The sequence below is a fragment of the Lycium ferocissimum genome, chromosome 3 (assembly GCF_029784015.1).
Source record: "Lycium ferocissimum isolate CSIRO_LF1 chromosome 3, AGI_CSIRO_Lferr_CH_V1, whole genome shotgun sequence".
NCBI classification, from domain to species: Eukaryota; Viridiplantae; Streptophyta; class Magnoliopsida; order Solanales; family Solanaceae; genus Lycium; species Lycium ferocissimum.
The window spans coordinates 27699167-27771255 of record NC_081344.1 but is presented as its reverse complement, the minus strand read 5'-3'; the positions used below and the strand labels follow the sequence as shown (position 1 = coordinate 27771255).

General features: G+C 36.1%; 4 protein-coding genes across 11 annotated transcripts; 1 reads left to right on the top strand and 3 right to left on the bottom strand.

The window, feature by feature from the left end:
- Nucleotides 1-16711: 16711 nt before the first annotated feature.
- On the top strand, nt 16712-41047 carry LOC132050142 (probable inactive ATP-dependent zinc metalloprotease FTSHI 5, chloroplastic). Of its 2 annotated transcripts, XM_059441219.1 has the most exons (19): nt 16712-17727; nt 18295-18766; nt 19626-19826; nt 19909-20202; nt 20301-20570; nt 20894-20983; nt 21066-21197; nt 22236-22409; nt 22922-23043; nt 24166-24367; nt 24902-25030; nt 28367-28549; nt 30876-30995; nt 34262-34447; nt 34544-34618; nt 35110-35169; nt 37795-37902; nt 39254-39331; nt 40536-41047. In XM_059441219.1, exons 1-19 carry the CDS (start codon nt 16853-16855, stop codon nt 40605-40607), a joined length of 3843 nt encoding a protein of 1280 aa, XP_059297202.1. In that variant the 5' UTR covers nt 16712-16852; the 3' UTR covers nt 40608-41047. The 2 variants fall into 2 exon arrangements, with proteins under 2 accessions (XP_059297202.1, XP_059297203.1); XM_059441220.1 differs by lacking the exons at nt 28367-28549; nt 30876-30995; nt 34262-34447; ... (3 more) ...; nt 39254-39331; nt 40536-41047 and adding an exon at nt 26309-26497.
- A 4652-nt stretch (nt 41048-45699) lies between these two features.
- Nucleotides 45700-46431, bottom strand: LOC132048814 (uncharacterized). Its single transcript, XM_059439500.1, has one exon. The coding sequence runs from the start codon at nt 46429-46431 to the stop codon at nt 45700-45702; it is 732 nt and encodes a 243-aa protein (XP_059295483.1).
- Nucleotides 46432-49324: 2893 nt separating this feature from the next.
- Nucleotides 49325-51313, bottom strand: LOC132048813 (uncharacterized). Its single transcript, XM_059439499.1, has 2 exons — nt 50455-51313; nt 49325-49920 (listed from the first exon to the last, which is right to left on the bottom strand). The coding sequence occupies exons 1-2, from the start codon at nt 51311-51313 to the stop codon at nt 49325-49327; spliced, it is 1455 nt and encodes a 484-aa protein (XP_059295482.1).
- A 4465-nt stretch (nt 51314-55778) lies between these two features.
- Nucleotides 55779-61778, bottom strand: LOC132050140 (glycosyltransferase BC10-like). Of its 7 annotated transcripts, none has more exons than XM_059441211.1 (9): nt 61511-61776; nt 60510-60626; nt 59564-59664; nt 58617-58688; nt 58284-58365; nt 57302-57382; nt 57114-57164; nt 56799-56945; nt 55779-56360 (listed from the first exon to the last, which is right to left on the bottom strand). In XM_059441211.1, the coding sequence occupies exons 1-9, from the start codon at nt 61718-61720 to the stop codon at nt 56181-56183; spliced, it is 1041 nt and encodes a 346-aa protein (XP_059297194.1). In that variant the 5' UTR covers nt 61721-61776; the 3' UTR covers nt 55779-56180. The 7 variants fall into 7 exon arrangements, with proteins under 7 accessions (XP_059297194.1, XP_059297196.1, XP_059297197.1 ...); XM_059441213.1 differs by lacking the exon at nt 61511-61776 and adding an exon at nt 60731-61213; XM_059441214.1 differs by lacking the exon at nt 61511-61776 and adding an exon at nt 60952-61213.
- Between the last annotated feature and the right edge of the window lie 10311 nt (nt 61779-72089).

Below are 72089 nucleotides of genomic sequence, written 5' to 3'. Positions count from 1 at the left end.
ATAACAAAGTTACTCTTACCAACCATTTTGGAGGATTATATTAAAGAGTAGTTACATTATAACTCATGTTTAATATTCCATTTAACTAAAATTTATCAATTGATGTTCTATGTTTTAGAAAGGCCTTCTAGTAGCGTATTAATTTTGTTATGAACTATGACTTGCTCATTTGGCAAGATTGTATAAGAATTGGAAAAGTTTTGATGGTTTTCACAATTGTGGGGTTTTTATGTCTTTAAGAAAAAATACAACTTAAGAAATCCATATTACATGTCCAAATATGATTTCATCTCATGATTTTATTTCATGATTTCAAATCTTATCCAAACGGCTGCTTAGAATTTGTTATAGTGTATGACAAAACAAATGTTCACTAAACACGGAAAAAGCAAAATGAATAGAAAAGAAAATCGGATCCACAGGTAATACGGAAAATATCATTCAGAGTGAGGGCTTTTCGGTCAATTCACGTTGGCCGGAAGCTCCTCTACTCTCCTTTATTAATAGTAGTAACAACAACAACATACCCAGTTGAATCCCACAATGTGGGGTCTGGGGAGGATAAAGTGTACGCAGACCTTACCCCCACCTTGGAAGGTAGGAAGGCTCTTTTCGAAAGACCCTCGGCTCAAAAGAAAACAAGGAAAACAAGGAAAAAGAGTCAGATACGGACAAGCAAATCAAAATAATGCGAAAATGAGAAATAGCAAGAGCAAGGAAGTCATGATAAACAGCAAAGAGAGACAAGACCTAACACATAGAAGCAGGGTAAAAATACTCCTGATACGAGAAAGGAAACCTCGCGGCCCCCCACTAGCCCTCCACCCTGATACTCGACCTCCACCCTCCTATCACCGGTCATGTCCTCGGTAACCTGAAGTAGAGCCATGTCCTGCCGAATCACCTCTCCCCAGGCCTTCTTTGGCCTACTCGTCCCTCTCTTTAGGCCTATCACTACCATCCTCTCACACCTCCTTACTGGCGCATCAGGGCATCTCCGCTGCACATGGCCGAACCACCTCAACCTCCCTTCCCGCATCTTATCCACCACAGGGGCCACACCCGCCTTATCCCGAATCACTTCATTCCGAATCCTATCTCTCCCGGTATGCCTACACATCCATCTCAGCTACCTTCATCTTCTAGACATGAGCTTTCTTAACTGGCCAGCATTCCGTCCCATACAACATAATCGGTCTAACCACTGCTTTGTAGAACTTTCCCTTTAGAATAGGCGGCACCTTCTTATTGCACAACACCCCCGATGCGAGCTTCCATTTCATCCATCCCGCTCCAATACGATGTGTGACAAATATATATACACACACACACACATACACACACACACACATGCTTACTTCGTATCAATTTATGTGATATAATTTGACTAGGCATAGAATTTAAGAAAGAAAAAAAGGCTTTTGAAACTCATGGTCTAAAACAAGTCATAAATATTTGTGTGGTTATAAATCATTTCATTAAGGGTAAAAGAAGAAGTTTTAAATTAAATTATTTTTAAATATAGAAATGTATCATTCGTTTTGAGATAAACTAAAAAGAAAAATATACTCCATCCGTTCACTTTTACTTGTCCACTATTCTAAAAATAGATTTCATTTTTATTTCTCCATTGTCGCTTATCAAGAAATTTTTTATTTATTTTTTCTATTTTACCCTTAGCATTAATTACTCATTCCAAATCATTTTTCAAATCCATTAAATACTCATACACCAATTAATATGAGTATCATGTTAAAATATGCACTTCATTTATTATTTCTTAAGGCTGTGCAAAGTTCACAGTTGATAAGTAAAAATGAATGGAGGGAGTATCACATAAATTGAAACAGCGAGAGTATTATATTCCCTCCGTCCCATATTACTTATCCACTTTCCCACGCCTTTAAGAACTCATAAATAAAAGTATATTTTTACAACATTACCCTTATCTCTCTTCAATTAATGGCACTCTAATTAATTTTGGTTACTTAAAAACACAATTAATGTTAAGGGCAAAGTAGAAAAAATTTAATTAGTTTTATTTTAATTTTATAAATATATAAATATTTTGTAACGCATATTTATAACAATGTGGACTGCTAATATGGGACGGATGGAATACAAATGTAGGAAAAAAAAAAGCACACAAATATTTATATATACTTTATAGAAGAGGGAGTTCATGCCAGGATCGTCGTCAACCATGAACTCCCTCAATGGTCAACTAAAACTAAAAGATGCGGTCCACATATATATTAAAAAGAAAAAAAAATGAATAGGGAACCAAGAAAGGCTTGAACGTGAAATAGCAAAAGCAACTGCGGCCCACATTTATATTTATATTTTTTATATTTATACTTTATATTATTATAGAAGAGGGATAATTTTTTGGGTATTTAGGTAATTTCATATTTAGGTAATTACTCCAAATAAGTTGATTGTTGTACATGTTTTATTAGTTTTTGACTATGCTGACTTTTTAGCCCTTTGATATAGCCGCATTGATTTCAAGTGGGGTCAATTATTATTATGACTATGGCCGATAACTTTTTCCAATTAACTTGCCCATAATCATATTTATGAACCTGTTCATAGTTTAAATTTGTTTTCACTGTACGTATACATTACTGCCTCCTCCCGGTTATATTATTGGATATTTTTAATTTTTAGATTTAGTCCAAAATATATAATCATTTATATCATAAAAAAAATTAATAATTATTTTCTTAAACTTATCTTTCTCAAAGGGTATGTTCAAGCTAAAAACACAATCGCTGGGAAATAATTCTGATTTTCGACGGACTTAATTTCCTGTTTCATCATTCGTTCCATGTACTAATGACGCGTAGTGCTTTTATTTTTGTTTTTTAGAGCATAGGTTTGTTAGATTCAATTGTTTTGACATTAAATTATGATTATTATTATTTTTCTTAATAAATTGCATACTGCTATAATTATAGATTCTTTTATTCAGAATTACATAGTTTGAAACTAACAATGAATTAGTATCGATGACCTAGGTTTTCCTTCTGACCTTAATAAAATGAAGTTGGATCTCAAGAGTTCTAGCAAATAATTGTTTGTCATGACAAATATTCTTTTCGAAACAGGTTATTATCAAAATATATCAAAACTAAATTAAGGAATTCTTAACATTCGTTCACTGTTTTTACATAATTTAATTTCCACATCGCGTTGCTACCTTCGATCTTGCTGCAATAAATGAATCTTGAAATATAAAATTATTCATTTCTTGAACTTTATAATATTTGAAAAAAATGTGCTTTATTACGTTTGAATACTCATAGTTATTTGGTTTAGTGAAAGACAAGTTTGATAATAAAAATCCCGCATATAGGGAAAGGTTTACCAATCCAACAGAACTTATGACGATCCGTCAGAATTTTGCTTGCATATATGAGGCAAGTTTTTGCCCAACCATTCGTATTCTGAGATACATCAAAACTTGTGAGTCATTTTTTTTTTTTTATTATAATTGTGAATCATTTTTAAATTTATGACATAATTTGTACTAAAGTCCGGACAATCCTCAAGGACTTTTGGAAAGGCAAGTTTTTGCTCATTCATCAGAAGTTATGATGATCCGCGGGGAATTACTATCATATTGTGACACACGAACTATTTTCGTAAAATGAGTCAAAACCTAACTTTTTTCTCATTCAAATCCTAAAATTGTGGCACAAAAATATCCTATTTATACGAATCAAAATGCAATATCCGAGGATAAAAAATGTTGGGCCCGTGCTCTGCACGAGCTATGCTTATCTATCTAGTTTCTACTATATTAGAAGAGTGGGTTTGGTCGTCAACCACCCACTCTTCTAATATAGTTAATAGTTAAAATTATAAAAAATAAAAAAAAAAAAAAAAAAAATTAAGGCGGGGCCCACGTGAAGAAACCCAACCAGAGGGCCATGACGGCCACCCAGTGCTACCCCATCCGGGCACCTCCTATCGTACATTCATATTCACATCTAGGTGAGCCACATGGCCTACCTTGCGTAAAATCTCATAAGGTTCAATGTACCGAGGGCTAAGCTTGCCCTTCTTCCAAATCTCATGACGCCCTTCATTGGCGACACCTTAAAAAATACCCAATCTTTCACTTGGAACTCTAAGTCTCTTCGACGATTATCGCATAGGATTTCGACGACTCGAGTACGTTAATAATCCATCCTGTATAAGCTTGACTTTCTCTATAGCTTGCTGGACCAAATCTGGCCTTATCAATTTTGTCTCTCCTACTTTGAACCACCCAACTGGAGATCTGCACTTGCGCCCGTATAAAGCCTCGTACGGGGCCACCTGGATGCTAGAATGGTAACTGTTGTTATAAGCAAATTCAATAAGTGGTAAATGATCATAACAATTACCTCCAAAATCCAATATACATGCCCGTAGCATATCCTCAAGGGTCTGAATGGTACGTTCATTTTGCCCATCCGTTTGTGGGTGAAATGCTGTGCTAAGACTCACCTGAGTCCCCAAACCTTCTTGGAAAGATTTCCAAAATTAGCGATGCGAGTCCCTCTATCGGAGATAATAGATACCGGAACACCGTGAAGTCGCACTATCTCTTTAACATAAAGCTTTGCATAATCTTACGCTATATATGTAGTTATTCGGCAAGAAATGAGCTCACTTCGTGAGTCTATCCACAATCACCCATATAGAATCATACTTACGTCGGGAACGGGGTAAGCACGTAATGAAGTCCATGTTAATTACTTCCCATTTCAAGTTGGAATTTCTATAGCTTGCAACAATCATGCCCGCTACTTTTGGTGCTCAATTTTTACTATGACAGAGTTAGGACATTGAACTACGAATTTTGCTATATCTTTCTTCATCCCATTCCATCAATATATAGATTTAAGACCATGATACATTTTCGTTGCTCCGGGGTGAACGGAATAACAGGAACAATAGGCTTCTTTCAAAATCCGTTGACGTAACCTGCGACATCGGGAACACACAACCTGTCTCGACATCGGAGAACTCCATCTCCCGAAATATCAAAGAATGACTTCTTCTTCTGAGGGAGTGTATTTCTGTAATGAATTAGCATGGGATCTTCATATTGTCGCTCTTTCACTTCCACCGCTAGCGACGAGACCGCTGAATTTTGAACGATAGCTCCCATACTACCTGAGTCCACTACTCGAACTCCTAGGTTAGCTAGACGAGCTATCTCTCTTTCTCTGCGGGCCGAACATCGCATAAACTTCCCATGGATCTACGGCTAAGAGCATCAGCCACAACATTTGCTTTCCCGGGATGATACGGGATGTTAACATCATAGTCTTTCAACAATTCCAACCACCGCCGTTGCCGTAAATTCAATTCTTTCTGCTTAAAGATATACTGAAGGCTCTTATGATCTGTATAAATATCAACGTGGACGCCATATAAATAATGTCTCCATATCTTCCATTAATCACCGTTAAAACAATTCAAGATCATGGGTCTCGCCTTGAAGCGTACGCAATCACCTTACCATTTTGCATCAACACACGCCTAGGCCAACGCACGTCTCAATAAACAACATATCGGAAGTGTACGGAGGCGGGAAGTTAATCTATCCTTTAGCTCTTGGAAGCTACGTTCGTCAAGATCGAAACTTAGCGGATGATGGGTCGCCTTCGTGATGCGAAATAGAAGAAAAGCCTTCTACAAACCTCCGTAATGTGCTAAGCCCCAAAACTACGAACTTCCGTAGATGTTGTGGGCCTTGGCTAAGTCTTCACGCCGCAATCTTTTGGGTATCTACCGAATACCATCGACCGAAATAATATGCAGGTCGAGTTTAACCAAAACTCACACTTAGAAAATTTGGCAAATAACTCTCGAGTTTGAAGAACTCGGAAACGTACGCAAATGATCCGTATGTTACGCGGACCTAGAATATACCAGGATATCGTCGATGAACACAATCACAAACAAATCTAGGAAAGGCCTGAACACACTATTCATCAAATCCATAAATACTGCCGGCGCATTAGTTAGCCCAAATGACATTACCCGGAACTCAAAATGGCCATATCTTGTTCAAAATCTTAGGAATATCCTTCTCCCTAACTTTCACCCGATGATAGGATCTCAAATCTATTTTTGAAAACCATTTGGCACCCTGCAATTGATCAAATAAGTCGTCAATCCTTGGAAGCGGATATTTATTCTTGATCATCACCTTATTTAGTTGCCGATAGTCAATGCACATTCGCAAAGAGCCATCTTTCTTTCGCACAAACAATACGGGTGCTCCCCACGGGGAAGAACTAGGCCTAATAAAACCTTTCTCAAGCAAGTCCTTCAATTGCTCCTTCAACTCTTTCGACTCTGCGGGAGCCATTATGTAAGGAGGAATAGATATGGGCTCGGTATCCGGTAGCACATCTATAGTGAAATCAATCTCGCGCTCCGGAGGGAGGCCTGGAAGCTCTTCCGGAAATACATTCGGAAACTCATTCACCACGGGGACAGATTGAAGAGTTGGCGGTTCATCTTCTACATCTTGAACTCGAACTAAATGGTAAATACAACCTTTTGTGATTATTTTTCTTGCCTTTAGATAGGAAATAAACCTACCTTTGGGGATATTTACTCTCCATTCTAAAAGCGGTTCCCGAAACTCGGAAGTGAACCATTTTCATTCTACAATCAACATTGGCATAGCAAGAAGCCAACCAATCCATGGATAACATCAAAGTCCACCATTTTTAACTATGTGAATCCACTATAGTACGGTGCCACAAACCACAACTACACAATTTCTATATACTCGACTAACTATTACCGGTTCACCAACGGGTGTTAATACCTCAAAAAGTTTGATCGACTCCGGTTTGACCCTAAACCAACCTGCAATATATGGAGTAACATATGACAATGTGGAGCCCGGATCTATCAAAGCATATATATCATGAGAGAATACCGATAATATACACAGACGACATACGGGGAGGACTCAAGATCTAGCGTCCGGCCAAAGCATAAATACGGTCCGGGGACCACTAGAATCGGGGGCTCTTCTGCTCCTCACCATGGCCGACTAGCCCCGTGACCACGGCCCCACAGGCGTATAGATGATGGTATCTTGAACCGGACTACCCCTGCAAGCAACCGAGGGGCAATCACGCATGATACGGCCTGGCCGACCGCATGCATAGCAAACCTCTGAACCTAGTTAACACTGGCCCCAATGTAACTTCCCGCACTGGGAACATCATGGCACGGGTGGCCTTGCCTGACCCGAATCACCTCTGGACTGAAAACCTGAAGCCCTGAAACTCTAACTCGGCCCGGAATATGTAGATCTATCAAATCTCTGGCCTGTAAAACGTGGAGGCACACTAGTCATAGAATATCCTGAATGCCTAGAAATTTGTTGTCTTTGCCCGCCTCTAAACTCACTCGTCGGACCCGAAGATCTAGCCCTTGTTGACACCCAATTTTGTCCCTGCTTTATTTAATTTACTCGGGTTTCTAAATTTACTGACGAGCTAAATACTTTATTTTTCACTATTTTATTACTACTACTATTAATATCGTTACTTTTATTTTCAACATTATGAGCATTACTTTATCACAAATTTTAAATGTTTGTCATCGTTTCATTTTTGGGTTCGGACCCGTCAAATTAATTACAAGACAACACTTTGCTAAATCCTTATTTTTTTACATATTAATTGTCTTCACATATCATATATTATACTATTTATCAAATTAGAAGCCCAAGAATAATTAAACAGCGGAGGAAGGACCAATATTTTTCAGCCAAATTAATGGCCCAAAATACAAATACAAAATTATCTCCCTACCCAAATAAACAACCCACATTCCCAACCCACATTTTCAGTCCACACCACAATACCCGGTCCAGCCCATACCTTACCCGGTCCAGCCCACTTATGCGTTTGCCCTAAATCTCTTCCTCTTTCTTTCCCTTATTCTTTTCCGCCTCATCTCTCTCTCTCTACGCTTCTCTCTCTTCAGCCACGCTCCCCTCCACCCACCACGCCGCTCCCACTTCCCTCTGTTCCCCATTCACTGTTGTCCCCCCACGCTCCTCTCTCTCATACGCTCCTCTCATCCTCACTCTATAAATTTAGAAGGATTACTCAGTTGTAAGGGGGGATTTTTGGATAAAAAGAAAAAATCACAAGATCTGGAATCAATATCTACCTACAAAAACATAAAGCTTACACGATTCAGTGTTATACCCAACAATTTTCAGAAGAAAACAAAAACTTGTTTTTCCCTTTTCCGGCAAACTTTGGCCGCGACCAACAATTACTCAATTTTCATTTTTTGTTTTGAAACTTTAAATACTTTAATCGAGTTCAGCTTCGTTCGAGTTCGAGCTTAGATTCGAGACTCAACGCCTCAGTTCATTGCGCACAAAACAGGTAAACTTCGATACATTTATTACTCATAGTCTTTAGTTTCTGTTTTGGTCAAGATTTTAGTTTATTCTGCTATATTTTGTAGTTACGCAGTTTCGTTATCGCCATGTTATTTGTTTGATGTTTGGGAGCTGTTAGGATAGGATATTAATTGCTAAAAAAATGAATTTAAAAGACGTATACAGTAATTTGGATGTTTAGACTGAATTTCAGGCTTTAGAATCGATTTAGAGGTGAATGTACATATGATATACAATGGGATATCAGAGTAAGAAGAATTCGGTATACACTTGATATACACACCGTGGTGTATATTTTAGGTATATTGTGTAAGAGACTGAAAAGATCATGCATTATCTCACTATTAGCTCAGCCGCAAGAATGGTTAATCTCAATCTGCCACCTAACATGTTTAGCTTATTGTCTTAGTTTGATTATTAGATTAGTCTTGTTGCATTTTCCAGTTTAATTTGAGTTCTGCTTCATAATTGTTGTTGTGTGTGTAAATCAGTTCGTTTTCTTGGTACTGTTTAGTTTAGTCTAAACCTATCCATGCCTAATTTAGCTAGTCTGCGGGTCTGTGCAAGTCTCCTCCCTGTTTAGTGTGACTGATAGTCTTGTTGAGTATGTGTAGTCACTTATCTATGATTGTTCAGGCCTTTATATTTAAATGTTGTTTAGCTTGGTTAAAGGTAGTCGAATATGGTTTATTCAAGTCAGCATGAATCAGTGGATTGACTATGTGTTTAGACACAAGATAGCATGTTCATTAATCTTGTTTGTCAGTAAAATTCTGAACCATCTCCATAATTATCTTTCATCTATAAGTTTAAGTTCTCTGTCTTGGTTAATGCTAAAGTGAAACAACATCAGTGAAAATCTGTTTAACCCTGAAGCATAGATAACTATTGAGTCCCTGACCAATTTTGACTATTAACCAATGTGAACTTGCTCAATTTGAACTATTGCAGCATATACCATAAAACAATTCTAACTAGTATTGATAGTGAACTAATAAACCATGCCTTAATGTGCCTTTCCTTTATAAAAGCATGACTGCTCTTCACACACTTGCTTACTCAATTGTCATGTTGTCTTAAGGGAACAATTGTATACTTGACTCTATGTTTATTATACACTGTTTAACTATTCCTTTAATCAACTAGGCCTTACCACTTGTTAATGATATGTCCATGCTTCGTGATTCATCATTTAATTGTCTGTAGTTGCCCGAATGTATAACACCTATCTAGTAACTTCATATTCAACTGTATCTGTCTAAATTACTGCCTTGACGGCATAACATGATTCTGTGTTTTTCAGCTCAACTTATATGTGACCATTACATAATCATAGTATTGAATCTGATTTGGTATGAACATCAGTACCTTGAGGAGTTTGTTTTTGGACCACCTGAATTTTGCACTAATAGTCGATTCTCATTCAGTTTTGCATGGTTATTTCTTTCTACTTGGAAATTCTGTGGCATTTACATCTCACTTTAGACATCTTTCCTCATCATGAACATCAAACCTTATCTCTGTCCTGTTTTACTCTTTGAACCCTGCATTACTGATTATGATTTACCACTCTCTCTGTACTAGATATGTCATCATGTACCATTGAATAAAATTTGCATAATCCCTCCCCTTTAAACATGCTATTCCTGGCCCTGGGGTTTCTCCATGGCTGTTTTTGTTATGTTCAATTTCTTTCCTTTGTCGACTGAGTATAGCATGATTAATTGCCTGTTTGTCTTAGATACATTGTATGAAATTATTAAAACATGGCATCTGATCCTGTCTGCATAAATTCCTGGATTTGCTAAAGTGATATTGAATACTATATGCTTGTCCAAGTTCAGTCCCTTTCATTTTGTCTTCCGTCCCAAACACTAAATCTTTTTCTCAAACCTGAAACGGTTCAGTTTCCTTTCTAAATTCGAATTTGGATAAATTGGTTTTCTTTTATTCGCTTGAGATCTCTTGGATTGAGATCTAAATTCTGAAATAATTGATGTTTACTCTTAAAGGAATCTGCCATATGTGAATATTTCCTCGTAGGGATTTTTTTTCTTTGCACATTATCCTGTCTCTGTAATGATGTTCATTTCATCTGTGTCATCTTCATGTTCTGATAAGTTCAGTAAGATTCTTTCAATCCTAATGTTTGTCTGAGTTTGGGTAACTGAGTTCTTTCTTCGATTTAGTTTTATTTCAACACCATTGTTTATTTTCGAATTCATGGGCAATACTAGAAAATATCGTGGTTTGTTGTGTTGCTAGTGGTGTCAATTACTATGTTTCATCATTGTATACTGTGCTCATGTACATGTTAGTCTTAAATGCACACCCTGATACTCATCTAACTAAGTTAGAAATACACACACATACATACGGTCTACTCAATCTTAAACCATTGCCATGACCTTGCCTTTGCATATTGGCTGGTTTAACATGTCATTTCCTTTATGTGATGGTATTTGAAATTTCCTTCTTTGAGTTATGAAATTTTGCAATCACAAGGTATCTGATCATATACTAATTCTTTTCTTTTATTCTTATGCATGAACATCGCATACGAGTCCGAGAGGACTCGCCTCCTCCCGCATTTGGCGTTGGGCTAAAAGCCCAACGAAACTCCTCCTGTGTCAGCCCAATCCGCAACCAGACAAGAAAAACAAAAAATCTGGGCCAAAACCCAATAGGCTTGAACAGCCCACAGCATCAACATAAAGAAAGATCTTTGGGCCGAAGCCCAATAACGCTGAACAGTTCCAGTAGCTGGGGTCTAATACATGGGCCCAACTCATTTACTCTTTTACCCTCTTCCTTATTTTTATTGTCGTGTATTTTATTTGCGTTGTATGACTAACATGTTATCTTATTTTATTTTCCTAACTTAGATGAACTTTAGCAAATTAGTGAATTTTTAGTTTAGTAATGGGTAGTTAATTCCACAAATTACATTCACTTCTACTTTTGTTTCAAACTATTTATAGTATCTATAACATTTATTTGAGAAATTAATTTTTAGCATGACTATATGTTTTAAGCTAAAAGAATCAAAATTTACTCTTATTATCTTAGAACACTCGAAATACATATTTGTTAAAACATTAATATCAATCTTGCAATGACTTTACAAATACAATTTAATTTGCCAGTAGGCATAACTCATTTTTTCAAATACATATAAACATTAAACAATCCCGTTTCTTTTAGCTTATTTATAACTAAACTCTTTTCATGCAATCACTACTTTTCTACAAGTTTTACTTTAAACAACATTCTACTTCTATCTATAACTTTAGCAATACTTTCAAGATATTTTCTTAAGTATTTAAAATACTATATTTACACTTAAGCCTAACTAATCATAAGTCCGGTCGGTTAACCATTATTAATGGAACTTAGAGGATGCCTAATACCTTCCCTCTAGGTTAGCTGAACCCTTACCCAGAATCTTAAGTTTCGCAGACCTTAAACAGAGTTAACTTTAGATAAGTACTTTAATAAACTTTAGGTGCCCTAATTCACCGTAAATAATTAGGTGGCGACTCCTTAACTTTAATTAACCCCGGAATTCCCGGGATGTTGTAAACTATTTTGACCCCGGTTAAAATAGGGTATGACAGCCCTCTTGTTATACCCTCTATCATGCTCACGCTCACTTCTTTGCTGTTGTTGACTTTCCTCCAAATTCTGAGCATGGGCTTGAATGCATGAAATATCCATGTTGTCCTGAAGAGACGCAGTCAAGCATCTATCCATCAAATTTGGCCCTAGGCCTCTCACAAATCGGTGCACTCGGTCACCCATATCCGCTACCATAGCCGGAGCATACCTAGCTAAAGAATTGAAGCAGAGGCTATACTCTAAGGCACTCATACTCCCTTGCCTAAGATTCAAGAACTTATCGGCCAGCCGCCGAACCTCGGAGGCAAGAAATCGTCGGAGGAAGGCATCCACAAATTCTTGCCATACCGGGGAGGTGCATTGACTCGCCGTGACGCCATCCAAACCGTGTACTAATGAACCGTGACATCCCGCAATCTATAAAACGCTAACTCCACCGATTCAATGTCTAAAGCATGCATTAGCCGGAGTGTCCTCAACATCCCATCAATAAAGTTTTGAGGGTCCTCATCCGGCTTTGACCCAAAAAAATTTCGGAGGGTTCAAGCTAATAAAATCACGGGCCCTTGCACTAACAACCCTATCACCTTGCCCTGTACCTTGCCGCCGAGTCTGAGCGGCAACCAACCGAGTAAGTAATTGAATGACCTCTTTTACATCTTGGCCTGAAGCACGGTGGAGGAGGCCGAGTGGCGCCGAGTCGGGCCGAGGCTCCCTCGTGCTCCCGGAAATAGGCGCGGCGGGGGGCGGGATTGAGCAGCATTCGGGACTCACCCCTCCCACAACCGTTGGCGGTACTCTTTCGGCCCGCTTTTCTGCCACTTTGTCTTGGCCTTTTGGCCGCCATAGCTTTTCTCTCTTTACGCAGCATTTCGAAATACATAATACACGGTTAAGGAAAGAGAAATCCTTATATTATGGCTCTATCGCACGATCTTATGAAGAAAGAAGGTCATTCATTCCTAAAAAATGCCCGCAGCTTCCTGTTTATAAGTGTGGCGCGCAACACATCCATAAACAAGACTCTACTGGACACGGCTCGTAGACACACCCTAGGACGGAACTGCTTTGATACCACTTTTGTCACGACCCAACCAGAGGGCCATGACTGGTACCCGGTGCTACCCCATCCGGGCATCTCCTATCGTACATTCATATTCACATCTAGGTGAGCCACATGGCCTACTCATGATTTCTATACATCAGCAATACTAATCACCTCGGGCAACGACACATTTATATCACCATCAATAACAATGCCCATATCCGTATACACAAGCCGACTAGGCTAACAAAACAATATACAAAATATAAGCCGACAAGGCTACAAGACATCTAGCCATACACAACTGTCTACGAGCCTCTAAGAAGAGTATGTAACATCATATAGGCGGGACAGGACCCCACCATGCCCACATGTATATACACAAAAGAATAATACCCAAAAGCTATGGCTCTTGATGAAATGGAGCTCCTCTATGCAGTCTCTGAATAAGAAATCTATGGACCAAGCCTGTCTCCCTGTCCACCTACGGGCATGACGCAACGTCTACAAATAAAAGGACGTCAGTATGAATAATGTACTGAGTATGTAAAACATAATCAACATCATAATAGGAGCATAAGAAATAGCACAAGAAATAGCATAAGATAGAAGAATCAGGAGGTAATAGAACCATTTGTACCTCTAGTGGCCATCATCATATTTACTTACTCGTCTTTCATAGGGACCTTCCATTTCTAATGCTTACTCATGTACATATACATACATAGCCATATTCGTATTCGTATTTATACCGTACCCGACCACAAAGGTTCGGTGATTCACATACCCGGCCATGACAAGGCTCAGTGATTATGCATACCTGGCCCTACCAAGGCTCAGTGTTATCCGTACCCAACTGCAGAGGTGCGCGTGTGATAGGTATCATACCCGGCCATATAAGCTCGATGTTACATAGTAGTCATACATACTTAGACACGTATACATAAAAGTCCATAAGTATCATCAACATCATTGCTATCATTGTTTTCGTTACATCTATCCTTAGAGGATCAACTATCATATGAAGGGGGTACTAATATCGTGAAAGTATCGGGAATCATGAGCTTTGATAATCTTAGAGATAGAGTCATTTGGAAGACATTATGGAACTCATGAAAGGATATATATGTAGCAAAGGAACCATGCCTTAATGAAAGAAGGGTTAGCCTTGCATACCTCGTCGTCTTCTTAACTATTTAACGTTCACCGTTGAAGCTTGAACAATCTACATTTAGAAGGATTCATACCATAGTTAAGCCCTAATGACACTCTCAAATTCAAACTAGAATAATTCATGATCTAATGAAAATTGGGCAGCATTTCCCTTATTTCATCGACTTCCACTATATTACTATACAACTCCTAAACATCCACAATATCATAGTCAAGTAATCACATTACGTTAAGCCTTCAATATTCACTCTCATATTCAACTCATACTAGCAACTTCATATCAACTTTTGCACATTTTCATACAATGCTTTCTCATCACCATTTTTACCTTCCATAATAAGATTATATCCATCTCATACTAGGAATCACAACCTAAGTTAGCTTACTACTCAAAAACATCATAAAAGCTACATTTAGACTTCATTTTTTCTACTTCCTTCTTCTATCGAAGTTTTGCTACAACCAAGCATTCTTAATAACATGAAATAAGCATGAAAACTAACCTTTTTATCCCATAGGAACAAGCTTTGGAGCAGCTATCAACTTGTGCAAAAACCCTAGCTACACTGCCCAAGTAAATATTGAAATCTACCAACCCTAGGAAGCCTTCTAACACATGAACACTTTGATTCTTGGTATTTAATCTTTGTAATCTCTTGGGTTTGGGTGAAATATGTTTGGAGAAGGGTTTTGGAGCTTTGGAGAGCTTGGAAGAAATGTGGGAAATGAAAAATGAGCAAGGGTCGACCTTGTATATAAAATAAAAATCTGACCCGAGCCGATTATATGGCCAATTATACGAGCCGTATAATTTATACGGTCCGTATAATATCACCAGGGGACACCCTTCTCTGGAAGGAATCTACGGACCATTATACGGGCCGTATAATTTATACGGTCCATAATACGGTCCATACAAATGGCTGTACAACTGGGATTTTCCGAATTTCATTCTCGTCGACTCGTTTGACTTCCAATCCTCATGGAACCTTCTTGGCACTTATATAACACTCCATTAATCATACAATAGGCCCTATAGCAGCCCCTCAAGATATTTCTAAATAAACATTAGCTCAATCATAGCGGAAACCTTTCCGAACGCGACTCACATTTCACTTCCTTCAACAAACTAAACTTGACATATTCACATGACTTCAAAATCTTATAACATGAGCTTTAAGCTATCTAATACTTCCCTTAATCTCGCAAGGATTTCATAATCACCTTAAGCTCACATTAGCCTATCCACAAGGCAATAAATCAGAAATTTTCGAGGCGTAACAGAATTAGGAGACAATTGAAAAAAAATAAGGTGGGGTCCAGGTGAAGAAGTAGGAGACAATTGCAAAAAAAAAAAAAAGAGACATTTAAATAATGATAATAAGTTCAGAAAATGGTAAATGTACGCTCAGAGAAAATTTAAAGAAGAGAAATTCAGGAAAAAAGAAATAACGATTTAAATTGAACACAAAAACCGCTAAAGAAGTCATAAAACCAAAAGATTTAAAACTTATACCTTTGGGTATAAGTTTAGACACATACGCTTCACACAAATAATGAGGAATAACTTCAAGAATACGAAATATAAACGGTCAAGAAACATATACACATATTTTCTTAAAATGATGAAGTTGGTCTATACTTAAAAATTTAAGATTACAACAGATGCTAACACATGAAAACGCTTTTCAGTATTGTTGAGTAGAAAAAGATGATGGCATGAAACTCGGTAGGATTTCAAAATTTTCAATTGGAGAACCAAATCAGGAAAGTCATATATGGGAGAAGCGGACTAAGTAAAATAGTTTATTGATATTTTTAATTAATTGAATTATAATATTTTCTATAATAAAAATTCCATAATTATATTACTAAAAGATACTCTCTCTGTCATAATTTATGTGATATAGTTTGACTAGGCACGAAGTTTAAAAAAGAAAGGAAAGATCTTTGAAACTTGTGATCTAAAATAAGTTATAAATATTTATGTGAATTTAAATCATTTCATTAAAGGTAAAAGAAAAAGTTTTAAGTTAAATAATTTCTAAACATAAAAATATATCATTCTTTTTAAATAGACTAGAAAGAAAAATGTGTTACTATTTCTTGTGTTTTGGCACGGCCTTTCATCATCTATATATATATATATATATATATATATCTCAACGTTGGCTTTTCTCTGGGCTTAGAGCCTGTTTGGATGAGCTTGTGCACATAAGCTTTGTTTTGCGAGTTTATAAAAAAAAATAAGTAAGTAGTCTAACTTATTTTTTTAGCTTGCTTTAGATAAGCTAAGTCAAATTTTAATTATTTTTTTAAAAACATTTTAAGACAAAAATATAAACACTTTAAATTTAAAGAAAAATATTAAAAAAAAAGTAAAAACAACTTATAAGCAACTTATAAGCCAATCCAAACGGGCTCTTACACCTTTGCTCTGTCGCGGGGTTTTTTTTTCCTGGGTTTTCTGTTAAAACCCCAAACATAGTTCTTATCCTACTATACACTCTTTGCTCTTCAACATTCTCACCAATTTCATGACTACTTAACACACCATAATCCAATTAATTATGTATGCTTCCACTACTTCTACTTCATTCTTCACTCTTCAAAATCCATTCTTGAATCCCCATAACCATTCCACAAAACAACATAAACCCAATTTTCCTCTCCAAATTCCCATTACTTCAGCCCCATTTAGACACCTAAAATGTTGTATCACCAAAAAAGACACAACCCTACTTAGTTATAATCACCAAAATCCCATTTTAAAGCCTATAGTGTACACATTATTCTCTATTGCTTTTGGGTTTTGCCCCTTTTTGGGGTTTCAATTCCCTGCTGCTATTGCTGCCCCGCCGCCCGTGGCGGTTGAGGTGATAAAGAAAGGAAAGAAAGGTAAAGTAAAGGAACATTTATACTCACATTGTACTAAGAGATTGTTGGATACGGTATCAGAGTTGATTAAGGCGATAGAAGAGGTGAAATGTGGTAAAGAGGATGTGGAGTATGTGGAGGAAAAGCTAAAAGATGTGAACTTGAAGCGGAATGAGTTGCAAGAAGAGATTATGAAGGGTCTTTATTCGGAATTAAGAGTGTTAAGGGGCGAAAAGAAGGCGTTAGTTAAGCGTTCGGAGGAGTTAATTGATGTAGTGTTGAAGATTAAGGAGGAGGAGGAGAGTTTATTGAAGAAGGGTAAGGGTAAGGGTAAGGAGAAAGATGGAGAAGTGAAGGAAAAAGTTGCGAAATTGGACGAGGAAGTGAGACGGTGTGATGAGGAGTATAACGGGGTGTGGGAGAGGATCGGGGAGATAGATGATGAGATTATGAGGAGAGAAACACTTGCATTGAGTATTGGTGTGAGGGAACTTGCAGCTATTGAGAGGGAGTGTGAAATCTTGGTTAAGGAGTTTTTGAGGAAAATGAGGCTGCAAAGCCTCGAGAGGTAAGGCAATATCAGAATTTTAGTAGTGAATACATGTTTTTTTTTTTTTTTTTTTTTAATGTATAATAGTGTAATGGTAGCAAAACAGCTGTGCTCCTGTTAATCTAAACGACCGGATATTGACATGAATTTGGCATTGAGCTTTATTATTTTTGTACGTAACTGCCCCCTTGCACGTGCTAATATAGTTGGAACCTAAAACATTTGGCTCTATTGTGAACTGATTGTTTGTCTTTTCTTTTTAGGATTTAACCTTGTAAATTGCTTTGGTATATTCCAGGAATACGTTATCTAGACATTTTAATGCTTAGTTCACTGTTAGATTACCTAGAATTTAGTTCCATCGCTAATCGTACTTGTTCCTTGGTCAGCTAATCTACTTTATGCTGGTGACTAGATAATTGACATTTAGCATGTTATTCTTGTAGGCTGTAGATACCCTTTTGTTCTTAGATGAGGTTAGTTTTGTTTAATACTAATTGTAACAAAACTTACTATTGGATATTGTTTGTGAACTATATTTTCCCGATCATTTACGTTGCTCTATATACTTGTGTGCGTCTGCAGTGTGCCCAAAAGTTCTCTCACCAAGCTTTCTAGATCTGAGATAAAAGAAGAACTGCAAACTGCTCAAAGAAATTTGTTGGAGCAGATAGTTCTACCCAATGTTTTGGAAGATGAAGACAAGATACTCCTTTTTGATCAAGACTCTATGGTGTTCGGTCAGCGAATAGAACAAGCACTTAAGGACTCCAGAGAGATGCAACGAAATCTCGAGAGTCGTATTAAGAAAAAAATGAAGAGATATGGCGATGAAAAACGTTTTGTTGTAAACACACCAGTGGATGAAGTTGTCAAGGGTTTTCCTGAGATTGAATTAAAGTGGATGTTTGGAAAAAAGGAGGTTGTAGTCCCAAAGGCCGTTAGCCTCCATTTGCATCATGGTTGGAAGAAATGGCGTGAGGAGGCTAAAGCAGACCTCAAGAGGGATTTGCTGGAGAATGTTGAGCATGGTAAAAAATATCTGGCTGAAAAACAGGTAGTTTTTGCTGAATTGTTTAGTTCTTCCTGCTTATGCTAGTTAGTGCAATCATCCACTTCCACTTTTACCTTTCTATTACTATCGGCAGTTTGATCATTTCTCATTAAATTGATCATCTTGGAATTCCCTTGTTGCTCATCGCTATAGGTTCTCTTTTCCTTTGTAGTAAGAGCTACTTTGTTACTTTGTATCTGTTTAGGCCATCAATTTTGTGATCTAGAAGTTAAAGACTCTGCATTGAGTGAGGGGTTTGTACATTATAGATTGTGGGGTTGTGGTCTCATGGATAAATAGGTGCCTGTTAGGTAGGATGACAGGTTGGATTTAGCAACCTACTTGCTATTACATTTCAAGCATTTTGAATGACCTGCTCGTGATATTTTTAGTGCTGGTGGTTATGGAAAGAGGTAGTAGTTAATCATAGAATTTTTGAGCTAATAGGTGGTCCAGGTATTACCTTACAGGCAATTACAAGTTGCTGGCTCCTTCTATCTTTGTCCCAACAAATTCCATTACCAGATTGGTCGTATTAATTAAAGGTACTCTATCCTGAGACTTCTCAAAAGGGGAAAAGGGAAGCCAAGTTCTGGACTTCTGTTAATTAGAGAATGAAAATAGATTTTCTAGTTTTTTGTGGAGCTTTTGAGCCTCGAGATCAATATAGGGTTTTGCAAGTTGTAATTGATGTCATCAGTTATTTCGTGATTTATAGCTGGAAGTTTGCTTCCCTAATCTTTTGGTTCTATTTGAGAACTATATTTGCCTACATTGATGCCATTGCTTTTCACAGTGCAAGATACCATCCCCTATCGATGGTGGGATCTGTTTTATAATGACTTCCAAATTCTTATTATAGGAAAGAATCCTCCTGGATCGGGATAGAGTGGTGGCAAAATCATGGTATAATGAAGAAAGGAATAGGTGGGAGATGGATCCTGTGGCTGTTCCTTATGCTGTTTCCAAGAAGCTTCTCAAGAGTGCTAGAATCAGACATGACTGGGCTGCCATGTATGTTATGTTGAAGGGGGATGACAAAGAATATTTTGTTGATATCAAGGTGTTATGCTCTATCTGCACAGTGATTTCTCTTTCTGATGTAAATTTATCATTGATTTTTAATCTTGTCATTTTTATTTCAGGAATACGAATTGATTTATGAAGATTTTGGAGGTTTTGATGCCTTGTACCTGAGAATGCTTGCTTCAGGTATCCCAACTGTGGTTCAGCTGATGTGGATTCCCTTCTCAGAGCTGGACTTCCGTCAGCAGTTTTTCTTGGTCACAAGACTGAGTCATCAATGTCTAAATGGATTGTGGTCTCTTAAAATTGTTTCACGTGGAAGAGACTGGATTTTGGAGAAAGTCAGAAACATAAATGATGACGTTATGATGATGATTGTTTTCCCTACTGTGGAATTTGTCATCCCTTATGGGGTATTTATCATAGCTTGCGACTTGACCCTGGTTTATTGTTTAATCTTCCTCGTTTTTTAACTGTGTTTTCAGAGCAGTCTCTTGCTGTTGTGGTGTAGGTGAGGATGCGGCTGGGTATGGCTTGGCCAGAGTATTTCGATCAATCTGTTGCCTCAACGTGGTACTTGAAGTGGCAATCTGAGGCTGAACTGAGTTTCAGATCAAGAAAAAGAGACGGATTGCAGTGGTATCTCTGGTTTTTGATTAGAGCTGCAGCATATGGCTATGTATTGTATCATGTGATACACTTTATGAGGAGGAAAATTCCACGACTTCTTGGGTATGGACCTTTAAGGAGAAATCCCAACTTACGGAAGCTGCAGAGAGTGGTATAGTTACCTCGTTGACTCAGTTATATGTCTAGTGTCTGGACAATTGTATGTTTCTGGGAGTCTAGCTCATAAACTGGTATATCAAGAACGTCTTGATCAATGGTAGTCTAGTCTAGCTCATATCTTTGCTTTTCTGCAAAAGGTTTTACAATTCAGGGCAATTTTGTCCAAGGACAATTTCCTTGAAGGATTGAATGTGGTCGACTTTTATGTTTGTGCATGAATCATGGCTAGATAACAGCTTATAAGTAATTGTTACTTCTTGCAATGATTTCAAGTATGTCAAGTTTATGCAAAATAATTGTTATACTTTGCTGCAGAGAGCATATTTTAGATTTAGGACGAGGAGAATAAAGCAAAAGAAGAAAGCTGGTGTTGATCCAATCAGTACGGCTTTTGATCAGATGAAGGTTTGCGCTTTTGTTCTTTAACCATGATAATGCCTTGGTATATTTACTTTTGGTGATAATTTTCTTTTGCTCTGTTTCACAGAGGGTGAAGAATCCCCCTATACGTTTGAAGGACTTTGCAAGCATTGAATCTATGAGAGAAGAAATTAATGAGGTCGTGGCATTTCTGCAAAACCCTCGAGCTTTTCAAGAAATGGGAGCTCGTGCCCCTCGGGTATGTTACTGCAAGTGATGTTTGATTGAAGCAGAATTTCTTAGTTTAAGATAGGGGTGTATTTGCTTCATCTCAAGAGGTTTACGTCCTTACTACTGCATTTATGTATAGATCTTTGTGACTAATTAAAAAGGCACTTCCAGTATGTACCAACAACTTGACAGTTAGACATGCATAGATTAATATATTAAGGGCCTTCGCTTTCTATGAAGAATTCAGTCATATGCTTGTTCAAGTATCTTATGCCGAGCTAAGTCCAATAAACGGTGAAACTGTGAGAAAGAATGATGTTGATGGAGAAACAATTTTCTGGTGTAATGCATTCTGATGCTTAAAATGAAGGTTATGGCCCACTCAACAATAATCATAATCTGTCTGGTCCTATAAGAGGGGTTCTTGCTGTATCTTGAAGTCAATTTGTGTATTCAGTTAAGTTCAGTGGCTTTCTATGTGCAGAGTCAAAGTTTTTGTGCTAGCTTGACATCAAGTTAGCTGCAAATTGATCTAGATCTCGAATATATCACCTTTAGACTCCAGTTGATCCGTTTAAGTGCTCATGTATTGTGTTAGTTTTATCTTTAGATGAGCTTTATCTCTGATACTGGTGCAACTAGATTCAGCATCTGCCTAATGGTGAAAGGAGTATAAACCGCACCAACTTGGAAAGGCTTGGTTAAGAACATATAGTCATAATGCAATGTGTGCGCAGTCATGTCCTATGTTAATAACCTTCCATGAAATCAGTAAAGTGAACATTGTTGGTACCATAATGAACATTCTTTGTAATATATGGCCAATCTACTGTACGATTAACAATTGTTCTTGTAAAAGGTTACCACCATTACACCATATACATCGTGGAATGTGTTGATATAATTACCAGCGCATCATCCCAATCCAAAAAAGAATAAGAAAAACAAACAGTGCAGCACTGTTTGTGTGTGCATGGGTGAGTATAGGTGCGTATCCACAGCATATGTTAGAGCTAAATGATGCTTCATGCTTGCACTAAGTTCGATTTCATGTGTGATATGACAGGGAGTTCTTATTGTGGGGGAGAGAGGAACTGGAAAGACAACCCTAGCTCTGGCAATTGCAGCAGAAGCTAAGGTGCCTCTTGTTGAAGTTAAAGCCCAGCAGTTAGAGGCTGGTTTGTGGGTTGGACAAAGTGCATCGAATGTTAGAGAACTGTTTCAAACAGCACGTGATCTGGTCAGTCTGGTTTCGTTGTGTATTGTATTGCCTCTCCTTACAATTCCAATACCTTGTTGTGATGTCCATCTGCATCTTCTTGTCATTATTCTAAGATTTATAGTAAAACACAGAAAAGAAAAGGGCCTTGTTGGAATTGGCTGCTGATACAGCATGGATAACGGATAAAGACACATTTCTCTTTGCACAAACTGACAAAAGTTAATTGGTTTGTTTGCGCGCATGTTTTTGTGGAAAGGAAACCAGTAGGACTTGCTTATCTTGGACTGCAACTTGTAATTAACTTATGCAAGAGTGACATAAGAAAGTTTGCAAACACTTACCTGTTAAATTTTCTTGTGGCTTAATACTATGATTTTTTTCTTGACTGACCAAGTCTTTCACAAATAATTTGAGGAGAAGTCAACAACACTGGAGGAGTAGCATAGAGTGTCATGTCAAGGAACACATCTGGTGCATTCTTGAGAGCTGTTTTCTGTAGTTATATCTGCTTACTTCATTATCCTGTTCAGGCTCCTGTAATCATATTCGTGGAGGATTTTGACCTCTTTGCTGGAGTCAGAGGGAAATTTATCCACACTAAAAAGCAGGATCATGAAGCCTTCATCAATCAACTTTTGGTGGAACTTGACGGGTAAGTGTGTTCTCATGCTTTTTAACAAGTTTAGATATTGCAGAACAGACAAGCATCATCTTTATGTAAATCATTCATCAGGCAAATGGCCTTGTATAGCTATTGTTGAGTTACCCAACTCATCTTCTATAATAGTTGTGTCTGCTTTTGATGTGGAAAAGGAGAAGGTAGGCTGATATGAGGATCTGGGATGAGGTGGAGTGTTTAAGTCCCACATCAGTGTGGGGAGGCAAAATCTGTATCCGTATATGATCTTGGACAATCCTCACCTCCTGAGCTAGCATGTGGAGTTGAGTTAGGTCCAAGTTCCATTTCTTTAACAGTGATTTAAGGAATGACAATTTGTTTATACCAGCAGGAAATAAATTTGTAACACTTGATTTTGCTTAGAACAAATAAATTTTGATCTCCTCTTTTATGGTAGTACTCTCAGTCCAAAATTATGTGTCATACTTTCTTTTGTAGTCCGCCCCACAAAAAGAATGTCATTCTTCCTTATTTAGAAATAAACTAGCCTTAAACTTCTCATTTTACCCTTAATGAGATACCTATGGCTTGTTTTAGACCACAAATGTCAAAATTCTTCCCTTATTTCTTACGCTCCGTGCTCAGTCAAACGCCCCCACATAAATTGGGATGGCGGGAGTAATAGTTTTTAGATAACATATCAAAAATGTTTATATTGCAAGCAAGGACCTCAGTTTTGTGCTGGATCTTGTTCTTCTAAAGGATTTTCGCATATTATGAACTGTAACTAGGACATACTTTGGGACATTTTTACTCCCTCCGTCCCAATTTATATGGGGGTGTTTGAATGGGCACGAACTTTAAGAAAGAAAGAAAGACTTTTGAATCTTGTGGTCTAAAACAAGTCAAAAGAATTTTTTTTTTGGCTATAGATCACTTCATTAAGGGTAAAATGGGAATTTTATAGTTAAATTGTTGCTAAATATAGAAAGGTATCTTTTTTTTTTTTGGGAGTAACTAACAAGGAAAGAGTGTCATATATATTGGGACGGAGGGAGAACTTGTTATTGGGCAAAGGATAATCTAAGTTGACTGAAATAATTGCATCTTCGTGTTTAGTTTCTTACTGTTCTTTCATACCATCTTATGTGGCAGGTTTGAAAAACAGGAAGGGGTGGTCTTGATGGCTACTACTAGAAATCTCAAGCAAATTGATGAGGCCTTGCAGCGTCCTGGTCGGATGGATAGGATATTCCGTCTTCAGCGGCCTACTCAAGCAGAAAGAGAAAAGATACTTAGGATAGCTGCAAAAGGAACTATGGATGAAGAGCTTATAGATTTTGTAAATTGGAGCAAGGTGCGATATTTGGTCTTTCATCTGCGGACTCAACTCTTCTTGAGCTCACCAGTTCTCATTTTTGTCAGAGGTTCATATAGCTCTTCAAGTTTATTGAACTGAAGAGAAGCTCAGGCTACTTAACTCTGAAAGCAGTTCTTAGACATCACTTTACTAATTTGAGAAGTTTATTGATCTTATGGGGAAAGATAATCAACCTAGATCATGCAGGGGGATGATTAGTTTCTTGTGTATACTAAGTTCTGTTGACTTGGATTGCTGATTACCTGAACTAGAAATGATTTAAGATTTCGTAGAAATGTGCCAGCAGCAACAATTTAAACCTACATTGATAGTTCTTCATAATCTTTTATTACATATTACAGTGTCACAATTTAGTGTTTCTTTGCAAATCTTATGTTGGTTATGCTTAGCTTTCTTCTGCAGTTCTCAACTGTTTTAGAAATTATTGTTGTTATATGTTAAATGCAGCGCAGAAGAGCTTTGTCAAATTTAGTTCTGATCTTTCTACAAACTGCTACTTTTGCCTAACAGGTTGCAGAGAAAACAGCTCTTTTGCGGCCAAGTGAACTAAAACTTGTGCCCGTGGCCTTGGAAGGTAGTGCCTTTAGAAGCAAATTCCTGGACATAGATGAGCTTATGACCTACTGCAGCTGGTTTGCGGTAATTACTGCCGATTCTAAAATGCTAGACTGTATCAGCATGTACTTCAAGCTCCTTTCAGCATATGTATCTGTGCACATTTCCTCTTTCACTATTGTTTGTTATGCTTCTATAATTAGGATTTATCTTTTTCACTTTGGGAGAGTCAAATGTTAGTCCGCTGCATGTTTTAGTATAACTTCTCCCATAATCCCTCCATGGCATTTTGTTTGACATAGTTTTCTTTGCATGGCGATACAGTTTGTGAATTACTCCTTATGTAACAAGGGCATATTAAATTCGCTAGTTACTCCTTACCATGCTTATTTAGGACAACGTTTATACGAGATACCCGTTCCTATTGATTAGTATTGTCCTCTGCAGTTCTTCTCCCATTCTTTTCTTCCTTGATCAATTTTAACAAGTCCCTGACAGTCTCAAGCCTTGTAATGACCCCTCCCTCAGTGCACCCACTATTTATCAACAAAACTCTCTCTCTCTCTCTCTCTCGCTCTTTTACATAGGCAAGTCACTCCGGATGAGAATCAAGATGCATGGTGGTGGAGATTGGGGAATAATGGAGTGTTCTCTTTTAAGTCTTTTTATTAGAAACTTTTGACTAGGGAGGAGAATGCTTTTCCATGTAATGCTATATGGATTCAAAAGGTGCCGAAGAAGGTGTGCTTTTTCACCTAGCTTGCTACTAGAGGTTTGGAACCCCATGGGTAATGCCAAAAACAGTGAAAGACTTGATGTTCAGTTGGAAGAGCGGGAGAAGGAGGAGAAGACGCAGGGCTTGGAATTTGGTTCCACTTGCATTAATGTGGGTTGTCTGGAGAGAGAGAAATAGGAGAGCTTTCGAGGGAATAGAACCGAGTTATTCTTAATTGAGGAGTAACCTCCAATGGCTTATTTTATTTTGGTGCACCCATAGAGTTCCTTGTTGTATAGAAAGTTGGGTGGAGTTTGTAGAGAATCATATTCTGTAAATTCCTGACTTTGGATATACCCTCATATGCAGCCAGTTTCTTGGCCATGTTTATGAATGAAAATAGTTTTACTTGATCGCAAAAAGGCTGTCCTTGAAGCTCTAAGTTTCCAGCAAACACATTAGGAGCTTGCTGCCTAGGTTGTAGCCTCAAGGAAGAAAAATCCAGGGTCTTACAACCTTTCCTTAGGGGTTCGTTGCCCTTCTTTCCCTTTCAATTTCTTGTTTTTTCGAAGTTTTATTTTGAGCTTCAGGCAACTTAAAGGTCTGTGGCTTCAGAAATGACACAAAGTTGTTTGTCCTTTCTCTAGGGTTTTGTCCCCCTTTCGTGTTTTTCCGAAGTTTCCTGCTTTCTCGAGCTTCAGGCAGCTCTCTCATGGAGTTCTCCAGTGGTTGCAGCATTCAAAGCCTGTCCGCGGCCTTTCTCATTCCGCTTCGGTTTAAAGTGTTCTGGCCAGGCAGTTTTTATACTCCCTCCGTTTTAATTTATGTGAACCTTTTTTCTCATTAGTCCGTGCCAAAAAGAATGACCCCTTTCTATGTGGAAACAATTTACCTTTATGCAATGATTTATAGCCAGTTAGCCACACAAAGTATATGTGACTCATTTAACACCACAAGTTTAAAAGTTTTCTCTTCTTTCTTAAACTCCGTGCCCAATCAAATGGGTTCACATAAACTGAAACGAGGAGTAGTTGTTAGCAGTCTGACCCATTTTTATTAGTGAACCGGCTGAATCCAGTAGTGTTGGTTCTGCCATTTTTATTAGATCAGTATTAATTCAGCCATTTTGATTGGATCTTCAGATAATTAAGCTATCATTTAATGTGAAGGGATCCAGAAGTAGAGAGAACATGATTTTCCATTTTGAGGAAGTAAATATATTTTGACATGAAATAAAATAGTACGTAGTGAAAGAACTTTCTAATATGAGATAGCTAACAGTATCCTGAAATAAGCTGTGAGGGTATATTGGGTACGGTAGTTAAGTCATGAAAGATGATTGTTGGCATTATGCAAATATTTCATTCGATTGGAACTCCGGAACAAAATGCATACACTTATTGTTTGTCCGAGTCTAACCAGTAAAAGAGAATAAACTTGACAAATTTTGAGCATCTGTTTTCTATCCTAATAACATGAAATACATAGTTTAGAGGACCAGTATATCCAAGGCTGTATAGAAACACATTATGCTTTGATTCATTGCTTGAAAAAGTAATGGCTCCATCTTGCTTCAGGGTGTGCGTTGCATAGGTTGCAGTTGCCTATCGTTTCTAACTCACGACATTATATGTACTCTTGAATAGTTTTGACTAGCAAAATTTACAAATGTTGCAGCTATTGGACTGATTTACGAAAATATGTAATCTACCCTAACGTTTTTTGGTAACCATGACATTTAGGATATGGTTATGGAGCATCGCCTCCATATTTTAGCACACATTCCGCTAGACAAGCTTCACTTTTTGTTTTAATGTTCACTCCCCATAATTTGAGATGCGCTCTTCATCTATACTGTTATCCGTTGTTCATTTTCATGAGTAGCTCAGCTCTTTGCACATACTATGAAGAATGCTGCAAATATAGTGGGGCTTGAACTTCTTGTTGACACATTATCTCCAGTGAATAATTATTCTAAAAGTGTGAAGAGTAATTGGGCTTTTTACATCTTGGAATGAATATCAGATGGTGTCTATAAAGGTTGTGGTAGTAGCATTCTCACTTATCTAAGCTATAAAGCCTGTCATTAGAATTGGCTCCAGCTGCCTAGTAGTCTCATGTCTACTAAGAGAAAATAGAAAAGGGAGAAAATGAGATGACCATATATCTTGTTACTCATTTCTAGACTGGACATGAATTTGTAGATTCTGAGAACTTTAAGAACATGATCAAAGGGCACATCCATGACATCATCATTCTAGTGATGATATACATCAAAGTCCTGAACTTCATGGGAACAAATCTCTTAAAAACCAATATTTTTTTTAAAACAGTTCCTGGATCTCTTAAAACCAATCTTATGATGATGAAATCAAGACATTGAGATTGACACATTGAGATATTTGCAGAGGATTCGGAAGCTGAACTTGATGAAGTTTCTTTGTAAGAAGTAGAGTTTTACCATGTTCAGCTTCCTTGGGCTGCTTTCAATACATTTGTTTTCTTCTATTGTTATGTGTATGCTCCATAACATCTCTCCATGCTTAAGCGTCACTGCTAAGATTCTCTATGTACAAAAAGAACTAGCCATTTTTTTTTATACTCCATAACATCTCTCAATGTTTAAGCGTCACTGCTGAGATTCTCTTTGTACAAAAAGAACTAGCCATTTTTCTCAAAAGGATAATTGGTTTGCTGTTCTGCAGACATGCAGCAGCCTTGTCCCGAAATGGTTAAGGAAGACCAAAGCTGTAAAGCAATTTAGCCGAATGCTGGTGAATCATCTTGGATTGACATTGACGAAAGAAGATTTAGAAAATGTTGTTGATCTAATGGAGCCTTATGGTCAAATAAGCAATGGAATTGAACTGCTAAATCCTCCTCTCGATGTAAGCATTCTCATTTTTGATTTCCGTTGTCAGTATGCATTATTTGATGAATGATTAAACATCCTGTACGCTACTGTATTTTCTTGACCCCATCTAGTAGTAAAGTTATACTTACGCTTCCTGTTTATTGCCTTTAGGTCTATATGTACTAGCAGTTTTAGATCAGAATTTTTTTTGTTATTGATGATTGTTCCTCTTGATGTAATAGGAAATGAAACAAAAATGAAACCTTTCCCTTGATCATAATAGGACAACTTTTTCCATCATTATCTTTTTGTCTTTTCTATATCATTAGGGCATTTCTCCTGGAATTATTTTTGTAGGATTCTCGGTTTCCTTCTAATCACGTAAGCTGATGATTAGAATGTAACAAGTAGAGAAGCCTCTAAAAAACGAGCATCTTGTAATGAATCGTCTGCAAGGACGCAGTATCCCGGGAAATTGATGAAAATTAGAAATACAAGGAAAGGAAGAGATAATTTTCGGAAGGTGGAAGGAGAAATCTTCCACTCGCTCCATAATTCCCATGCATGAGTACATGTGGAGCTATTTCATTTTCTCCAGTGCTACCCCCTTGCTCGCCAATCCCTTCACTTTCCAGCACGAGCAGCTGTTTGCTCCAGCAGTATCCAAAAAGAGTTTTAACGGTGCAAAGAACTGAGATTCCTGTGCTGGTACATGTGACTTTGAGAACTCTCCACCTCTATATTGGAAGATTGTCAATTTTCTGCTCTTTATGATGCACATGATCTTGTCTTATTGATCTGTGAACATCAACAGACGCTGTTTTTCACAGGTGATTTAATTGAAGCTCTAAAAGAGCTAGTGAATCTCTCTACTTGAAGGAATATCGTCTGCGCTCCAAAATATGTACAAAACATTAGTCATCTCGTTTCCTTATCAAAAAAATAAAAAATAAAAAATAAAATTAGTCATCTCATTAAGAAATGCAGAATTCTCGTCATCAAAAAAAGAAAAAGAAAAAGAAATGCAGAATTCTCTTTTCCTTCAAACACCAATTAAATCTTTTTCCCTCGATTTGGTCAATCATAATGGACATTGTAACAACATGAGAGACCAAACACTATGCGTTTTAATTCCCATATCTCCTCCATCTCTATATAATATAATCAGATTTTCTCTAGGTCCTCTATTGTTTTGTACACTGGGGTTTCTCCATTACATCAATAGAATTATGACTATCAAGAAAAGGTTGTTGAACACTGCTTGAATCACCTGTTGATGAATTCCGTAGGCACTTTGCAGGGTATATACTGAATACAAAAACTTAGAAAGATTTGAGAAATGATCATAACCTTCTTAGTCGATCACCTTTAAAGCAACCAAAATTTTCCATCTTTCTGAAACTCTAGAGCTGATTAATTCTTTTGCCAGTGAAGCAAGAATACAGAAAGGGACATGTAGTAGGTAGGTAAAACAAGATAAGGTGCTTGTAAAATAGTAACTGTTTTACCTCCTTTAGACTAATACTTTTTTCTGCCAAAAGTCCATTTATTCTTAAGCTTATGAAGTAATGGATTTCAAGCCTAAACATCTTTGAGGCAGCACCAACAGGAAGATCAAAATAGATAGGTGGGGCTTAACTCAGCTTAAACTGTTGGATTTGCTTAACCGATTGATAAACTGCGCTTTCACACTTGGATGATGTCAGTCTTCTTAGGTTAACCAGCCTCAAGACTGCTTGCTACCAGCAATATACTCTTTATCTGTTCATTTTCAACAGCATCACACAATAAGTAAGGTTTCATATTTGAGGAGGTGAGCTATTGGTAGCCTGTCCATATTCTGGTTGGAGCCCCTTTAGATATCCACCCTCTGCTGCTTTATCTAGCAGTCTGCCTCCCATCATAAAGTGGAAGGCATAAATGATAGTGGATCATCACTATCAAAACCCCTAGAGCTTCCAAAGATATCTAGTAAACCCATTTTCCAATTAATGTACTCCATGGGTGTGATCATACCCTTTTCCAAGTCTAGCCAGCATAATAACACCAGCACTTCCCTTCAATTCTCTCAAAGCAGTTAGCTCATTAGCAATTAAAAGTTTAAAACTGCATCAGGAATCTGCTTCTCATCAATAAAAGCAATGCAAGCACCAGGGAGTTCAAGTGGATTCTTCAGTCTCGCTGTTAGTAGTTCAGCAACTTTGTTAAACTACTGGAGAAAAAGATTAACCAACTCTAGAACTTCTAGAGAGGAGTTATCTTTAGCTAATAGTCAACTAGAACTGCCTATACTGGAAACATTTTTATATCTCTTCATGTGTGACGCAACATAATTGACTGTACATTTAATTTTTTTGTAGTGGACAATGGAAACAAAGTTTCCACATGCTGTTTGGGCTGCAGGTCGAAGTTTAATTGCTCTTCTTCTACCAAACTTCGATGTTGTGGATAATCTGTGGCTTGAGCCTTTCTCTTGGGAGGTACTTTATTCTGTTTCTTCTTTAGAAGCTGCTTGTTATGATAAGTGTGATTGTAGTTATATCTTTATTTTTTCCTTAAAAGAGAAAGCAAGAGAAACTTATTGAGCCGATGTTATTAATCTATGAGAGAAGTGATGGTTCTACAGAGTAAGTGTCACATTAAGGTGGCGTTTGTTTTTATTAAGAGCACATCTAAATATTTAGATGTTTTTTAAATCTGAATACTGAATAATTAAGACTGTCTTCTCAATATTAAATGTTTATAATTTATCTTTATTTAAAAAGTTAATAAATACAAATTTCAAATAAAATAATTTAGATAGTATATCCACAAAATATTACGTTTTATGGCGGTGGTTTTTGGTGGTAGTGATTGTTCGGCAGGACTACTAGTGTGGTGGTTGGAGGTGTTTGTGCTGTTAGAGGTGGTTGCTGGTAGCTAAGTTGCTTGGACTCTTCACCTTCGGTGCTGCACCCATGTCGACACGACATGGGTGTGGGTGTGGATCCATACCGGATTTGGTCAACCAATTTTGGGTACTTTGACCAAAATCGACAGACAAATTCGGGACGGATACAATAATTTCTGTAGTCAAAACAAAAGTAAGGTGAGATTGAAGACAATGAAATACCTTGTATATAGAAATTTCTGTGTAAGTTATTTTCCTTTTATCTCCTGGGATTCTCCTCTTAATCAATATTTTCTTCTCGGGATACATTGTTAGTTTTCCACATAATGTCTCATAATTAGACTTATAACTCTATTTGTAGATATTTGAATTATTTTTAGCCTAATCCCCACACCCGTATACGTACCTAGATCCGTACCCCTGAATCTCAAACTTTGGATCATGAAGGATCCGAACTCTGGATCCACACCCGTAGCGGCCACTGCACCCAAGTCCGAGCAAGTGGCTGGCGGCGATGGTAGTGGTAGGCAGTAGTGGTGTCTGTGATGGTGAAAGTTGGTGGCGGTGGTAGTAGTTTGATTGCTGAGATGGTTGGTGGTAATGGTGGTGGCTGACAGTGGTGAGTGTGTAGTGGTAGTTCGTGGTGATTATGGACACAATGGAGGTGAAAAGTCATTTCTGGAGAACTCTCTAACTGAATAGCCTCTTAATATTATTAAGACCATGTTCAAGATATGAATGATTTAGATTTATTTTGACCCATTAAGTGGTTAAATTAAATTAAAAAAAAGCACTTAATGTCTGAGGTCTGAACGATTTAGATTAAAACCTCCATTAAATGTAGACAAATGGGGCCCATGTGTCACAAAAAGAAAATAAGTTATCGATCAGCACTCGATTACTGTTATAGGCAAATATAAGGATTTCAGTTTCTGTTATTGTGGCCAACCTTTTTATTGTTTGTTCTACAAATTTTTTCTTTTGGAACATTTTAAAGTAAAAATTACATATTTGAAAACTACACGACAAGTACTACACGTCAACATAGCTAATTTCTAGTCAAAGAAAAAGTGTTTTGATTCCCAAATACTAACACCTTCACATGAAATGGGATGGAGAGAAGTATCAATTATCAATACCTGGTGATTCTAGTGATAAGAAAAATATCATCGACACATGTAATAATTACTGCAATATTTCTTCATTACCTGAAGATGGTTTCTTTCATCAGAATAGTGCATTAGAAGTAGTGCTAAGCTCTTACAAAGAGTATGTTCTCTGCTTTTTTGTATACTTCTTGTATACATGCATTTTCTTCTCCCAACCTTAATAAAATTATTTATTTTGTCAAAAAAAGAAAAAAAATGGTAAGTTCATTTGTTTACTACTCAATACCTACACCCCTAGCTGCCGTATCACTTCCAGAGAATTTTATTCTCTTAACTTCTGCCACCAAAAACAGAAGGAAAAGGGAATAGAGATTTCTAGTCTTCTGTACATTTCTCTTATTTTATATTTTATTTTTATTTTCTCCTTTGCATCAAGAAGTAATCCTTGAGCCTTTTAGTTGGGTGAATATATTCTTATGTTGTGCTTTTCTTTAAGGTACATAATACTCCCTCTGCCCATTTTATGTCACACACACACTCCTTTTTATTACCCCCTCTGGTTCAATATAGATGATACACTTTCCTTATAAGTTTGTTTTTAAAAAAAATGACACATTTCTATATTTGGAAACTATTTAACTTTAAACTTTTCATTTACCCATTCTACCTTCAAATGTCTTATAGCCACACAAATATTGTGGCTTGTTTAAGACCACAAGTTTCAAAAGTCCTTTTTCCCCTTAAAACTCTTTGCCAATCAAGCTACATCACATAAATTGAAACGGGGTGAGTATGTCCTAAAAAGAATGACACCTTTCTATATTGAGAACAATTTAGCTTTAAACTTTTCATTTACCCATTCTACCCGTAATGAGAAGCTTTTATACCGACACAAATGTTATGGAATGTTAGAGATCACAAGTTTCAAATGTCTTATAGCCACACAAATATTGTGGCTTGTTTAAGACCACAAGTTTCAAAAGTCCTTTTCCCCCTTAAAACTCTTTGCCAATCAAGCTACATCACATAAATTGAAACGGGGTGAGTATGTCCTAAAAAGAATGACACCTTTCTATATTGAGAACAATTTAGCTTTAAACTTTCCATTTTACTCTTGATGAGATTATTTATAGCCACATAAATGTCTATGAATTGCTTAGAACACAAATTTCAAAAGTCTTTCTTTAATTCTTGAATTACATGCACAGTCAAAACACTGTCAACATCAACGGGGCGGAAGGAGTATACCTTGATGTTTTCGTACTTGGTCTTGGAATCATCTGTTAATCCAACGTTTTCCATACATGTGAGTTTCAATAATTGGTTTACTAGTTTGGATGAATATAGAGTGAGAGTTGTGATAGATTAATGAACTAAAAAGGATGCATGTAAAAATTGTGTGAACGTAACGTTTATGTACTTTCTTTTTATCATTGCGAGAGAGCATATTCAGTACTGAAACCCTCTTCTGGGGGTTGATCTATCCGCGTTATACTCCTGCAGCTTTTCAAGGAATAATCCTTTTCTGCCCCTGTGGTTTGATCCGTCTGCCATAAGGTTTGGTGAGGTGTACGCTGACACTCCCACCAACTCCTTATGGATTTTACCCGATGTTTTTTGGTGATTTCTCATAGGTTTGCAACTAACATTCGTACTTCAATCTGTGTAAGATTGCCTCATTGGATTGTGTGCTTGGTCTGTTCTGGAAGATGTTGACTTTTACAAAGTTTTGGCCTGCTCATTTCAGGGAATTGGGTGTACAAAGATCACAAAGGCTAAAAATGAAGGTTCTATCAGTGGGAATGTTGAATCAAGATCATATCTTGAAAAGAGACTAGTTTTTTGCTTTGGTTCTTATGTTGCGGCCCAGCTATTGCTTCCATTTGGGGAAGAAAACATTCTATCTTCTTCAGAGCTGCAGCAGGCTCAAGAGGTTGTACAAGACTCTTCTGGCCCTCTTGAACTGTAATTCTCTCATGTATGCTGCTGTGGATACTAGGACCTAATAATTCATAGTATTTTGTGACAGATAGCTACAAGGATGGTGATTCAATATGGTTGGGGCCCTGATGATAGTCCTACAATTTACCATCATGGCAATTCGGTATTTACCTTTATTTTCCCAATCTTATACTTGACCGCATGATCTTTTATTTTATTCAAACATATTTGCTCTTTGAATCTTCACTATAGATATTTCATAGTTTACATGAATCATTTCTCTTTCCCAAATATATTAATGAAATCTTACAGGTCACCTTGCTAACACCAAGTTGTTTGTTATGATAACCTTGACTGCAAACAGTTAGGGGTAACCAAACCAGAAAATCATTTCACCTTGATGTTAATGAGTGAACCACATCTCTGCCATGGAAGTATGTTGCCTAAATGCTTTGCATATGAAAATGGAAACTCAAATGGTGTTGTTTCACACTTAGTTCTTATAGATATGTGTGCTTGTACAAACATTTGTCGAACATAAAGTAACTGACTGCCGTTGTGTATCTTTGTGCGTGACTAATTTGCTCTTTTTTTTTTTTTTCCCGTTTATATATTTTTGTCTTATCTTCTTTTCCGCGTTGCTGCTCTGAATAGGTCACGGCTTTGAGTATGGGAAACCATTTTGAATATGAGATGGCTGCAAAAGTGGAAAAGGTATGAAGTTGCCTATTGAGTAATACTCCCTGGTCCTTTTAATTGATATGATATGAAACATTATTTTCGTGTTATATGAGAACTCTATGTACAAATTTTTCTTGCCTCAATGGAACTGTGGGCCACAAATAGTACCTAAGCTTTGTAACAAGTCCAAATATCCTGAGGCAGGTGGTTTAACAACTGTCTTTTTGTCCTCTTCTTTTTGCTCCCACCATCTGGCTTGACTTTAGCTAAACTGTACATGTAGTAGTCGTAGTGTGCTTGGGCCTGTGATCAGGAGGGTTGCTTAACATCTTTGATAAGAAATAAGAGAAAAGATTTGGAGGATGCGTGAAAACAAAGGTTTAAGTTCAGATATTTCGATAAATGTCTATGTAAGACACTCTCACACTATTGTGTTTGCACATTTATCTAGGTAGAAGTTTAACCCAGTACAACACTCACAATACTCTACCTTGGTTGGTTGCATGCCTGTTGAATGCATCCAGCTTGTTGCTTATGTAGCTAGTCTGGTGACTTATAGGTGACTTGAAGAATATATTTATCAGTTGATCATTTGGTTTCGCCAGTTGGTTATTTGGTTTTACAATTGTCTGTTGTACATTTTTGGCCTAACAACAACAACAACATACCCAGTGTAACCCCACAAAGTGGGGTCTGGGGAGGGTAGAGTGTTCACAGACCTTACCCCTACCTTGAGAGGTAAAATGTTGTACAATGTTGGCCACTTGGCCTAAGATGAATTTAAATGGAGAAACATGATCATTGAGGATTCATATAGCCGACCCTAACTTGTTTGGGATTGAGGGTTAGTTGTTGTTGGTCATTTTGTTTTACAAATCTACGGCCAATGTTTTTCTTCTCTAACAAAATGATAGTTGATTTTGATATGTTTGGTTCTCTCAAAACATCTTTATATTGCATTCATCGCGACGTGGTGTGCAGCTTGATTACCACTAAGAACTGTCATGATATATCGTGGATCACAACTCTTCCAAATGTTTGAATCTATCTGCGTATGACTAGGTTTATGGCTATGTTAGACCTGCTCAAGCTACTAAGGTCTACAACCATAGAGGCAAGAGTAAAAATATAGCCTAAATGTAATTGTGTTTATTTATTAATTACTATGATTATGTATTTACATATATTTTGTGCTATTTATATTAGAAAGAAGGATGGGTTTTGGTGGTTTCGTCAACTGAGAAATCACATTATAAAAGCAAGAGATGTCATTGGTGTACAGAGCACAAGCCTGTTCCCAAACTTAAAAGCAGATCTAGAATGGACAAAACAAGGGCATCAATTTAGAATCAATAGACTTCCATAAGAGGCTACACAATTGAGCATCAATCTTTTCTCATTTGACTTCCATAAGAGGCTACACAATTGTGTGTCAATCCTTTCTCATTCTCCTCGAACCTTCTCTTCAATACCCTTAGCTTGTTGAAGTGATCTTGAACACCTTGTCTTCTGCATTTTAATTGAACAGAAGAGGATCAAGATAGGTAAGTCGCACTATCTACCAATGGTTTTGTGGTAATCACTTGGTTTGAGTTACTGGAAACTTTAGTTTTAGAAACAAAAGCATCTGAGCCAAGCGACATTTTCGACAAATCGGAGGAGTTTCAACACCAAAATATCAAATCAGGGGGATAATGTTACCTTGTCATGACCTCAAGTGCCAGAAACAATGGGTAAATTAACCAAAAACCAGAAATTTCTCGCCAGAACAATGTCTCTGGCCTTCTCGAAATAGAGCTCCGGTGGTAAATTGAAGAGTGAAACCCACAGGTGAAAGTATCTCGTCAGAAAGTAGTCGAAAGATCTCTCACGTGCCGCTGCATGAGGTAACCTCGCCTGGAATATTAAAAGACTTCCCGGTGGGTGCGGGCGCGTGGAAGCTCCGATGGGGCTGGGCTTTATGGGATCTCATCGCTGGAGGATTCCAAGCTCGTTAGTGGTGTTGGTTGATGTACAACCCTCAGGGAAAGTGATGCAATGACAGTAGCTGGAGTATATGACATGGTGGTGATGTTTTTTCTTCTTCCTGGCATCACCAGTAAGATACACAGTGACTAATACCTCACAAGGGCTATGATACCATGTGAAAACGGAACAAGGAAGAGTTACTGAGAGAAAAACACGGCTAGATTATTCCCTCAAGCTATTGGGGTTTAAAAGCTAAATTTTACATGTTCTAAGGAAAGAGAATCAAAATACATAATTACAGGAAGTAAATCAAGCTAATTGATCCCAACGGATGTATATACTATATTTACGAAATCTAGAATATTTACAAGATTCTAACAGAATTGAAGGCACACGACTTACATGTGAATGAATAATGATTGATCTTATCAGGTTGCAACATAGAACAAAGCCTTGCTGGTCTAACAGCCAGAAATAAAGAAAAATTTCTGCTACCAGCATCCTGAAAGCTGATTGTTCTTGAATAAGATATTTGTAATTTTGAAACCTTTTTTTTGCGAAGGTGAATATGCCTATACTGATGAAACTCGGAAAGCAGATAGAGTTACTTAAAAGTGATGTTGCTTGTATAATCATAGAGCAGCAATTTCCTTAACCCGATAATCATCCTGCCTTGATTTTTTGGTACAGATGTACTATATGGCTTATGATAAAGCAAAAGACATGCTTCAGACAAATCGACAAGTGCTAGAGAAGATTGTGGACGAGCTGCTCAAGTACGAAGTCTTGACAAGAAAGGTAAGCTTGTGTGTTTGGAATTGCAAAAATAATTCTGCATTCTGAAAGTTTGTCCTTTATAAACTGAAGTTCTGCATGGTTCCCCTGGGTCTTAATAGTTTAAGATTTTTTGTTGGGATAGCACTTCTTTGGCATTCTATTTTGCATGAACAAGGTTTTCATGTAATTCTTGTGATCTTGCTTTGCCCTTAGCAAATGACAGCACCTAAGCGAGTCCCCAGTGATTAAATAAAGCCAGGCCTGATTCATTATCTAATAATTCCTAAACATACAATTCCTGGACAAATGGCTGTAGAAATAGAAGAAGAGAAGATAACTCTCTTATTGAAATTGGTAGTTAACAACATACAAGGGACTCCTTAGCTAGGAGCTTTGATTTGGAATTCCAAATTACTATGATATAATCACTAAAATGTTTCTATACAAATATACATATTTCAGTAATTCTCTCAACTTTAAATACGCCCCTCCAAATTGTTGACAAGTCGCCCAAATAGTTTCACGAAATAGTGAACAATCACGGAAAGATAAACGGTGCTGGATTTTTAACCCAAAATTTTGCTAGTGATTGCATAGTTAAAGAAAATGCTTCTTGTAGCACGCATATAAAGGAATTAATGCGAGCCACCAAAAAGTGGTATAGTAATGTAATTAGTGTAGTTTGAATTGGTGGATAGCGTAAAGGAAAGGTTTCCGGAGCATCAACTCAAAAAGTTGCTGGAAAAATTGTCAGAAGTATAACGCAATAGGACAAAGCCACTGGAGTGTCTGATCAATCACCGGAAAAAGGAGTGGTTCCAGAAAGAGGCAATAATATTAAAGATGAACGAAAAGTCTCTGGTAAAGCAAGAATGCAGTACATTGAAAATTGTAACTTCCTCAAACAATTTTCTTCTGCATTGAAAATTTGAAATTCAGCAGTTGTGTAAAAATTCATGGGAAGTATCTACATTACAAGATTGAGGCGACATTTACCTGCTAAACTACTTCCTCAATTGTGTAACAGGAGTTCTAGCTCACATTCATTTTCATTGGCTATGCGAGAGTAGGATTACTACATTGTCCTTTCACTATGACATTCTGAGTGATGCTGTACTAACCTTCAAGTCTTCAACATATCTTCATACATTATTCATAATTTTGTGCTCTCCCTGTTAACTAATTTTTTTAGTATCCACTAGGATAGGATTACCCCGTTGGTCTTTCAAAATGACATTCTGAGAGTTTCTGTACCCAAGTACCAACCCTCAACATATCTTGTTACATGACTCATAATTTGGTGTTCATTCCTGCTTACTGATTTTCTCTATATGGTGTTTTTTAATGGTCTTTATTCTTCTTTAACTTACAGGATCTGGAGCGAATTATTGCAGATAATGCTGGGATGCGTGAACAAGAACCATTCTTCCTTTCGAAAGCGGATAATGAGGTACTGATTCTCAATCCTCGGGGGACAAGTGATGTATAAGTTTATTCTACCATCTGCACAGAGTTTACCTTGGGCTGACCTAACCACTAACAAAAAGAGAACTTTGGACTTGGCTAGATTTCCTAAATGAATACGGAAGAAATTGCCATCAGATGTGCTTGAAGAAACAGTTAAATGATGCTAGGTTTTCTGCTAAGCTTCTGATCAATGTCTATTAAGGACTAAATAAACCCGAGAAGTAGTTCAAGGAACAATTATCGTATAGTGTACGTAGAGCAATCCAGATGCTTGTTTCGCTGTGAAATAACACCTAAAGGAGACACAATTGAAATAAAGGCAAACTAGCTAGTTTAAGATCCTAAGTCATAGGTTAAACTCTAAAAGATAGTGACATACAATAGCTTTAAGACATTCCTGATCTGCATACAACAAATATTACTGGATTTCCACGAGTCCTAGGGGGAAATTTATTCAAAGAAAAAAGACAAATCTTCTACTCAGTAAGCCTAAGTTACTGCCAATAATGCCAAAATTATTCTTGATAATTATTGTGCAAGGCTTTCAGAGTCTGGTAAGTATCTTTAGCTGATTCCTCCAGGGCTTTTAATCCTAACTGAAATTTTGTTCTTTCTGCAATTTGGATTACCATGCTAGAAAATCGTTCCTTCTTTAACCTGACATCCGCATTTGTGCTTCCCTTTTCTGTATATCATTTATCTTCAGCTTATATGAAAACTATAGTGTAAACTTACGGTCATGTGGGAGCTGGGAGAATCTAAGTTGAGATATATTGGGTACCAACAAAGCATTATTTGGTGCTCGATGATAAGCTCTGAGCCTTTAGAGTTAGGCATGAGAAAATATTGGTAAACAATTCATTTACAAATTTCGAGGCCAAATGATGAGCTGAAGGTTGAGAGTTGGCACATCAATTGAGCGCTGAAACATGCTGAAGCTTTTGTGATTGTTTGGTCTGTTAATAGATGGATATGTTCGCACAATTTCTCTAATACCTGTGAGCTGATCATGAATTCAGCTTGCACCCAGTGAAAAACCAAACCTCAAGAGCTTTTATATGATTGGTATACATAAAATCTAGATGTCTCAGAAACTTAGCTTGGAACTTCCTTCATCTATGTGCATGCTTATAATCCTTCTCCTTTTTTGAGTATGCCAAATTTAGTTACAACTTTCACCTGTGCAGCCTGTGCTAGAAAATTTCCTACAAGAAAATGGAAAAGCTTCTTCGGTGGAATTTTTAACAGCTGCAAATTAAATTGGAAGAACGACACGTATCACCTTCCGGCTATCAGTTCATGCTTGCAGTTCCCCAATCTGATTGGATATTTTAGCACATGCATATTTATTGATGTCAAGATGTAGTTCTCTTCTGTTTTTTCTTTAATCATTTATTTTCTCTTTCTTTTTATTGTATTTTATTTATCTTTTTGCTTTGCTTCATGAGGGGTAAGAAAAGGAGTTGGAGTAAAGAGTGGTATGGGCAGTTTGTAGATTCAGGTAGAGAAGTGGTTGCATCCATTTTTCCTTCTCATCTGGGATGAGCAGATGAGATTGTATATTTTCTTGTTATGTCTTTGCTAATTTGTTCTAGGAAATTTGTATTTAGTAGTCATAATTTTTTTGCCTTGCTTTGTACACAATTACTTGAGCTGATAAATTCCCATTGATTTTCTAATGAGATCTGCAATTGCCTCACTTCAATCTTGTAACCTGTATGTTGGTTTAACAAACTTGAGATGCAACTCTTGCAGTGATGATCGGGTGAGACAAATATATATAAAAAAGTATAACGAAGGGTAAATATAACCTTTTCTGAAGAGTACAGGGGCAAAGGGCAAATATGACCTTTTTCTGTATTTTCTATTGCCCCTTTCGTCTGTTGGCTTAGATAAAGTGCTCCATAAAGTGCTCCTTAGATTGCGGACTCCACATAAATTGAAATAGAGAGAGTATAATGTATTCAACCATTCCTTCAAGAAAATTGACATTATTTTAGAACGATCCGGAAAGAAAGTTAGGTTCCTAAATATATGTGAAATGTATTTTTTTTAACATGGCATTCTTAAAATAACCTAATTCCTTTACGACAAATAATGAAATCGCTTACATGAAACCAACACATTTTACTAGCCTACTATGAAGGCAAAATGTAATTAATTATATTTTAACTTCTATGCACTGAAAGTTTAATCACCTAAGCATAGTTGCACATTCCATAAGAGCATGAACTTCCTTTTTTGCATGCATTATTGCACTTGCCACGGTGCTTCTTGTTAACATATATGTTCACACACGAACCTTGGCAGCACCTCAGAGTATTTGCACTTGTTACCACATTTCCCACAATTCAGTCTATCATTAAGGACGTTTACGCATTGGCTTTTTGCAACAATCTGGCCCTTGACGGACCTTAGCAGCACAAACCCTAGGATATTTATCACACGTTGCAACATATCGTGGTTTTGGGGCAAGAAAAGAGCTCTCCCCTCTCGAATAAGTTGCACCTAAGCCTTCAAGAAGTAATTCTTGACTAGACAATGAATGAAAGAGAGCAATGCTTATAGCAATTGATTGTAAGATAACAAATAAGCACTTCATTGTAAGATAACAAATAAGCACTTCAATGAATTCATGTTTAGTTAAAGGCCAGGTTTCGTAATATTTAAGTTTCACTAGCTTCATTTGAAAGTAGATTGAGAATATAAGTGGTATTTTAACTGGGGTGGCTTAAGCACATTAGGAGCCTAAAGCCATAATTTAATGGGAGGCCTTAAATTAATAAATAAATAAATTAATATATATTTTGATTTAAAGCCTATCCTTCTAGTTTTTAGAGATGCAAATATATTAATAATCTTTTTATAATCAATTAATTCTAATAATTCTTTTTCAATTAGTAATATAGCCAATCCATTTAATCTTTATGAGACATTATTGAACTTAGGTAAGATTTTATCAATTCTAATTTTGAAAAACATATTTCCGTTGAGGCAACTATTACAAAATTATTAACATTATTCTATAAGCAATATAAGCATTTGAAAAGAAGCAAGTCTTTTTATTTGATCGAGTATATTGATTAGAATATTATCTTCTACTTGTATGATTTCTCTTAACATATTTAATTCAGGATATAAGTCTAGACTCAATATCGGAGTGAGTGAGTAATTACTATATTTTATAAAACATTCAAGGTTAAGGCAATATTTTAAAATTCTTGTCATCTAATGATCTCAATTTTTTACCACCATACAGAAAATCATTTTTTTTACGGTAAACTTTTGCTAACTAAATTAACAAAAAGTAATATCTCGTACCAAATAGTCATACCCAATAAAAACTCAAAATTTTCAAGTTCGTATGTTGCTAAACAATTAACTTTACTTTTAGTTTTTGGTTCCTCACTAACTTATACTAATTTCAATAAAACATCTCTTATCGATGGAGTTTAAAATGATATTACTTTAATACTTTAATTACGACTTTTCCTACATGTTTATGTCAATGATTTAAGAATTAGAATGAACACGCTATTCACAATCGAAAAAATTATATTCACAATAAAAAAATTACCTTTTCTTTTATATAAAAAAAATTACTTTTCTATTAAAAGTATTTAATATTTTTTTAAAAGAAAACTTATAAACCTACTATTACTAAAAATGGGGCCCCCAATAAAGCACCTGCTTTGTTAGCTTTACCTTAGAGCTGGCCATGGGCATTTATAGGGAATTGTCAGGAATGATTTTGTATTAATGGTGGTCTCAATCAGTGATTTTTACAACAAAATTAAAGTCGTGGAAGTTTGACCTAAGAAGGAATGGAATAGCTAGAAAAAGTTGAATTAAGGGTTGCTTAGATGATCAGCACCCTTCACCTACAATCTCGGGGTCGTGGGATCGAGTCACCAACAAAGCAATCGGTCCAACAAAGGGGATCAAAGGAGAGGAGATTTTTTGTTTTATAAAAAAAAAACTATAGTGACTAATTCCTGATGTGCCAATTAATCAAGGATACAACAAGAACAACATACCCAATGAAATCCCACAGTGTGGGGTCTGGGGAGGGTAAAATGTACGCAGACCTTACCCCCATCTCGGAAGATAGAGAGGCTGTTTCCGGAAGACCCTCGGCTCAAGAGAAGACATGATGAGAAAAGGTCAGATAGGCAGAAACAGTTCAAAGCAATACAAAAATGAAACTAACGAAAGCGAAAAAGCCATAATAAAGCAGTATGAGAAAAAAGAAACAGTAGCTACCACAGATAAATACGATAATTGTGGTATAAGGACCAACATATAGTTGCACGAATCAAAGGACAAGAAAATGAAGATCAATACTGCGACTACTAGTACGACGGGATACGTGGGACTACCTACTAGCCTTCTACCCTAATCTGAGTCCTCCATAGCCTCCTATCTAAGGTCATGTCCTCGTTAAGCTGGAACTGCGCCATGTCCTGTCTAAGCACCTCTCCCCAATACTTCTTTGGCCTACCTCTACCTCTTCTGAAACCGTCCATAGCTAACCTCTCACACCTCCGCACTGGGACATCTGTGTCTCTCCTCTTCACATGCCCAAACCATCTCTGCCGCGCTTCCCGCATCTTGACCTCCATTGATGCCACTCCCACCTTATCTCGGATATCTTCATTCCTAATCCTATCTCGCCTGGTGTGCCCACACATCCATCGCAACATTCTCATTTTCGCAACTTTCATCTTCTGGACGTGCGAGTTCTTGACTGCCCAGCACTCCGCCCCGTACAACAAAGTCGGTCTCACTACCACTTTGTAGAACTTGCCTTTAAGCTTTGGTGGCACCTTCTTATCACACAGCACTCCTGAAGCGAGCCTCCATTTCATCCACCCTGCACCAATACGATGCGTGACATCATCGTCAATATCCTCATCTCCTTGTACAATAAACCCAAGATACTTGAAATTTTATTTCTTTTGGATGGCCTGGGTACCCAGCCTTACTTCCAAGCCAGCCTCATGTGTCTCGTCACTAAACTTGCACTTCATGTACTCTGTCTTGGTCCTACTCAACTTGAATCCTCTAGACTCCAGAGTTTGTCTCCAAACCTCCAGCTTAGCATTCACTCCGTTGCGGGTCTCATTAATCAGGACTATGCATCCGCGAATACATGCACCATGGCACCTCACCTTGAATTTGCCGCGTCAAACCATCCATCACCAAGGCAAATAAAAAAGGGCTAAGAGCTGATCCCTGATGCAACCCCATCTCCACTGGGAAGTGTTCCGAGTCTCCTCCCACTGTTCTAACCCTGGTCTTGGCTCCCTCATACATGTCCTTGATCGCCCTAATGTACGCCACAGTGTACACCTCTAACCTCCAAGCATCTTCCATAAAACCTCTCTTGACACTTTATCGTAAGCCTTTTTTTCGAGGTGAAAACAATGTGTAAGTCTCTCTTCCTCTTCCTATCTTTGCTCCACCAGTTTCCTCACAAGATGAATGGCTTCTATAGTTGAGCGCCCCGGCATGAATCCGAACTGGTTCTCTGAAATGGACATGCCTCTCCTCACCCTCATCTCCACCACCCTTTCCCACACTTTTATAGTGTGACTTAGCAGCTTGATACCTCTATAGTTGTTGCAACTTTGAATGTCGCCTTTGTTTTTGTACAAAGGAACCATCGTACTCCACCTCCATTCCTCGGGCATCTTCGTCGTCTTAAAAATGACATTAAATAACCCGATCGACCACTCCAAACACCTTTTGCCCTGCACTCTTCCAAAACTCCCGGGAATCTCGTCGGGCCGGTCGCTCTTCCTCTACGCATCCTACGAATAGCTCCCTTTAACCTCTCTACTTTTATACTCCTACAATACCCAAAATCACGACGCCACTCAGAGTACTCCAAATCTCCCAACACAATGTCTCCCAACACAATGTCTCTGTCACCTTCTTCGTTCAAGAGTTTATGGAAGTATGACTGCCATCTCCATAAAATGAGAGCATCCTCCACCAATACTTTGCCATCCTCGTCCTTGACGCACTTTAGTTGATCCAGATCCTGTGCCTTCCTCTACCTTACCTTGGCTAGCCTGAACAACTTCTTATCCCCGCATTTGTCCTCTAGTTCTGCATATAGGCGTTCAAAAGCTGCCGTTTTTGCCGCCGAAACTGCCAACTTCGCTTCCTTTCTCACAATCTTATACCTTTCCCTATTCGTCCGCTTTTCCTCCTCGTTTTTTCTATCTACCAACTTCGCATACGCCAGTTTCTTTGCTTCCACCTTCCCTTGGACTTCTCCATTCCACCACCAGTTCCCTCGGTGCCCACCACGATGACCTCTCGAGACCTCCAGTACATCTCTAGCTACTTCCTAATACAGTTGGCCGTCTTATCCCACATACTGCTCGCGTCCCCCCTACTCTCCCAAGCCCTTATATCCATCAACTTCTCCCCCATCTCCTGGGAACTAGACGAAGTCAGACTTCCCCACCTGATCTTCTGCCGGTAATCCACGACCCTCCTTTTCTTCTTCTTCTTCTTAGTCTCCAAATCCATCACTAAGAGCTTATGCTGGGTCGTAAGGTTCTCACTCGGAAAGACCTTGTAGTCTTTACAAAGACTTTTATCATATTTTCTAAGGAGCAAAAAGTCTATCTGCATCGCAGCCGTCGAACTACGGAAGGTTATTAGGTGCTGCTCCCTCTTCGAAAAACTCGAGTTGGCTACCACCAATCCAAAAGCTTTTGCAAAATCTAGGAGTGCGACCCCTCCTCCGTTTCTGTCCCCGAAGCCAAAACCACCATGCTCATCGTTATAGCCCCCCGAAGATGACCCAATATGTCCATTGAAATCTCCTCCAATGAATAACTTCTCGGTGATCGGTATACCTCCCACCACTTCATCCAAATCCTCCCAAAAATGCCTCTTCTCTTCCTCGTCCAAGCCTGCCTGTGGCGCGTAGGCACTAATAATGTTCAATGTAAACCCTCCTACGATCAACTTAATCGCCATCATCCGATCATTGACTCTCCTAACCTTTACCACATGGTCCCTTAGCTCACTATCTACTAAAATGCCTACCCCATTCCTATACATCGACTTACCCGAGAACCATAACTTTTACCCGTCCACATCCTTAGCTTTTGATCCTACCCATTTGGTCTCTTAGACGAAAGCTATATTAATCCTCGTCTTCTTAAGAATCTTAACTAGCTCTATGGAATTCCTCGTCAAAGTCCTAATGTTCCAGGACCCTACTCTCAACCTAGACGCTCCCTGAACCCACTTACCACCCCTAACCCTAGCCCTCGTCCCCAACCGAGAACATGATCCTAGTCTACCATCGCTCACTAAAGCCACTAAGGCAAAATAAGCTGCTCAAAAATTTATCTAAAACAAATAGGAATAAACACTAAAGCACAAGTTAGCAAGAAACTATAGGCAACTTGGGCGACTACGCCAAGAATGATAGCACTATAAGTGAGAGGAATAAAGGGAAGAATGTAACGTCAAGAGGCAAAAAAAAATTCAAGACTAAAGGACATAATTTTTATGGGCCACTGGAGGTACCAACTCTAGGTGAAAGAACCTGTTCGCAGCAAAAAATTATTGTTCACCGCTGAAATTACTGTTCACGCCGGAATCTGCCGGAAAAATTGGGCACCTGTCTTTGAACCGACCGGAAACCTACTGGAGTGGGGTTTCCGATTGCAGAAACGAAAAAAAAAGAAGCAAAAAAGCAAAGAGAAGAGAAGAGGGGAGGGGAGAGATCTGGCTGGAAACCTGCCGCCGGTGCTCGTCGGCCAAAGAGAGGGGAGAGAGAGGAACCTGGTCGGTAATGCCGTTAGAGGAGAGGGGGGTGGGGTGGTGTGGGGTGGGGCGGGAGTTACCGTTGGGGAGAAGGGGTAAGAGAGAGGAGAGAGAAAAAGGCACTTGAACTGATTACCAATTAATCAAGGATGTTAAGAAGAAATTTGCTCATGGCAAATATTGAAGGCTTTGCCATTTCGAAGTACACTACAGGAAATGAGACTTTAGGGCATTAAAGTCGAAAAATTGTCACAAAAGATCTTTCATGGTGACCTGATGGGCGCTAAAAACAGTCCCATCACTAAAACTTATTATGGAGTCGTCACAAAGAACTACTTTCGAGGTCTCCACAAAAATTACCAATAAAAGTATTCAAAAAGGGGTCACCACTAAATATTAGGCATTCGTCCGCAATATTTGTGTTTTAAAACTAAGCAAGCAATTTGCTCAAGTAAAATTTGTAACAATTAAAAGCCGAGAGACCACACTCCACAATTAATTAGGTGTACTTATATTTAGCTTTTGTTATCTTTATTAATATTATTTATTCTAACCCTATGTTCAAATTCAATTTTGAATTAGATTGCTATTTCCATTGCCTTTTTTTGTTTTTTGATCTTAAATCTAAATTACCCAATTTAGACTATAAAAACTCAAGATTTCGTGGTTCAAGTTACGCCAAATACAAATAATCCTATTTCTCATACAAACCAATAAAACTATAACAATATTCCCCCCAAAAAATAAACTAATTAGTACTCTCTCCATATTAATATTCCATCTGTAAATGCTTCCTGCAGGTTAGTTGCTCGTTGTGTCAATTTCTTAGCTCAGCTAGTAAAGGTGATTCAGTCCGAAGTTAAAATGTCATTAAACTGAAAATTCACCTTTAGACTAGTTTACAAATTTCGGTTTATTACAAGAATGGTCTCTAGCAGAATAATAACTGTACCTTTCTTTTGATGATATATTTTGTTTACTTGAACATAGAAAGGTGTTGCTAACTCAACTACCCGGTAAGTTGTAAATCTCTTTTTGTAGGAAATTTCTTCATTTCCAAGGCTCGATGCAGATTATCCCACCAGATCCTGCGCTGGTATAGTCAAATTGTGTTACAATTTACACTGGGATGATTTTGGTTGACCAAAATAATTATAAGAGTCTGGCTTTCCACAGATTTTGTTACATATATGCACTTATGGAGACTTCTAGAGTAACAAATTCATCTTCGCATTTTGGCTTTTGTTGAAATCTATATACAATATAAAGCTAGACATAGGTGATGTGACACCCCTCTATGACTAACATTCCTATTTATCATTGACCTCTTTTTTTTTTTTTTTTTTTTGATATTTTCTTCTTATTTTTCCTACTTATCTTATTTTAAAGAGTTTGAGAATTGCTATATTCATTTCTCAGTTAATGCAAAAAACATTCAAGGAAATGAAAACAAAGGACGTGAGTTGCTACATTCATTACTCAATTAGTATACAAAACATTCAAGGAAATGAAAGAAGAAAGAATGTGATCAGTTGCTGGCTTATAGTTTCCCTAACAGTTACTCTTTGACACGGTAACTACTAGCGATCTGCTAAAGAAAAAGAAATATAAGGAAGAGGAAAATAGAAAGAGCAGCAGTAGCCCGTCCCATGCCACATTATTCTAGACAATGAAGAACAACATTTAGGTGTACTTCGATCACCGCCGTTAAGCTTTTGAACCCGGATATCACAAGAAATCTTCAATTGGTATTACTTTTATATACACCCTCCAGAAATTGAGTGAAAAATATGTTTCTCTATAAAGTATGAACTATGATTTTGATATTTTGCATGACAAAATTATCATGGAGCATAAATGCGGAGCATGAAAAGAAGAATTTATCCTTTGAAAAGGTAACCTGTGTTATTGATTTAGTGAAAGAAGCTTCGATAAACATGATTTTGTATATTCCTAACCTTTTTTATTGAATTTTCAGGATAATTTTTTTATTCTTCACACACAAAAATATATGAAAAGCTTTTGATACTGACTTGTGGAATCTAGAGTATCAGGAGAAATATGGTGTTTGTGTAAAATTGAAGCTTGTAGAGAATGACCAGGAGGGGGTTTGAGTTTAGGCAGAGTGTAAACATAATCCTTAAGATGAGCTGGTAAGTTGTGAGTCCCGTTGGATGGCCTAGTTGGTGGAGTAGGAGAAAGAGTGATTAAGAGTGGGTGCAAGTAAGGTATCATTAAGGTAAGATGAGTTAGGTGTACGTGTAACTGAATTAGGAGGTGAGATGGGAGGTTGTATGGGTGAATGAGGTTGAGTATCTGAATGTATAGGTGACATAATGGGAGTAGTAGGATCAGGACTAGCTGGAGACTGTTCATAAGTGGATTGACCATGAGTAGGACTCTGAGTAGAAGAAAGATCATGCTCAAAAGGAGAGGGAGATGCATGAATGGAAGGAGATGGAGTGGATAAACAGAAAGGAAATATATTCTCATGAAACACTACATCTCTTGAAATCTGAATTTTCTTGGTTATCAGACTTAACACCTTATAACCTTTTGTTCCAAAGGGATATCCTACAAACACATGTGGAGTTGCTCTTGGATCAAATTTGGTTCTGTGTGGCTTTGGAGTAGTTGGATAACATAAGCAATCAAAGCTTCTAAGGTGTGAGTAGAAAGGTTTTTGGCTGTATAGGATCTCAAATGGGCATTTGGACTTGAGGGGTGCAGATGGAAGTTTGTTCACAATGTAGGTTGTAATTAAGATGCACTCACCTAGCATTTAACTGGGAGTTTAGATTAGAAGAGGAGTGCCCTTGCTATCTCAAGTAAGTGCTTGTGTTTTCTTTCTACAATGCCATTTTGTTGTGGTGTGTAGCGACATGATTTCTAATGTATGATGCCTTTAGATTGAAAAAATAATGTGGTCTGATTGTTGTTAAATTCTAGACCATTATCAGACCTGAGAGTTTGTATTGTTGTTTTGAATTGGTTCTCAACCATATTCATAAAAGCTTTAATGATATGTAGGGCATTGTTTTACAGCTAAGTAAATGTATCCAAATGGTTCTACTGAAGTCATCTACAAGGGTGACGAAGTATTTAAAGTTGTCATGAGTTGGTGTCTGATACGGACCCAGAGGTCAACATGGAGGATTTCAAAATTTTTAGTGGTGTTGTGTGTTTTAAGAGGAAATGGAAATCTGGTCTGTCTTGCCATGGGGCAAATAGGACAAAAGAAAGGCTGTCTAGAAGAGAACTCCACTGGTATTGAGGATATGTTTCTCATTTTCGTAAATGGAACATGACCAAGTCTGTTGTGCCATAGCAAGTTATCATCAAACTTATGAGAAACAGAAGAGAAACTATCAACAGCATTGTCTTTATTATTGTGAATGGAGTTTATTACAAATGACTGGGGTTGATAGGAGTGGGAATGACTTTGATAATGCACCCTGCTAACATGAGATGAAAGACTAGGAACAAGAGTTGGATGACTTTGACATTGTAGTTTGCTATTACAACATAAATGACTAGAAACCGGAAAAGAAACTTGAGTCTTATTGTGATCTTCAGGAGTATTCCTTTGTATGCAGTCTGAAAAAAGAAAGTATAGACTATCAAAGACTTTACCAATTTCCAGAGGGCTCTTCATTGAAAGGCCCAGCAAAACACAAGAACTGTCAGAGAACTGCAAAATACAAGAACTATCAGAGAATGAAGCAATACATTTAAGATGCATCACTAAAGAATGAATGGACATCAGATTGTACTTGAAGCTAGGAACAAACAATACTTTATATAGTGTGATCTGAGTACTAATTTTGACACTTCCAATTTCTGTGACTTTTACTCTATAACAATTTGGAAGTCTAAGTAGTAAAGGGTAAGGTAAGGTAATAAGGTTTGTCATCTGGTTCTTGTTGAATGTCATGTGGTGAGTGGCTTCTGAATCTAGTATCCACAAGTCAGATCTATTCTTGAAACATCCACATGATGGTTTACTAAAATCAATAAAAGAAGTAAATGCCATAATACCTGCAAAGTTAACTGCTGCATTGTTCATCTGCACTTCACCTTCTTTGTTAGCATTAGTGATGTGAAACTGCTGCATCATATTGATGAGTTGGTCATACTGTTCCTTGGTTATGCTTGGTGCTTGGTTCATCTGCACCTGGTTTTCAGACTCTGCACCTTCATTTGCACCAAAGTCACCAACCGTAATTTCTTATCCCTTTCCCTTTATGAACCGCTGACTGAGTATGTTCTGATGTCTTTACTGATAATTGTTGAATTGATTTGGACCCTTAAAATTGTTGTGCATGTGCTGAGCATTATAGCTTGGATTCTGTGGATATCCATGCAACTTATAGCACCTATCTTTGGTGTGACCTGGTTTCCTACAATGTTCACAAAACACCTTAGGTCTGTTGTTTGATGAGGAACTGGCAGCACTATAGTGGGTTCTAAAATTCCTTCCACCTAAGCTTGAGCTTTCTCCTGAGGAACTTGCACCTGAAGAACCCACACTAACATTCAAGGAGCTAGATTCCATAAACAGCTGATTACTTAGTTTGAACTCTCTTTGCTTCATATCTTGAATTAGTATAGCAAAGGTCTGTGCCATAGATGGCAAGGGATTCATCATCAATATGCTTCCCCAAATCATGGTATAAACCTCATTTAGTCCCATAAGGAACTGGATTAACCTCTTATCCTGCTCAGCCTTGTGCATGTTATCCTTAGCACCACAACTACATGCACAGCTACACTGAGCCTTGGAGTTCAGGTTACTCAGCTCTTCCCAAAGTTTCTTCATCTTTGTATAGTATGTGGTGATTTCCAAAACTCCTTGATTCAAGTCATTTATCTCCTTTTGAATTTGGAACAATTTTTCCCCATTAGTTTGATCATATCTGTCCTCTAGTTCCCTCCACAGTTCCATTGCATCACAGACATATTCTACACTGTCTGCAATGTCCTTACTGAGAGAGTTTAGGATCCATTGAGTCACCATATGATCACATCTTCTCTCCCATTGTCGATAACTTAGGGAATTTGAATCAGGTATCTTATATTCTCCATTTATGAAGCTTAGTTTTTTTTTCTTAACTGAGAGTGATCTAAGTATTGCTCTTCTCCATGAACAATATCACATTCCTTCAAATCGAGTTAGAACTAAGGAGATACCTGGACTATCAGATGGATGAATATAAAATGGACTGGTTGCATTGATTATGGTAGCACCAGTAGATGTTTCTTCTCCATTTTGATTCGCAATCTCCACCATTTCCTTTTTGTAAACTCGTATATCAACTGAACAATATTGTGTTTTCTATTGAATTTTGATTACAAATTGCTTTAAGCAAGTTCGTATAAGCCAATTGATAGTATATATTGAAGAATTATCAACAAAACTTCAAATTATGAGAAGAACAGACAATTCTGATAAGCAGCGGAATTGAAAGAAAATTGAATGGAACGCAGATAAGAGAAGTGTCTATCGATATGGTATATCAGTTGTATACCTGCTCTGATACCATGTCAAAATGAGATATTAAATTGTAATGTCAATCAGTGTAGCTTCAACATTCATAGTGAACTTAAGCTTCACAAGCAAGCAAACAACAAGAGATAAGAAAACTGAGAGAGAAAATATCTCATTTCATTAGAATGAAGAAGTGTTCTGCGTATACAAGTATGCTGTTATATATATACAGTGCTAACCGACTATGCTAACTACCTTGACAGCTGGATCCTAGCTCTGCTAACTAACTAACAGCTGACAACTAATCTACAACTAATCATGAGCTTAACTAACTCCCAAACTGATCATGTATGCGATGGGATCGTGTATAATACATATGCGAATATACAAAGGGATATACATATGCAGAAATGTATCTATGTACTCAATAGCTCCCTCTCTCAAATTATCTTCTTTAATATGAATTTTATCATTTATGCATTAAATCTTGATTTTGGCATAAGAATCAGAGAATCGTTTATGCTTCTTTTGTTTCTTTCTGCTAAACATTTTCTGAAGATTGACAGTTGATTCATACGGGAGATATTCGCTATTGTTCAAGTTCTAGGGACAAAGAATTTCTATTTATTTTAGTTATTGCTTTTGACACAAATATTTAATATTACAAGAATACACACTCATCGGATAAAGTAGAGGGCAGATAAATGATTAAAAAAAAAAGTACTTTCTTGATATGAATCAACCTAAAAAAAGGAGTCAATCCCACTTTACCTCCTAATATTTAAGGATTGGGAAACAATAACCCCTCCACATATTGAATGGGAACGATAACCCCCTTATATACAATATTTTCAGGTGAGAGTTTTCATTTTTGAATAAAAATATTTTTTTATTTACTTTTTAGAATGAAAATACAAAAATATATAACTCTTATTATTATCTCATTCACCTATTTCGTTGAAGATAATGTACTTCTTTTAGAATATAATTTTAGAACACAAAGAACGCACATAAATAAATTAGTACTTTACATAACAACAATTCCCTCATCTTACTACCAAAAAACATTCCTTTATCTAAATATATTTCATCAGAATTTCTAAATTTCACATAAGACTGACTAATTTTCATATTTTCTTGAATTTTGTATATAATAATTTTCTTCTCTATTGCAGAAATTTTAGCCAGGAGAATTATTTACTTTTTTCAGGAAAATTTTCTCACTTTTTTTACTTTATGGTGTTTGGTCATAAAAATTCCAAATACAACTTGAAGTTGTATTGGAATTTGAAAAACAACCAAAATCTTGTTTTTCACTTTTTCCATTTTCTGTTTGGACCATTACTTTTGTTTTTCTTTTTTTCAATTTTTACCGTAAAAGTTTTTATGTTGCTCAATTTTTACCCTAAAAGTTCATATAACTTTTTTCACTGGTCAGAGGCAACTTATGTTGCTCAGTTGCTCTCCACTCCAACAACATTCCACATCATGTGCTAAAAAGCCTCTAAAAGACAAAGAAGCAGGAGAAATTTTGCAACAAAGCTATATTTAGAGATGCTATATTTTCTGTGTACACCAGTAAGCCTCCCAGTTGCAGCCTTTTGATGGAAAGAAACTATCAGTTTTGAGCACTCCATAAGCTGGTCTTGAATATAGTTGTTATATTTCTCGCACCAGTTATGTTTATTAATTGCTTTGGGTGATTTTGCTAGTTTTAGAAATTTGGTTGTATAAATTATACTTCATGTTTTTAGAAAAAGTACATTTCAACAACCAAATATTATTTTTAAAAACTATGGCCAAACACAAATCCAACTTCAAAAATTCCAAAAAAGTGAACTATTTTTTGATTTATATGGCCAAACGCCTACTTAGTGTTATGCAAGGGCTTAAACTAGCTGTGGAGCATAATTTTAAACCAATTGAAATCATCACTGATTAATAACTATGTTAAACAATGGACATCTCCCTTATAACAATATTATCTTTGAATGCAGGTCCTTACTAATGGCGCTTGGCCATCCGGTACCAAAGCATGAATACTGAGAGCTAAACTGGGTGGCGGACCTGCTGGCAAAGGAAGGAGCAAGGCAACAACCTTTTGAGGAACCCAATCTCTATCCAAGTCCCTCCCCTCCCTCCGTTTTCGTCTATAAAGCTTATTTTGATGGTGTAATGTGCATTGTTTTTTACAGACTTATTCCATTTTGCAATGATCCGTTAATGGGTGTTAACGGATAAACAATGGGCAATGCGGCCCTAACTAGTGTGTAATTAGCGTATATATTTATATATATAAGAAGTACCCGCTTACCAAAAAAAAAAAAAAAACAAACGCCTACTTAGTGTTAGCACTATTCCAAGTTTGCAGAGTAATTTCAGACTAAATTACTTTTTTCTTTCATTGAAATGATAATTTTTTTTTTTTGTAACGAACTGGTCGCTTAACTTTGAGTAATTATCATAGAAAGTTGCTAAATTATATTTTGAAATCAAAAAGTCACTTAAATTTACCTAAATATCATAGAAAATGTCTCATTTGTTTCCTTCTAGTAACTTTTTGTGATACTTGGAAAAAGTTGAATATTTTTTTTGGTAATTGAATAACTTTTTGTTACACAGAATAGTTTAGTGACTTTTATTCAACTTGTGTAAAGTTGATTGATTTTCCCGTTACAATAATTAATTTAATGACTTTAGTACAATAAAGTTTACTTTTGAACCGAAAATTTCTTCCTACTGGCCAGCTGTGAGATTCCATTGTATTTGAAGAGTCAAGGATCTGCTAAGAATTTCGGATCGAAGAAGAGGCAGATCAAAATATAGTGCGTAAAAATAAAAATCAATATGCATGAAAAATGCCTCTGAAACTCGTACTATCAAATTAAGCGGACCTACGACATAACTTTCTATGTTAATCCTGATTTAGTAACCTAGAAAATAGAGTATCAATAAGTTGATATAACGATTTTCAATGATGTGTGATAGTTCTTTACCTTATCCGTGTATAAAACTCAAACAAATACCAACCCAAAAAAAAAAAAAAAAAAAATATATTTAGTCTTTTTTTATTTGTAACTTTAACTCATGTAGTATTATACCGAGTCCAACCAAAGAAAAACCTTTGGATTTTAGGCAGCTTGAATCATACAGCATAGAGCAACTTTTTGATATCTACAAACAGGATGTCTTACATGCACCAGACCAAGAAACAACTTCCACATTATGTTCCCTAAATCTAGAAGGCTGAAGTACTGAACAGTTGTATGACACACTCAACATTTTTTTTCTCTTTCTTGTTATGATCACCCTTAAGATTTAAGATCTCAAAGGCTAATCATCTTCTTACCTATAATACAAAGCAAAATTGGTTCACGAAAGACATAAACATGAAGCATTAGTAACCTATGTTGCTCGGTCTCTTAAAAAAGTCGACTGGTGCATGTCGGAACCACCAAAATTAGAGATTTTTGGAGGATCCGACATAGGTGCGACAACATTTTTAGAGAGTCCGAGCATCATAGACTATACAAAAGCACGATGAAAATCATGGTGTTGGGTCCATTATAGCGGAGGCATCAAACCGAGAAACAACTCCTTCACTCAGTAGACGCATTGCAGCTCCTTGTGAGAATTTCCTTGCAAACAAAAAACAAGGAACCTGCGTAGAATTATTATGGCACCACTCTGTTCTGTACTCTGAATCGTAGTAAACGTTGTCGATATCCTGTCAAAATTAGTAGGATCCAAGTTGCATAAACCAATCAGTTGTGAAGGCCAAAGGTTGTGATGCAAAACCAACTACGAGGAAATTATACCAACTAGAAAAATTCAAGAAAGACAAACGAAAGTTAAGCGAGGGAATCAACAAAGAAAGAGTAAGAACTACGATCTACCACTTGACTACTCACGGGTTTAACTTGCATACACTGGCACTATAAAAGAACTGTTTTACACTCCGTGTATTTTAACTAGTTGTAGTAGGCTACCTGCCTTATTTTCCAGTTAGTAATCCCACTTAGTTTGAACTGTTACTTGTATCTAGTGTACAAATTCTTTTACACTGTCAGTATACATAATCAATGCCAAAACATAAAATAGATGAATGCAGCCAAATGTTTAAATGGAAGACGATAGAATATTTTGACGTGCTTGCTAAAGATACCTTTATTCTCTTGATCTGTTCAGGTCCTGCATCTGCATAGCTAAACGTCATAGGATGCCAACTACTTTTGTCCATATTTGTCCCAGATTGGCTCCACTCTGTATAGGTTATAGTTCGACGTTCCAGTTCTCCTTCACTATCATGCATCTATTCACAAAAATAATGAACCAGAACACTTAATGTTGATTGAATACATGATGATTCTCACAAACAATACAAAAGGAGCTTTATTTTGACTTCTTCCATTAAACAGAAAGAACATACGAGAAGTCTAAAAACAGAAAAGCACCTTTAAGTAAATAATTGGTTACTTACTGCCAACAATGTCTGCACATAGTGTTCATCTGGAATGCAGTTGCGACTTCTCTGCATGAGATATTACAAGGTTCGAATGAATATGGCTTGAAAATGAAAGGCAAGAGTCGATGAATTCGAGCATTGGAATTTTATTAGGTAGATCCAAAGTTGAAATTGAGAAAGGGCAAGAGCATCATGATGCGCACCTCGCAGAACATCTTGAAAGCTGGAAAAACAATATTGTCATCAGCAACTTCTTCTGCATGCTTCCTGATTAAAGTGATCCACTGGACTAAAATGTCAAATTAAAATTTGTAGGAGTAGAAATATTGATTTAATAGAAGAAAGAATAAGAGATTTATATTCACATAACAAACTAACTTTGTTCTAAGGATGAAACTGAAGCCTACTTTTTAAAGGGTAAACTATATCTAGGTAATTTTAAATATCAGCCTCAAAAAGACTATTTATATTCATCTTTAATTTGACAACACAACTTGCTATTCAAAATTAGTTGAGCTTAAATCACTTCTATCACTACGCAATCAATCAATTCTAGCCACATTGACAGACATTCATAATGATAGTTAAAGTTATTAAAAATAAACCTAGAATTAACAAGAAGAGCATATTTAGTATTATAACAACACATTTTGGCCAACTTATCAACTCAGACAAGCTCACTTAAGCAACCAAGCTGGTTAGTATCCCTTCTGATGCCAAAAGCTAAATATAGTTATATCTTGAACTTTTCTTGTCGCTTTTCTATTACGCTTTCTGTGTTTTGTCGCAGAGTTATGGCGGATATATTACACATTGGCGGATATATTACACATTCAATCTAAATAATTTACACAAGAAAAAATAATCAGTTTGCTGAAAGCGATATAACATCTGAACTAGACTGTAGACAGGTTGCAACACTTTTATGTCCGTAACTTTTATTGGAAGAAGAAATTAACTTCTGTACACTGAGAATGTGAAAGAATTTTTATACTAACAAGTCACCGAAAAGAAAACTACAGGGAGCTGCCTAAAGTAAGTGGAACTAGTTATATGGGAAATAAGGCAAACAACCTGCTTAACATGTTATTTTATACTAATAGTGCTAACATTGTTATAAGTGCATATAAGTCACATCCTACAATAAATGGAAAAATATCATTAAACCAAAGCTCTAGCAACTACCTGAGATCCTTTCCGCCATTTGCTCATTGGTACATATGGTGCCATGTTTGGGTTGTAGCGTCGTTCTTTTTTATCGAGAAAGCTGGAAGGCAGATATCAATTTATTATTTCACTAGTAATGTGGAAACTTTGAAATTTTATGCAATCAAAACAGATTTTTTAGCTCTGAATCCACGTCCATTGGTTAGAATAAAAAGGAAATGGAAGGAAAGAAAAGGAACCACAAGATTAGTATATTTTGCTCAAATTCAAAAATACAATGTACTTTTGTAAAGCTATTCATCCTACCAACTCCTCCAAGTCATGAATCAACTGCTAAATTACACATTTTACCTGTCTACAAAACTCCTAGGAGAAGCCATCAAATAGATGTATATATAGCTAAAGTTGTACAACGGGATGCAGCTGCAAATTAAGAAATACATAATTATATAAATGTCTAACCCAAAGTTCAAACCATATAGATGAAGAAAACGGGAGAAAATTACATGGATAAAAGTGTAACTGCATATTGAGAATTTGCAATCCTTTGCAGGAATACTGTTTATACATGACAAGAACTCTGAACGTGAAATTTTAAAATATTTCAAATCTAGTTCGCCTTTTACCAATCTAGTATGTGTCAATCTTGACTAATTCATTTGTGAACTCAATATTACTGGTCTCCTATACTTTTTCATTGTCATGTACTAGTTGTATCTCCTTATTTTTTGTAAAATCATAGTTATATCACATCCACGTCTATTCAGCAAACTCGTGATAGGAAACCATTTCTTCATATTTTCCAGCATGTCCAAGAAAAAATATATAGTGCCATTCCATTGAATAGGAACCTAAAACCTTATGGCTGTTATTCCCATTCAGATTTAAATGACACTCATTTAATCAAGGTGGAAATCAAGGAAAATGAAGTTTGAATAGGTAATTAGTTAGAGATGAGCAATCAAAAGTTCAAAACTACTTATTTTAATATATCCCGAAAGTAATAGTTGAAATGAATGAATGTTTGGTAGATTGTCCAACAAATTGTTTATCAACATAATCAGAAAGAGGCATTATTTTCTTTCGTCTTCTTTTGTTTCTAAGATAGTAAACAGTTTCTCCTATTAACTTCGGTTAAGAAAATACTCCTAATTAGGAAGGCAGGTAGTAATCAAAAACTAAAGTGATCGTTGATCATCCAGTGATGCAAATACACGTGAAACAAACAAGTCACCAACAAATACATATATGTGAGATGTTAATCATGCATCTAAAGTTTATGAAAGTTTAAGATGGACCTCTCAGACAAGAGAACAAATCTTATATTGGCTGGATCCTTAAGAGCTTCCTCAAGTAACAATCTCTCTGCTTCAATCATACTTGCTTCTCCCCAACCTACCTACACATCACACTTAATATCAATGGTCTAAATAAGACAAAGGAGATTCTATAATTTGATTATTTTTATCATAAATAACCGCTAACAAGAATTTGGTTATGTTTACGAACTTGATATCAATAAATCTGTGGCTAAGATATCAAGATGAAAGGAATTGAAAAGGAGAAGAAAGTGCACAACATAAAGCTCAGTTATCAGCAGAACATCTAAAACCATTAAACAGAAATATTTTTCAGTTTTTTGGAAGAATACTAGAAAGAACTTACAGTATGGATCTAAAATCAACCGGATATATTGGAGACACTAGTCAAGAAAGAAATAGACCAAGTCAAGTTAACCTAGCTAATCTATGTATATCTGGATAATGCTGCTGATAATCTCCGAGAGCCAAAAGTAATAGACATAGCAAGAGAAAGGGAGAAAAAGAAAGGAAAAAAAAGCTCACATTTGTTTCATCTCAAGAAAAATGAAATAATTGTGGTTCCAACTAATTAGGAATATAACAAAGGGATAAAATCTTCTTTTCTCTTTTAAAAGTAACACCAAGTAAACTTTACCTTGATGCTTTTTTCAATTAGCTAAACTATGCAAGTATATATTGGTAGAGCTGTCGATAATCTCCGAGAGCCAAAAGTAAGACAGATCAAGAAGAAGGGAAATAGGAAAAATTAAATAGATAAAAAACTGATATTCGTTTCACTTCAAGAAAAAGGAAATAATTTAGCTCCAACTAAGGAATATAAAAAGGCTAGGCATAAATTCTTCTTTCTCTTTTAAATATGACAACAACGCTAGGCATAAAATCTTCTTCTCTTTCAAAAACGATAGCAAGTAAGGACAGCTACCTTGATGCTATTTTTCAATTGGCGATCATGGAAGAAATATGACCTTGAGGTGGACTCATTAAACATAAAACCAGGTTCTGAATGTATATATATCGAATAATTAGCAGTGTCAGCATTCTGCAAACATCAAACGATACATGACATCAAAGAGTAAGAGAGGACATTTAAATTCACTAATGTTCCATCATATTATGTTCTGAAGTATTGAATTTATTTAAAACCTGATACTCTTCACATTTCCATGTTTCTCGCAAATACTTAAATTAAATGTTTTGTTTGGATGAAAAAGGGTATAGAAACTACTCTGAAGATGGAAAGCATCTAATTTTTATATCAACATTTTCGCTAATTCCTGCAAAGACCATAAATGAATTGAAGAAAAAGGAAAAGTAAATTCAAACTGGAACTACAAGAACTTTAATGAGAAATATACAACCCTTACAACTTCCTAGCTAAAATAGAAGTTGGAGTAAGCAACTCTAGCATAAGGTGAGAATTTCCCAAATCAAGAAACAACTGTCTATTCTCTAACAAATGTGAACCACTTAACATCAACAACCAATATACGCCACTAACACTCCCACATCTAATTGGACATCTGAAGCGCGAACAATGTAGGGCTCAAAATCCATAAATCAAGAACATGGACACAGTGGCGGATATATAGCATTATATACGGTATACGGGTTCATGGGAACCCGTAAGCTTTTGCCTTAGATTCTGTACTTCTACTAAGAAATTCATAAAATATATATAAATTTGTGACTGTGAACTAGTTCTTATTGTTGATTAAGTTGAGATCGCTAGAGGAACTCATAAACTTCAATTCCCAGATCCGCCTTTGCATGGATATCGTGTTAACACAATAGACCTTCGGCATAATTCAACCCTAAAAGTTAGCTTGCGAGATAAGAATTGACCAATATCATTCGTTTCTTCAACTACTGTAGGACTATGAATTCTCACAAAGTTGTCAAAAACAGAAATTAAAATCAGCTGACCTCGAAGAAACATTTCCAAAGAAAATCGAGAGGCAAATTACGTCGAGCTAGGAAGAGAAATGCAACTTTTGGATTGCCTCGAAAACCATCATCGGGGGTGATGGAGTCCTCCCAATTAGAATGGAGAGATCTACGAGAAAGCAATGAAGAAGAAGGAACTTGGGAGTGTGATGATGGAGAGAATATCTGGAGGCTAAGAAAAGCCAACATACATACAATAATGCTGAGTGTGAGGGACACCACAATCACATACAGCTTCCACGTCGACCACGATATCCTTCCTGGCGCCAAACCCTTCTTCTTCATGGCTTACACAAAGTCTCAATGCATCTTTTTTGTCTGTCTATATGTATATATATGTGTGTGTGTGTGTGTGTTTGAATAGAGTCAATTAGAAGGGAAGAATAATAAGAGTGTGTACATTGGTATTGGTAGTTGAAGGGAGTGAGTCAATAAAACAGGGAAATTATGCATTGAGAGAAACAGAGAGATTTGCACTGTGCTTTTGTTGGTTCGTAAAAGTAGGAAGGAGGGAGAATTAAACGGCCTATCTTTCTAACTTCCAAGTTCCAACTGTACTCTGATTTGCATCTAAACTATAGTTACATTCCACTAACGTGTCACTTTCCCTGTAGGGCTGTGCAAATTACAGTTAAACGAATAAACCGAACTGATAATTGGGTTAATAATTTGGGTTACTGGTTTAACTATTGGGGTATCGGTTCACTGTCCCAAGTTATTGGGTTATTGGTTCGGTTCTAGTTTTAGCTACTTTTTTTAACTGATGAACCAATACCCGATAGTAATTTATTTAATTACAATTTTACCCTTTAATATATAAAGTGACTTAGGGTTTAGTTTAGTTTATTTTGTCGATAAGAATGGTTTGTGCATTGTAAACAACTTAGGCACATCAGCAGCTTTTGCGAATTTCTTGAACGAAAGTCGTTAAGCTGCTGGAAAACTTGGAATGGCTATAGATTGCAATGGTTTGTGCTTCTTCGTCTTAGTCTCGTCTCTGTTCGTGAAGATGAAATGAGACTCTTGACAAAACAAATGTAATGAACTTGCAATATTAATCCAGAGATCCTTACACTTTCAATTACACTTTGTCTTTGAGTAATTCTCAATGAAAAATCATTCTGTGAAATCTTAACGGTTGAACCGATAACCGAACTTATAACAATAATTAATTGATAACCGATTACCCAATATCTCAACGGTTCTTGAATGGTTTAACATGTCGATAAACCGATAACCGATATAAGTCGAACGGATAACTTTCAAAACCGAACCAAACTGGTCGATACACAACCCTACTTTCTCGTGCTAAAAATTCGACTTTATTAGATATTACTCCTACTTCCATTCTTTATACTAAAAATATTTTTTCCTTTTTCACTTATCTATTTTATCTGATCAAGATAGTTTTCTTATTTTCTTCTAATATCATTATTATCATTAAATAACTACATAAAGTACTACTAGTCAAACTTTCAATGCATAATTAATAAGATTAATTTAGTAAATTATACTATTAACAAATACTTTCCTAAGGAGAGTGTCAAATCAACATGGGCCAAGTATAAATGAACTAAGGAAGTAACATATAGTTTGATGGTTTTAGTGAGAATTAAAATAGTTTGTAATCTTACTTATATAACGAACAAATAAAGTTTAATGATCATATGAAACATTAATCTATTATTAGAATAGGAAAAATGGTAGTGTTACTTATAAAAAGCTATACAAACTCTACACGTATCCTCTCCACAACATTGACAGATTCAAAATTTAGACAGATAAAGCTGATTTTGAATGTATAGTTAGTGTTATTCATATTTTTTGCATATGTAACCCGAGCGCAGGGTTGTTTGGTAGAGTGAATAAGAATAGTATTGAATAAAGTGTATTAGTAATGGTGAAATTAGTAATGTTGAGATTAGTTATGGTGACATTAGTTTTTATCAACTGTTTGATGTCTTGTAGGAAGCAACATGCATTGCAAATTTTTTAAATAGTACTAATGTGGTGTATTAGAATAGGATAGTATTGGACTATTTGAATTGTTAATGCCATGTTTTATCATGTATAAGTACAATACTGAATAAGATATAGAACTAACACAAATATTAGTTATATATAGGTTGAAAGCACTAACAAACAAGAGATTAAATAATATCAAAACTAATATTAATATTATTTTCTCTAATACCTCCTACTAAACAATCCCTAATGCTCAAATGGACTAGCTAGCCAGAATAGGAAATGGTGGGTAGGCAGAGGTGGGACAAAGCAACTGGTTTTCATAGGAAGAGTAACACTAAATCTTGCAAAACGAAACTATGTTTATTAAAGCTCTGTAATGTTTGTATGATCGATGAAATGTTCTTGTATCAACTCAAAATTAGGATATATGAATATAATGGTTCAACAAAGAAATAAATGAAATTATTGACAAACTAACAGATCCAATCAATTTCTTTAAAAGAACCAGTCTTTGCAACTATATATTTCAAAGACCATTAATTCCACTCTACAAATAGACTATATATAGTACTGGGGTGCCAATAATCAGCTGTTACTTAGAAGATTTAACTTATGGTGATAAATAAGTCTACTAATTAGAAATGGTGACAAGTTTGACCAGCCAAGGTCAATCTTATCTTAAAAATATGATTAAGTTAAATGGGACTGAATTATAATTTTTAAAACTTTTTAATCTTTTACAAAATACAAAAAGATCCAACTTAATCCCAAAAAACCTCCTCCCATCCCTCCCCCCGCCCCACACATCCTCCTCCCCCCACCCCCATTTTTTTTTTAAATTTTTAAATTTTTTATTTGCTTTTTCACCAGCCCCCTTTCCTCCTCCTCCTCACACCCCAACCCCCCCGCCCACAATTTTTTTTTTTTTTTTTTAAAAAGTTTTAAATTTTTTTATTTGTTTTTTCACCAGCCACCCCCGCCACCCCGCCCAGCCCCCCCACCTCCCCAAATTTTTTTTATTTCCCCCTCCCCCCCCCCCAAAAAAAAATTTTAAAAAAAGTTTAGAAAAGTTTTTCTTTTTGTTTTTTTGCACCCACCACCCTTCCAAAAAAGAAGTTTTGCAAAGTTTTTGTTTTTGTTTTTTTGCACTCCCCCCCCCCCCCCCCCCCACCCAAAAAATGATTTTTGTTGAAAAGAAGTTTTGAATTTTTTTTTTTTTTGGTTTCTTACTTCCCCCATCCACCCAAAAAAAAAAAGATTATTTTTTTTTTTTTTTTTAAAAAAGTTTTGAAAAGTTTTTATTTTTGGTTTTTTGCACCCCCCACCCCTCCAAAAAAAAAAAAAGAATCTTGAAAGGAAGTTTTAATTTTTTTTTTTTTTTGGGTTTAGGAAAAGTTTGGATAAAATCCAGGTTGTTGTTGTTGTTGTGTGTTTGTGGTGAAATAGATGATTTTTCTGTTGTTGTCCTGGTATAGTTCAGGATTTAGAAAAATATATCCAACAAATACTTTTTTTGTTCTTGTCCTGGAATTTATCTGGTTCTGTTTGTAGAAGATAACCAACAGATTTGCGGTTGTTGCAACAAGTTCTACACTTTTTGCAACAAGTAGACAATCATTGCAACGACTACTAACATTTGGACATAGCTTCAGTTATTTACTTTTGTTTGTAGAAGATATCCAACAGATTTGTAGTTATTGCAATGAGCTCTACACTTGTTGTAATAAGTAGACAATCTGCTGCAACAACTACAAATCTATTGAACATAGCTTCAGTTATTTAGTTCTGTTTGTAGAAGATATCCTATCGATTTGTAGTTGTTGCAACAAGTGTAGAACTTGTTGCAACAAGTAAACAATCTGTTGCGACAACTACAAATTTGTTGGACATAGTTTCAGCTATTTGGTTCTATTTGTAGAAGATATCCGATGGATTTGTAGTTGTTGCAACAAGCATAGTGCAACAAGTTCTACACTTGTTGCAACAAGTAGACAATCTATTTATGAATCAGCAAATGTTGAGGAAAGATATAGTCTAATTGACAGCCAAACTGACAATCAATCCTCAGAAATAAGAGCCAAGAAGCAGTAGATACAAATGAAGAAAGTGAAGGAGAACTAGAAGATGAAGAAACTAATGATGGAAATGAAGGAGATGGAGTAGATCAAGGAAATCTGTTACACTCCAGAAGGCAGTTGCTAAACAAATTATTACTTAAGTTGTGGTATTTGGAGCCAAGGTGATTGTTTAACAATTTCTGTTTTTTTTTTCCTTTATGTTATTTGTGAATGATGTTTATGAACTTATTTATTTTGATTAGTGTTACGCCCTATTTTGAACTGGTCCAAGATAGTTTGCAACTTCACAGTTCTTCTAACTGGTTTTAAAAAGGGTTAGAGTCGCCACCTTATTTTTAAGGAAAAACAGGAAACCTATATGTATTTGTGTGTCTACTCCATTTTTAGTCCACGAAACATATGAGATTCTAGATAAGAGTTTTATTTACCCCGACGGGAAGGTATTAAGCATCCCTCAGAGCCTGTCCGAAGACAGTCCTTAAACTTAGTTTAACTCAACACTGAAGGGGGATTATCTATCTGTTTATTATTATTATTACTTGTTTTCAAAATGTTGTGATTTCATGAAAAGCTACACTAGATGATTATATGCTAAGTATATACAGTGTATAAAAATGTATTTATATCAAGTATCAAGTATATATAAAGAGTGTATATTAAAAAAGAATATATAAAAGAGTATAAAGAGAATGTACCTCGTAAGTATAAATGTGTATCTGTTAGTATAAAGAGTGTATATATATCTTAGTGTAAAGAATGTATAAAAAAAATGCAAGAGTATGTAAAATAAATTTATCAAGTATATAAAGAAGGTGTGTCTATGTGTATTAAAAGAATGTATGTATATTAAACATATAAAGAACATATTTCAAGTATTAAAGAGTGTATATCAAACATAAAATGTCTAAAGAATTGTATAACTAGGTATATTAGTGCATAAAGAATGTAAAAATAATCTACGAATATTCATTAGTGTAAAGAGTTTATATAACAAAATTATTAAGAAAAGTGAAGTTAATTTGACTTATTTCTACCGTTTAATTAAAATAGTGTTCATTTAATGAATATCCTATCAAAAGAATAAGAAATAAAAGGATAGTAAAAAATTTTGGTAAAAATAAGTATAAGGAATTATGTATAAAAAAATGAGTGAAAAAGATATAATGCTTTTAGAAAATGAAAGATTTGTAAATGGACGGCCTAGTATTTACCTAGCGTCAAAAATGTGGATTTAACTTAACTGTATTAGTGTATACGAAACAATATAAAATGTGTGTTGTACTAAAAGTGTATAAAGAATATAAAATAAAGGATGGACTAATATTTTTGCCTAAACGCCAAAAGTGTGAATTTAATTAACAAAGTATTAATATCGAGTCAATATAATCAATTTATGAAAGTGTAGACGGCCTAAGTCTTGCCTAAAGAGAATAACGAACTTTAAATTAAACATATAAGCGACAAGTAATTAAATATATCGCCCAACATTAAAGTGAAGTTTTCACTACTTCGAGTTTATGTTTTGTACAATTTTAAATAACGCACAAAAGTAAATACAAACAAGGATTCGATGAAGTCTTCGGGTTCCTTCCGAGTGTCGTCTTCGGGATGTGTCTCCATTTTACTGTATAAAAACTTAGTAAAAGTGTTAGTAAGAGAATAAATAACTATCGAATGAATTAAAGAAATAATGAATAAACTTAACATAAAAACCCGTCTTTTGTACAGGGGAGGCCTTGAAAGTCGACGAAAATTTCTTCATCGGCCAAAAGTGTAGTATTTGTAATAAATTGCAAGATGAAAGAAAAATGTATTGGTTAAAATAATTTAAAAAGTCAAGAAGTAAAGGATGTGACATAAAAGTCTTAAAAGGTGATTTGACATAAAGTCCTAAAATGGTGATTTGACATAAAGTATTTAAAGAGGGTATTTGACAAAAGTGAGGGTGAAACTTGAATTGGCCTTAGGATGTAGTGTAAAAGTGTATATGGAAATGATATATATAAAGGAAATATATGAATATAAAAATGAAAATATATGTAAATGTAATATGATGTAGAGAAAATGTAAAGAGCAAAATGTGTAGAGAAAAAATAAAATAGGCATGTAGTGTGATGGTACAAAAAATGTAAAAGAAAATGCTTGAAAATGTATACATGTATAAAAAATAAAAATAAAATTGTAGAAACAACATAACAAAAATGTAGAGATAATGTATGAAAAATATAAGGATAATGTAGAGACAATAAAGTGCATTCTCTTTAATGAAAAGTTTCTCCCTTCTTCACTTAGCAGTTAGGTAAAGCAAGTATGTACATGTATATGTATATAATGTATGGTATAAAAATAATACAAAAGAATATAGAGATGTAAAATGATGTAAAGGAAAAATGTGGGTTAAAGTGGAAAAAAGATGTATGAAAAATGTAGAAAAAATATATGAAGAAAATGTAGAGATGTGCATGAATAAATATAAACAAAATTCATGAATAAATGTAAAGACAATACATGAATAAGTGTAGAGACAAATGCATGACTAAATATAAAGACAAATGCAAGAATAAACGTAAAGATAAATGTATGAATAAATGTAAAGACAAATGCATGAATAAATATAAAGACAATGTATGTTATGTATATAAAAAATATAAAGACAATGTATGAAAAAACAAGAAGGGAGAAAAAAAATATAAAGAGAGAAGGAAGATGCTAGCCTTGCTAGTCTTCCTATGAAGAAAAAATATGAAGAGTGTAGAGAGAAGAAAAAATATATGTGAGGTAGTGTGAAGTGGTTAAGAGTGAAGGAATGAGGAGGAGGAGATGTGTGTTAGGTTCTTTTTTAGGAGAGAAGAGGGAAAAAATCTGAAAATTAAGTTGTGTGCGTAGAAGATGATTATTAAATTAACCCCTCCCTTTTCTTATAATGTAAATAAACACCCTCTTTTGTTCAAAAAATAAAAGAACTCCCCCCCTCCCCTCGTCCCCTTACCCCTTTTAACTCATGTTTAAAAATGTATTAACCAATGGATCAAGAACCCAACCCATCACCTCAAATGTCAACTTTTTAAAAGGTGACGAGACCTCGACTTGATCGAATTTTTTGCTGCATTTAAAAATTAATTGCTCCGATTTTCACTACACTGACGGACTCTACTAAAATATGGTTAACTAATACATGTATAAATAATAATGTAAGTATAAAATTTAAATATTAATGTATAAGATACAAAAATGTACTGCTATAAAAATAAAAGAAACAATTATTAATTGCACAAAATGGTAGTATTACGCTGTACATGTGCAAAAATAATGATTCTTAAAAATGACAATAAATTGATAAAATTCATAAAATAAGGATAATTATCGATAAATTGTCAAAAAATGCAAAAATGTGTAAAAATCTTATTCCGTGCTCTTTAACGGATCAGGGCCCCCAAAACGTTAATTTTAAGCACTACGAGCCAAAATTAGGTGTCAACAATTAGTTGTGGTATTTGGGAGCCAAGGTGACTATTGAACAATTTCTGTTTATGAACTTATTTATTTTGCTTACTAATTGTTGCAACAAGCCACTAATTTGTTTCAACAAGTTACTAATCTGTTTCAATAAGTTACTAATCTTTTTAAACAAGTTGCTTAGTTGTTGCAATAAATTACTCACCTTATTCGAAAAAATCAAACAATTGCTTAAATTATTGCAAAAACTAAAAAATATGTCGCAACAGATGAGTTAATTGTTGCAACAGATCATACATTTGTTGAAGAAGTTGCAACAAGTTACTAACTGCTTCAACGATGGATCGGATGTTTAAGCAAGTTGCGTAGTTGTTGCAACATTAATCACCTTGTTTGAATTATTGCAACAACTTTCATATGTTGCAGCAGGTATTTCATATGTTGCAACAACTTACTCAGATGTTGCAGCAGATATCTTATATGTTGCAACAACTCCTCCATTGTTGCAACATTTTCACGATATTAATCACATTGAACTACTTTGTTTATACTGAATAACATTGGATTCATTTTTTTATCACTAAATATAGTCGAATTAAGTACTTCACATCAAATCACTCTAATGATCACTCGATTTAGGAAGAATACACTTAGAATTGCCCATCTAATCCATGAAATTACTATCTAATCCAATATATATATATATATATATATATATATATATATATATATATATATATATATATATATATTCATCACTAAATACCATTTATTTCCTTTGTTTAACACTAAATATGGGTGAATCAAGTAATTCGCATCAAATCACTCTAATGATTACTCGATTTAGTGCATACTGACTTAGTAGATCATCTCTCTTGACTCAAAATACATCAAATTGATTAAGTATTATAAATTGATCACTAAATATCGTTGATTTCCTTTGTTTATCACTAAATATGGGTGAATCGAGTAGTTCGCATCAAATCACTCTAATGATCACTTGATTTAGTGCATACTGACTCAGTAGATCATCTTTTCTGACTCAAAATACATTAAATTGATTAAGTATTATACATTGATCATTAAATATCGTTGATTTCCTTTGTTTATCACTAAATATGGGTGAATCAAGTAGTTCACATCAATTCACTCTAATGATCACTTGATTTAGTACATACTGACTTAGTAAATCATCTTTCCTGACTCAAAATACATCAAATTGATTAAGTATTATACATTGATCACTAAATATCATTGATTTCCTTTGTTTATCACTAAATATGGGTGAATCAAGTAGTTCACATCAATTCACTCTAATGATCACTCGATTTAGTGCATACTGACTTAGTAGATCATCTTTTATGACTCAAAATATCATCAATTTGATTACGTATTAGATATTGATCACTACATATCGCTGATTTCCTTTGTTTATCACTAAATATCATTGATTCCCTTGTTGATCACTAAATATGGGTGAATCAAGTAGTATACTTTTTGCAATAGCTTGTAATATACGTTGCACTAAGTGTAGTATCTGTTAAACAACTGTAGTATACATTTGCAGTGCAAAAAACAAAAAAAAAAAAAACTTTTCAAAACTTTTGTTTTTGAACAAAATTATTTTTTATGGGGTGGGTGGGTGGAGTAAGAAACCAAAGAAAAAAAATTTCTTTTCAAGATTTTTTTTTCGGGGGGTGGGGGGGGGGGTGTTGCAAAAAATCAAAAACAAAAACTTTTCAAAACTTTTTTTTTTTAAATAAAATTAATTTTTTTTGGGAGGGTAGGGGGTGGTGCAAAAAAAAAAAAAACTTTTCAAATTTTTTTTTGAAAAAACTATTTTTTCTCTGGGGTTTGGGGGTGGGGGGGGTGCAAAAAATCAAAAACAAAAACTTTTCAAAACCTTTTTTTAAAATAAAATTAATTTTTTTGGGAGTGTGGGGGGGGGGGTGGGTGATACAAAAAAACTTTTCAAAATCTTTTTAAAAAAAACATTTTTTTTGTGGGGGGTGAGGGTGGGCGTGGGGTCAAGGGCGGGGGGAGGGGTGGATGGGGTAGGGGTGGTGCAAAAATAAAAACTTTTCAAAACTTTTTTTTAAAATATTTTTCTTTTGGGAGGGTGGGGGGTGGTGGGGCGGGGTGGGTGGTACAAAAAAAAAACTTTTCAAAATCTTTTTTTAAATTTTCTTTTTGGTGGGGGGTGGGGGAGGGGGCAAGGGCAGGGGCAGGGTGAGGGGGCTAGGGGCAGGGAGGGGGTGGGGGCGGGGGGCCTGGGGGGCAAGGGGTATTTTATGATTTATATGGGTTGGGTCAAATTGTTAAAAACAAAACTTTAAGGCAAAGTGTAAAAAATAAAGCTTGGGGTCAAAGTGTTAAAATATAACTTTAGGGCAAGTCAAAACTCTCTAATCACTAATCCAAAGTTTATCACCCCTACTCAATTAAAAAAACTAAAGTTACCCCAACTCAATTTTCAAACCTTTTTGTCACCTTTAATTAAAAGCCCCCTGTTACTTCACCTCAATATAAAAGCATTCTATTATATCATTGACTATCTAAGATGATGATGTTCAGAAATTTCAACTATATTTCAAAGATTATTTCACTCTACAGTTGGACTATATTTCTAAAAAGAGTGTTTTTAAGCTTCTAACGGTTACATACAAGGTCCCATAAATCTCACAAAAAATACGTAGATTTATGTGAAATTCAACAAGAGCTTCTCTTGAAACGATAGGTGTAGTCGTTACTGTAGGCATAAAGGACTATCTAATTGATTCGCTCCTGTTAGTAAATGGATTAATGACCTATACTTTTAAGAAAATGTAGCATGACACAGTTTACGTACATTCTGTTAGTGTTAAGATTTTAATGTTGACATGTTTGTTGTGCAGGTACAATGGCCCGCTGGATGCATATAGCCAACAAAGCTATGAAGCCCAGTCGGTTGCATGAAGGACATTGTAACGACCCGTTTGGTCGTTGTTGCGTTTCCGGCCCTTTTGACCCTTTTCCGAGCTTGGTTAGCTCATTTTGACCCAAGGGGACCATTGATG

What these genes read in the sequence shown, in the direction of transcription:
- LOC132050140 (XM_059441211.1), bottom strand. Translation starts at nt 61,720, where the DNA reads ATGTTGGCTTTTCTTAGCCTCCAGATATTCTCTCCATCATCACACTCC. An exon ending in AATTGAAAAATAGCATCAAG is followed by an intron (nt 59,665 to 60,509) that starts GTAGCTGTCCTT and finishes TGTGATGTGTAG; the next exon opens with GTAGGTTGGGGAGAAGCAAG. An exon ending in CCTAGGAGTTTTGTAGACAG is followed by an intron (nt 58,366 to 58,616) that starts GTAAAATGTGTA and finishes TCTGCCTTCCAG; the next exon opens with CTTTCTCGATAAAAAAGAAC.
- LOC132048813 (XM_059439499.1), bottom strand. Translation starts at nt 51,313, where the DNA reads ATGAACCAAGCACCAAGCATAACCAAGGAACAGTATGACCAACTCATC. An exon ending in GCTATGGCACAACAGACTTG is followed by an intron (nt 49,921 to 50,454) that starts GTCATGTTCCAT and finishes GTTAAATGCTAG; the next exon opens with GTGAGTGCATCTTAATTACA.
- LOC132050142 (XM_059441219.1), top strand. Translation starts at nt 16,853, where the DNA reads ATGTATGCTTCCACTACTTCTACTTCATTCTTCACTCTTCAAAATCCA. An exon ending in ATTTTGTAAATTGGAGCAAG is followed by an intron (nt 24,368 to 24,901) that starts GTGCGATATTTG and finishes TTTGCCTAACAG; the next exon opens with GTTGCAGAGAAAACAGCTCT. An exon ending in TTTCGAAAGCGGATAATGAG is followed by an intron (nt 39,332 to 40,535) that starts GTACTGATTCTC and finishes TCACCTGTGCAG; the next exon opens with CCTGTGCTAGAAAATTTCCT.
- LOC132048814 (XM_059439500.1), bottom strand. Translation starts at nt 46,431, where the DNA reads ATGTATAGGAATGGGGTAGGCATTTTAGTAGATAGTGAGCTAAGGGAC.